Source organism: Durio zibethinus, chromosome 6 (assembly GCF_047325235.1).
Source record: "Durio zibethinus cultivar Kanyao isolate XHJ-2024 chromosome 6, ASM4732523v1, whole genome shotgun sequence".
NCBI classification, from domain to species: Eukaryota; Viridiplantae; Streptophyta; class Magnoliopsida; order Malvales; family Malvaceae; genus Durio; species Durio zibethinus.
In genome coordinates, this window is record NC_143167.1 from 21,902,565 (window position 1) to 21,974,653 (window position 72,089).

At 28.7% G+C, this 72,089-nt stretch overlaps 2 protein-coding genes and 1 long non-coding RNA gene across 4 annotated transcripts; 1 reads left to right on the plus strand and 2 right to left on the minus strand.

The window, feature by feature from the left end:
* Positions 1-6,238: 6,238 nt before the first annotated feature.
* On the minus strand, positions 6,239-12,711 carry PRHA (pathogenesis related homeodomain protein A). 2 transcript variants are annotated; one of them, XM_089762275.1, is made up of 12 exons: positions 12,463-12,711; positions 12,340-12,370; positions 11,415-11,960; positions 10,948-11,125; positions 10,731-10,854; positions 10,533-10,645; positions 10,087-10,422; positions 9,311-9,544; positions 9,067-9,156; positions 8,616-8,666; positions 7,858-8,106; positions 6,239-6,599 (listed from the first exon to the last, which is right to left on the minus strand). In XM_089762275.1, exons 3-12 carry the CDS (start codon positions 11,936-11,938, stop codon positions 6,324-6,326), a joined length of 2,175 nt encoding a protein of 724 aa, XP_089618401.1. In that variant the 5' UTR covers positions 11,939-11,960; positions 12,340-12,370; positions 12,463-12,711; the 3' UTR covers positions 6,239-6,323. The 2 variants fall into 2 exon arrangements, with proteins under 2 accessions (XP_089618401.1, XP_022731936.2); XM_022876201.2 differs by having other exon boundaries at positions 10,960-11,125; positions 12,463-12,681.
* A 20,407-nt stretch (positions 12,712-33,118) lies between these two features.
* On the minus strand, positions 33,119-34,008 carry LOC149518492 (uncharacterized). Its single transcript, XR_016343338.1, has 2 exons — positions 33,650-34,008; positions 33,119-33,324 (listed from the first exon to the last, which is right to left on the minus strand). It is a non-coding gene; the product is annotated as an uncharacterized LOC149518492 (long non-coding RNA).
* An 813-nt stretch (positions 34,009-34,821) lies between these two features.
* Positions 34,822-41,604, plus strand: LOC111285700 (putative clathrin assembly protein At5g57200). Its single transcript, XM_022875267.2, has 15 exons — positions 34,822-35,059; positions 35,146-35,215; positions 35,341-35,438; positions 35,903-36,041; positions 36,290-36,417; positions 36,502-36,594; positions 37,296-37,346; positions 38,058-38,123; positions 38,223-38,288; positions 38,412-38,492; positions 38,587-38,664; positions 39,294-39,482; positions 39,561-39,636; positions 40,751-40,860; positions 41,203-41,604. Exons 1-15 carry the CDS (start codon positions 34,970-34,972, stop codon positions 41,602-41,604), a joined length of 1,737 nt encoding a protein of 578 aa, XP_022731002.2. The 5' UTR covers positions 34,822-34,969.
* The last annotated feature ends 30,485 nt before the right edge of the window (positions 41,605-72,089 follow it).

The following is a 72,089-nucleotide window of genomic DNA, read 5'->3' on the forward strand; positions in this document are numbered from 1 at the left end:
AGTCAAACTTGAGTAGCTTGCAAGTACTAATGTATCAATTACACCCCCAGTTTGGACTCACCAATAGTCACATTCCATGTAAATTTGAACTCTCATGTAATTTTCATGTAGATCTAAGACTCTATGAGAGCCACTAGATTAGTTCAATCTTAGCCATTGATGTAAGAAGGCTTCAATCATAAATAGAAGATCCCCCTATCCTCATTTGTACACACAACAACCATTGAGTGAATATAATTACTCTTGTCTTGTATATCTTTTCTTTCTAGCATTTTCTCAAATACCTTGTGTGTAGTGTTATTGTGCATTAGCTTGGCTGGCTTAGCTTAGAGTATTTGAGTGTCTAAGCACTTGTCCAAATGGTAGGCTAATTTTAGATACTGAAAGAGTTATTCCTAGGTTCAAGAGCCACATAAGCCTAGATTTGAAGTCTCTACTCATTACAATTAATATTAAAGCTTGGTTCAAAGTGGGCATCTGAGCTAGAGTTGGTGTAAGAGCTAGAGTTAGTATCATAGTTTGGTTTAAAATGGGCATCCAAGCTAGAGTTGGCATTAGAGCTAGTTTGGTTTGTGTTGTACGGGCACTCTACTATGTTGTGCAAGCATCTTAAAGTATTGTTGTGCCGTGTACTACTGTGACACCCCCTGGTATGGTGTGTGTAAATGTGTTGGAATGCAAAATAGGTTGACCAAGTGCTACTTTTATGCTCATAAAGTGATGTGCTAAACAAGAATCACTTGAGTGTTGATCAAAAGTTTGAGGTAATTTCCTTAGATTGTGCATTCATGGTTTAACAATGTGTGTGCTGCAACATGACTTAAGAAAATCAAGTAGAAGTCCAAAGTGAGGTACTTGAGGAGCGCCCACTAATAGGCAAGGAAAAGAAAACTAGTTCAAGAGATATGCTAATGCCCATGGACACTCAACTGCAGAAATACAAGTGGTTATTACAGATATGCTAGACAGGTTCGATGACATTGATGGTCACATCACAAAACTTGACTTTATGATAGACGAGGTCAAGTAGGAGATATAAGGATCTTTGATCGAGGTAATGCACGTGCTTACACAACAAAATAAGACCTTAGAGGTGATGGTGATTAAAGGTGTAATCAATCGAATTTAAACTGATACAGTACCAAGCTCGAGTCAATTCCAAATTTGAGGCTCGAAACCTAACTCAAACTTGATAGAATTTTATTTTTTTTTAGCTCAAGTTCAACTAAAGATAGAAATCGAACTACTTGAGCTTGTCAATAGGCTTATTTAACATGTAAAAATAAGCTAGATTCTTATATTCAACAAAAGCTCTATTATTTATGCTTGAGCTTCAGGTCGAGTTTGAATTTTTTACAATTATTTTTTTATCAAACCTAATAAATATTATATTTTCAAGTAATAATAGCAACAATAATTTTAACTGAGACACAAAATTATCTCTCTCTATTTGAAAAGCAATAAAATTAAAGAATTATAACTGTACAAAAAAAGGCCCCAATTCTTCATATGCAGATAATCAAAACTAAAACCCACTTCAAAAGTAGGCCTAATCAAACAAATGTAGAGCACCCAAAAGAAACCAAAGCAATGAAAGTGAGGACAAGAAATCAGAGTCAAAGATTGAGATATCCATTACCATTGAAGCATTGGATTTCTGAGTCTTGCAATAACTGTAAAATTGATTTTTTTCTCAAAAATACGATACATTCTCAAGTGATAGGAAACTAAAGCCATAGAAAAGAATAATGTTAAATTTCTTACAAGTAACATAAAGCCAAAATGGAAAAGTAACAACCTTTGTGCAAAAGAGATACACCAGTGAATAAAAAAAGAACACAAAACACAAAGGCACACATGCAACAAAGAGCTTTAAGTTTAATGATGATTATCACTATGAACAATTACCTTGAATAAGAGATCTGTATCTCCATCAATATCAAACCAACAAAACTAATTGTTGGCTTTGCAAGCAGTGTACAAAGTAATATCTTTCTATAAATGAAGAAATGCAAATTGAAAAACACTATTGCATTCAAGTCAAGGCAAGTACCAAAATCAAATAAAAAGATTGACTGAAAAAAGTGCTAGAATTGGGATATTGATAGGGTTTTGTTAGTTGAGGAAAAGCAACGCTGTTGGCTTAGGGAAATGAGTAGAAGTGAAGAAAGAAAAAGTGAAAAATGTATTACGATTTCTAATATTAAAGATAAATTAATAAATTAATAATTAAAATATATTAAAAATATAAAAGATCAATTAGGCTCGCGAGCTACTCAACTCGGGTCATACGATAAGTCAAGTTACTCGAGCTTAACTTGACAATGATCAAACAAAATTTGAGTTTTCTACAAGTCAAATTTGAGTAGCTTGTGAGTATTGGTGTATCATTTATACTCCTAATGGTGATAGCCTTGAAAAGGGAATTGGGATAGCTCAAAGTGGATCATGCTATGTTGTAAGCTGCCATGGTTGCTAGTTTGAGTTTAGGACCTAGGGTAAAGGTGTCTAAGTTAAAACCATTCATGGGAAGTTCCTTTACAAAATATGTGGAGTATAGGGCATGGAAAAATATTTTTGAATGGTAGAGATAGCAAATGATTCTAAGGTAAGCACAACTGATATGTATTTGAGTGATAAATGCTCTATTATGGTGTTGTCACAAGTATGACGGTGTTAGACATAGTAAAAGAGCAATCACTACATGGGATTAGTTCGTGAAGGAACTAAAACAATAGTTTAGGCCAGAGTATGTGGAAGATGAAGCTCAATAGAAGCTCTACAAGCTTACTTAAAAGGGAAAAGTTCAAGAATTTTGTTGGAAGTTCTAGAAACTATTGTTGGTAGCCTAAAGTATAAACCAGTATGAGGCTTTATTTTACTTCATGGATGGATTGAAGCCATAGGTAAAGATTGAACTACAATGAAGAGGTGTGCATGAATTAAGGCTATTATAGTTGTAAAATCATTGATAAAGTTTGAGTGCACTAAGTCTTCAAAGCCTAGAAAGAAAGGCAATAGTGGGGAAGACACAAGTAGCAGTTCCAATTTCGATGAAAGGCTTGATGGGAAGCTTAGATTTCACAAGACCAAGATCAATAGAGACAATGACAAAGAGTGAAAGTCTTGGAGTTACTTTTTATGTGTCGGTTTGCATTAGTTTTGAGAGTGCTCAATGCATAAAAAGCTTACAATCATCATGCAGGCAAAAAAGTTATTTAAAAATAAGATTAGTAGGGATGAATAACATCAAGAAGAGTCCAAGAGAGGGTATTGTATGGCTAAATGCAACTTGACTTTGCAAAAAGGTGGAAACCTCTCAAGCTGATGAGGGAAAACATGTGGCAACTAAGTGCCATAGTAGAAGTCCTACAGTGCAACCTAATCCTTCCAAAAAGAGTGTACAGCAAGCAACTTAGAGGAAATGAAAGAAACATCGACAATACTAGAGGAAAAGACCATTGTATGATAGTGTTGAGGACACTCTAGTCAAGAGCAATAGAGATCAACAGAGTATTTGTTCAAGTATGGGACTGAAACAATAGAAAACTAATCTGCTAGGTAGGAAATGAAACTAGCATACACCGAAGCATACAGAGAAGGTGCAACATTCCCTTAGCAACGAGAATGTTACTAGAATGAGTAGGAAAAAATGTCATGGTCCATGTGATTGTCCAAGCCCTACAATTCTCTCTAAGTTAAGTAGAAGTTCTAGTTTAAGTTACAGTGAATTGGACAGCTAGGAAAATCAGGCCTAGAGGTGCACCAGAGATCCAAGGCATTGGGCCAAACCCTATAGTATGTGTGCAGGTACTGAAAAGCACTCCAATGACCTAGGCCAAGTGCTCAAGTTTAGGAGCTTCTAGATAGACCTAGCTGTGGGCACCACAATAAAAACAAGCTAGAATGTTCTAAAACAAGATAGAGTTCTATTTTGTTTGAACTCTCCAATAGTGGCAATCGATGTAAATTTGAACTCTCATGTAATCTTCATGTAAATCTAGGACTCTATGAAAGTCATTAGATTGACTCAATCTCAATCATTGATATAAGGGGACTTTAACTATAAGTAGAGGGTTTTCCACCCTTATTTGTACACACAGCAAACCATTGAATAAATACAATTATTCTTGCCTTATCTCTCTTGTTCTTTACAATATTTCCTTACACATAGCAAACCATTGAGTGAATACAATTATTCTTGTCTTATCTCTTTTGTTCATTCTAGCATTTCTTCAAAAATTTTATGTACAATGTTATTGTGCAATAGCTTGACCAATTTAACTTGGAGTATTGAGATCATGTTTGATACACAAGTTTATGATAGGATAAGATAAGATGATATTATGAATATGATTAGATTAAATAATGTAATATTATCTTATGTTTGATGTGTACAAGGATTAAAATAGGATAATTTATTTATTAATCAAAATTATCCTTCCTCAAAGTTTATACAATTTAAATTATTGATGTAATTGTTAAAGGTATAATAGGACATGTAAATTTAATCTCATTGATTAAAAATAATCTCCACTTGGGAGGATTGAATTATCTTATACTAAGAGAATAATAATCTTTTTTGTAATTTTATCATTTTTATTTAAGTACAAATCAAACATAATATATAATGATTATCATATTATCCTATCTATTATCCTATATACCAAATATAACCTAAGTGTCTAAGCACTTGTTTGTGGAGTAGGCTGATCATTTTTTAAAATCTCAACCTATGACAAAAGCATCTTCCCTGGTCATTTTTTTTTTTTTTAAATTCTTATCTTGGTAACTCATTGGTAACACAAAACAGCGTTGTTTTATAAAATTTTATTTGTATTTTATACAGGAAAAAGAAACATCCATTTACTGTGAAGTTTCTCTTCATATCTTTTTTAAATTTTTATATAAAAAATCTCTCATCAAAATTTTAAACTATCATTATTTTTCGTTGTTATTGTTTTTAAAATAATATTTATTGCTTAATTACAATTAATCGAAATCACTACTATAATTAATTATATATCATCTATGATTATTATAGTACATTTAATTAATTATAATTTATGTAACATTCATAAAAAATTTATGTAAAATCCACTCTTACGGGATAAACTTCTATATAAATTTTTTTATTCGTAATTATAAAATTATAATAAAAAAATTGTAAATGAAAGGCTTGCTCATCTTCCGTTTAAGCACATGCTATTTCAGTGTTATATGCAAGTATCCTGTGTACCTACTGAAACTACATAAAACATATTTCCGTGATTTTGCTCTCAAAGAGTGTAATGTAAGACTTCACCTTTTTCTGTATGCTCGTATTCCGCGTTTGATCTCAGCAGACACAATATTCCTTATCCATTTCATCCTCAGTCTTACGAAATATTTAGCCTGAAATTCTTTCAAGTAAAATAAAGAGATCAAGTTATCTACTTTCACATCAATGCTTTTATTTTTTTTCTTCAAATGATTTCAAATGGATGATTTTTCAAATGACATAATCTGTGTCAGCTGAGACCTATCCTGTCAGCCGGGGACGGATTCCAATGGTGTGTTAGAGTATTTATGGACAAATAAAAAATTTAATGAAAAATAAGAAAATATAAATAAAAATTTCTCCGGGACTTACAAAATTTTTTTTGAACACTTCCATTAAAAAAATTAGGAAATTTATTGATAATATTTTATATATATTATAAATAAACGTCTCATAAAAAAAAAAAAGGAATTTGAATCTGTTACTGATTAATCAAGGATCAATTGCACTTTGCACGTCTCTTTGAGAGTGATAATTTTTCAGAGTACATGCAGATACTTATCTTTTGACAACATCTTTTGTACATTCAAAGTAACATACACAGCCAAAGAAGTCAATTTTGCAATTAGATACCTTTCTTTTCCGTTTGTGTTTTCATGCTGCTGCTGCTGCCGCCGCCGCTGATGCTCTGCTCTTGTGCTTTAGCCTGCTATCAGATTCCCTTATACATACCTAATATGATAGATAATCCTGGGAAAGTTTTCGCTCTAGTACGTTCAGTAAGCTGCTTTCCCTTGGCTAAATCCAATGCAGTGAAAACTGCAGACTACTAATGCTGTCAAAGAAACTCAACAACAAAGCCAAACATTTTCATCAACTGTTAAAACTTTTCTTTCTTTTTTTTTTTTGGGGGGGGGGGTCAGTATCAACTGTTCATCTACTTAATACAACGGAGAGCAAATTGAAAAAAGCAAGAGAGAAAAAGGAATATAGAATATCATTCTCATTGCAACTTGAGGTCCGATCAAATTGGCATTTGACCGAAACAAAAGGTTGCACAAATTCAAACCTTCTCCTTTAGCTCTGCAATGGGAATATAAATAAAGGATTCTTCGTGTAACTGCTTTTTATTCAACTTCCTAGCTTTGCTAGTTTCTAACCTTAATAATGTTTGCTTCATATTCTCAAGCCTAACCTTAGCCCTACAAAGCCTTTCCATCTCTAACTCAAATTCTTGTAATCCACCCCCAACAATAATGCTCACCCTCTTCTTCTCCCTCTTCTTTTTCACATTTAAAAGCTTCTTCAAGATCAGATCGTCACTCAGCTCCTTACCGACCTGAAAGACAGAATGTTAACAAATGTCAAAGCATGAAACATGTAACTTTAAGTTGGTGCTCAGATATTTTTGTGTGTGTCTATTTAAAAATTTTATATCATTAGCACTCCATTAAGTCACTACATGCTTTGGTTTCTAATGAGCGCCAAAGCTGTAAAATGAAATACATAAAATAGGTCTTGCTATGTAATTGTTAAATCCAAAGTTGGAACTCCATTATGCCAGTCAATGATTGATCATTTTCATTCTAGATTACATATTCTGCAGTAAGTGAACTTAATTCAATGAAATGCAAGGAAACCTGCATATTCTCAAATAACATCCAATCCTAATGTTACGAGCCATTATGAAGCAACTTATAGACCTCTTAGACAAAGGTAACAAAAGTTGACCTTGATCAACCATTCCTAATTGAAGTGAAATGTCAACAGCCTGAAATTTAAGCAGCCAAAACTACCCCAACTCTGAAGCCCACACAAACAAATAGCGACCTAAAACCAAAAATGACATTTAAGTTGAAACTTGATCTGCTCTTTATCTAAAAAGGTTGGCTTACTCAGTATAAAAACTACTTTACACTATATTTGGGATTAAAACGGGTAGAAGGGGAGAAGATGAAGGAGATGACCTTGAGAGGGAAAGAAAGAAAGAAAGGGTTGTGTTACAAATTTTGTTTGGTTAGATACTGAAAAGACATTAGAAATAATAACTCACTATTTATTTTACAAGCATGCCATTTTTAAGTCAAAAAGAAATGTTAAAATCAGGGCAATTCTGTCAGCATAATATAAATTGTTCAGTGAGGAATCCCCTCCAAATCCTCTCAATTTGAAGGACCTAAAAGAAATTGGGGTTCAGAAATTTTTTTCAAAAATACATTACCTCCTTCCATAAATTTTTTTCTTTTCTTTCCAAACAAGGGAAAAGATATCACCCCTCCCCCCCCCCCCCCCCCCAAATTCACAATTCTACTGGATAGAGATAGCTATTCGTATCACTTTTTTGGCAATCTTGAAATCAAGCAAGCTCGGTCATTAATGATATTACACAACACTTGTCTTGCTTAAGGCAGATTGCAACATATTTTTGTTAAAACCATCTAGAAAATAGTCTTGAATAAGAATTCTTATTCTATTGGCCATTAAAATTAATCCTTTCTTTAGGTTACTTGTTTTAATCACTATGATAAATCAAGTGAAGAGAACAAAAGAGAAGGGGAAAGGGAGTCCAAATTACAACCAAAACTTAGCCAAATTACCTTGTTGCTGTTTGTAGGTGAAACAACTGAGAGTCCATTATGTGGGCTTCTCTCTAAAGAGGTGTCTAACAACTTTGAGTTTGGACTCTTTCTCACTTTCTTTTTCAATATCTTTGGTGTATGTAATAAAGTTGGTTCCAGCATATCTTCCAATGCCATGATATCAGGATCTTTCCTCTCTGGAGCTTCCATTCCAGGTTCCTTGGAGACTCTAGGAGATGAACTCTGAAGGTGATCTGCTCCCTCTACCTGATACACACAAGAACCTGTGAGAAAAACTTAGAATTTTTGAAAATATAGATGAAGCTTTTTAAAATTAAAATTAAAATCTCAAAGACTTTCTATGAATCTCAATAACTCCTGTCACCAGCCACAAGAAAAAGACTTGGCCAAAAATTAGCAGTTAAAAATTCTTCTAGCTTTCACCAGTTCCAAAAGAAATGCTATTGTATAGCAAAGTAAGTAATTAACAACTTCTAGAAGAAACAGCAATTGATAACATCTAAGAAACCAGCCAAGGTTTGAACAGCACCAAAGACTTACAAATGCATTTTTTTTTTCTTTTGAGAAATCTAAACTTTCACCATCAATCAGAGAGGAGAGTTGGTGGAAGTCTTAATATATTATAAGATTTAAGTCCAAAAGTCCAAATTCCAAACATAAAGATGTAAAGAAGAAATATACAGAAGATATGGACAAAATGTATAGAAGAAATGAACATGTGCAATTACAGCAGCGTGCATGGAATGCAAACAAACCTTCCTGCTCTTTAGTGCCAAGTAGCGGGCGTTCTTGAACCATTTATTTACCTGGAACATGAAAGTCAAGGATAAGAACCAGCACGTGTGAGGAACAAAAAGCCAACAACTTACAAAATGTAAATTCTCTATTGCTATTTTGAACTTGCTACCAAATCCACATGCCATAATGATTATTGTATTCTCTTAGTGATAACTGTGATATTAGCCCACACAGATTAAATGCTAGTAGATACCATAGATGTATAATATTACCCTCTATTATTCTGACATGAAGCTACACACCAGCAAATATCTGGGAAAGAATACTTTCATCATAAAGCAATTGTAACAGTCGGTTGGTCACTCAGATTTCCAGAGAAATATTTGCAAATATGATCAGCAAAATGCATTATCAATTTCTAGACACCTGTCTTTGAAATTTCAATATTTTGTAAAGCTTTGTTGCTACCTTTTCAGGCTCAAGGCCCAATTCCTTTGAAAGATTCTCCTTGATGACTCTAGAAGGAAGTTCATTCTCAGCAAACACCTGACGGAGTTTCTGGAAGGGCATAGAAAAAAAAAGGAGAGCACAAAATAAGCATGATGAAAAATCCATTTCTTCTTAATAGTAGCAGAGGGTGCAGAAAACAGCTTGGTAAAGGAAAGGAGCCTCCAATCATAAACTTTTATTGGGGAATTCAAGCATTTCCTACCTCTACTGCAGCAGGAGGAATTCTGAAAAAAGGCCGCCTGCTCTTCAGGTCTGAAGGTAGTTGTCTTATCATTTCTGTTGCATCAGCATTTATAAATTTTGTCTCACTTTCATACAAAGTCATAAGCGTGCTGGCAGCATCTGACTCTTTTTCTCTACGCTTTCTTTTACCAGGACCCCAATCTTCATCTTCACTGACTTGCTCAAATGGAGGAGCATCCTTTCCAAACATTTCCTGCCAGAAAGGAGAAACATATGGTAAGACAAAACAGTTAAGTAGCCTGCCACAAACAACATGCAAAACTCTGCATTATTGAATATCCCAATATAAAATTTTAGGAGTTAAACGTTTTGTTGCTTAAGCAACACTATGGTGGCAAATCATAAGCGTGTTCAACAATTATCTAACATTTTCCAATGTCATGTACTACCATACATTATAAATTCCAAGGACAAAGCAATGACACATAACAAAAGCTTTCTTCTTTGCAGACATTAGTACCAAGTTCAACTCCTATCCTTCAGCCTACCCAATTCTACAACTCCCAAATGTGCCTCTTTTCTTTTCTTTTATTTCCCTGTTATGTGTGCCCCTACCCTTCCTTGTTGAGAATTCACTTCAGAGATTCAATAAATCACTTAAACTTCCACCATCAACATGTATTAACGTCAACTTATTTTTCCTTGCTTGAAAGCTGATAACAAAATTGTTCAAATGATCCGCAAATTGCTTCGACACCTATTCACACAGTGATTAGTTAAATGGTTGACACTCACATCATATAGCTTCTTGTAATCAACAGCTCTTCGCCTCCTACGGCCACAAATAATTTCCCCATCACTGGTTTCAGAAGAATCTGCACCACTGTCATGGTTTTCACACCTTCCAGATCCCGAAAAATCTTCACCATCCACAGACCAACTCAAACTGATTGAACTGTCTGTATCCTCTGATTCATCACCATCAGTGGCTGTGCCACCGATCCTGCAGCTGTTTTCCCTCCTGTCTGGGTCATAATCATCATCTTCAGAATCATCTGAAGGCCAATCCTCGTCCGGATTTAATGATGCAATTGCATCATCAGGGAAAGCAGCTTCATCTTTGAAAATATCCTAACACATGAAGAATGACATTTTTAATTTGATTAATAGAGCAGTTAAAAACAATTCAAGTACAAAGGGCAGGAAAGGGGATGATGCTCAATAAAGATTGTTATAGTAACCTGCCAATGGCTGTCAACAGAGAAATTGGTTCCAATATGAGCATTCATTGCTTCTATAATTTCCATCTTACACTCACAAAACTTGCAAAACCAGCCCTGATCTCCCGGAGGTACTGTGCGTTAATAATTGAATGTGTCTTATTGTGAAGCCATTTAATTTATAATTCAGAACAACTTATTTACACAATTTGAACTTACTATTTTCGGTGTCCAATGGAGGATCCAGGCACTTTTGGTGGAATGCACAGTTGCATGTTCCATCACAAAGTACTATATCATTATCTGGAAAAGCATCACGCAACTTGCACTTTGCACAAAATATCTAAAGAAATTGATAACAGAATATGAGAATATGATTATAACCGAGGCTTCAATAATATCAAGAAAACATGATTTATAGTTTGCAATAACAAACATGGAAGTTTACGTGTTCATGATAAACAGATCCATCTGGAGCAATAACAGATCCTTCAATGCTTCCTACTGAACTAAGTGAATCCAACTGGCGAATTGCCTCACGTATCCCAAGTTTGCACTTCAATATTTGCTTCTTTGCTCTTTGCAGTTCCTTTTCTGGCCTAATCTTTTCTCGACTGAGATAAAACAAGATAATCAAAGTAAATGGATAATAGCCAAAAAAAAAAAATAGGTCCAATCCAACTATAAGTAATTGATTTCTGTTGAATGCTTTAACATGATAGAGTTCAAATTTTTTATCATGTCATTTTCACTGGTAAATGTGATCGCCTGTCTTCCCTAATTGTTCTATAAGCTTACTATAGGTGGAGAGTTAAGTTGTGTTATATCTTACATTAGTTTGATTAGGCTTTAGTTGTGTACTTATACTTAAAGGTCGAGCCTGTAAGAAAGAATGTTCCAAACCTTTGACCCTTCCAACCTTCCCCAGAGTAAGCATCAATAAGACTCTGTTCCAGCTTCATTTTAATCAGAAGGTACCTTGTTCTCCCCTGCAACCGCGATGCTTCATCCAGCTCCACCTTATCTTTTTGCCCCTTCTTTTTCTTCTTGCTTAGTTTTTTAATTCCAACATCTCCATTATCCTTTTTACCATTCTCCTCCAAACTACCAAATGAGGCATTTTTACCTCCAAGCTTCGAAGGATCCAACTTCTTAGAAGACACTTTCTTGTTTGTTTCACCACCAACTTTTCTGCTGGAAGAGACATCACTCGCTGTCCTCTTGCTAATAGAGGCAGTAACTTTCCTCTTCAACAAGGTTGAACCAACTTTCTTCACATGATGTTTGGGTTTACGTACTCTGCCATGCGATATTTTGCTTCGTTTTTTTAATTTTAATGCAGCAATTGGCTTAGACCCAGCTTCTCTCTTAGAAGAAGAGGGTTTGGCAGATTCATAATCAATAAGTTTCTTTCCAGAACCACGCATTCCGATCTTTGCTGTACCAAAACTGAAAACATTTGGATAATGCTAATAAGTGACTATTTCTCTATATAACACCTAGAAATTAGAATGCATACAACACAACTTAACTGCATCATCTCGATTTCCTTAACTAAAGAGAGAAGCTCAAAAGGAATCAAGATCATACCACTTTTTTACAATCATATGATTTTTACAGTTCGCAATTCAACAGACACTATCAATGAGGCATTATCAATCTACTCGAAGAAATGTTTCACCTAATAATTGATATTTCTTTTCATGATTTGATTGTGAAAGCAAGGAAAAGATAAAGAAGAGGAAATTGAAGGTGGGAAGTAAATAAAGAAAACAAGAGGAAAGCAGGCACGATCACCCTCAAAAACAACAACCCATTGGCAACTGACCTGCTGAAAGATGCTGAAACTGTTTCGTGCTCTGCATATAAAAGCAAATAAGGGTTTTAAATGAAATTGATTGATTTCACTATAATAAAAGAAAATTAAAAAAATTGGGATTTCGGTGCCGACAATGATGAAAGAATGGATGAAATTGGGTTCTTCCCAAACCGCCGCACCAACGGTCGCCTCTCTATCTCTCTTTATAGTTGTATAGGAGGAGGAGTCTACTCTTCTTTTCTCCTTTTCTACGTTTTCCAACTTTTCTATTGCACTTCCACCTTCCCTTGCATCTTTCTGTTTTTCTTTTTTTTTTTTTTCTGTTAAAATTCGCTTGTGCTAATTTGCACTGAACAAGATTTTTCTTTTTTTTTTTCAATTACGTCATGCAATTTCATTTTAAAATAAATACCATCTTCAACAGTATGAACAAAAAGAGTTGTTCCACTTCTAATTTTTCATTAAGGAAGATTGATTTTTTTATTCAAAACTTAACGGATATGATTTAATGAGATACATACATAGGTTTTTTTTTAATTTTTTTTTGCCAACAGATATTTAGATAGGCTGAAACCTAAATATTTGATTTATACAATTCTATTTAGTTCAATTTTATTAATTGAGTTTTAAACTTCCTACCTCCAAAACAATTATTTCGTCCCATATATAATGGGGTGATTCAATTGTTCTTAGTCTAATTTTTTCAACTTTGATCCAAATTATTTTAAATATTTTGTCAAATTTAATTTTAAAAAATATATTTGTAGATTAATATTTTCAAAATTTTAAGGGAAACTTTTTAAAATTTTAATAATGATCATTTGAAAATAAAATAGAGTCAAAGTTAAAAAATTTTATAAAAAAAGGTCAAGACCTTATGTATGCAACAAATAGAATATTGAAATTTTAAAAAGAGCTAAATCAGTTGTGATTTTGCTTTATTATCTTTTTGGATTATTTTAAAATGGCAAATTGCACCTACATTCTCGTAGATTCAACTTTTTAGGTTAAAATTTGTGGTATAAAGATGGTAAATTTGACTTGAATTTGAAAATTTTATCTTAACTTATATTTAAATTGATATAATAAGATTTGATTAAGAAAAATAAATTAATTAATTCATCCAATCTAGATTTAAAAATTTTCAAACCTAAATCAATCCAAATATGATATTAGATACGTAAGTGATTGACTTTGGTGCAAATTAGAGATTGTTGGTATATGCCTTACAAGCTAAATCGATTTTAGTGAAAACATTGTCATATTGTGATATTTTATATCTCATAAAGGTCTTGATTATTTTATCATTAATCTTATATATATGTATATATATGTGTATGTGTATGTATATATATGTGTGCATAATTGTTATTAATGCTTACATGATAAAGTCTTTAGAATATAAACAAAGCTTTGTAAGATAATTACAATGAGATTATAATTATGGGATCTTCATTGCATAAAAGCTATATTCATAAATATTCTTAGTTGATGTTTTATTAATAAAAGAACATTGATGAAAGTTGTTGAGATTAGCATATGGTTATACTCTTATTAATAAAGTAAGCAATCGATCTTATAAGTTGAAGTTTGGTTAAACTTAAGCTAACATGTAGGTATTTGTTAAAAGAACAAGTTCACTAAACATGACCTGAGATGATAATGCTATATGGCAGTTCATATAGTGTCTATAGCATATTCTCATATTATGGTTGTACAAGCGATCCTCGAACTTGGGGTTACTTATGACCTTATATGATGAGTGTTATAATTTTACTTTACTCATGACTATAATCATGAATAATCTAATCAGGTATAGTTGGGTATAACATGGAACATATGAAAATGCATGAAGTAATTAAGATAGAATTCATCATCTTGTGTGATCATCAAGAGAATATCTCAATTAGTCTTAATTAAATTAACTCAAGAAATTTTTCGTCAAAGTAAAATAAAAATTTAGAATCATTCTAAAACTTAGTTATGAGTTAATATCAATAACAAAACCTATTATGGTTAAACATAATTGAGTAGATACTATTCATACTCAATGTTAAATCGATATGCTTAGTGATGAAAAGATATTAATTATACAACAAGATCATGTAAGGATAGGTTGTCAAGTCATACTGATTTTTTTTACAACTGAGGGTTATAGTAATATAACTAGTATTTATCATGATTTATAAACAAGAGATTGGCTAATTAGAGAATTAGTGATGAAATCAAAAGGTTGATTCATCTAAGTTCGAACCTAAAGATTACAACATTTGCGTTTATTACCAACATATTAAAGAACTTAATAGGGCAAACACAATAAGACAATTATGAAATATTAAAATTAGGACAAAATAAGTTGGAGTTAATTTAGATTGGGTTAAGCCCAAAGATAGAGGAATTAATAAAAAACCCAATATCTCCTTATTATAGTAATCGACATACATGAAAACTAATTATGAATTGAGTTACTCTATGCTAATCCTAAAGTAGCTAACCTTTCTCTTATATAAAGAACATAAGTTGTCTTTCTCAAGAAAAAAAGAATATATATACTTTCATCTCATGTATTGAGAACAAACTTGAAATAAAAGAAAAGTAAGATTTCACAATAGCTAAAGTATCGATTTAGTTCCTCCTATCCCTGGAGAATGTTTTTCATACTTATTCATGTAAATCACCATTAGAGGTTGGACGTTTGGACAACTCTTGGCTTGCTACAAATAAATTTGAAGATTTCTTGCTTGGTGATTAAAAAAATCAACATAAAAGGTAACAAGCTCCTAGCCGAAATTTACTTCTCATGTTTACATGATCTTATTGATTGATTTTCACCTTAGAGAGTTAAAAAAATTTAAAATTACACTGCTATTACTCTGATATTGATGCACAATTCCTTTCATTTTAGATAGTAAATTCTATTATTTGTTGATTATCAATAAATTCTATCTCTACTTCTTTCTCTTCGTTACATTTGGATAAAAAGATATAAACATTGAATATTAATAACCATAGTCTCTTAACATCTTGTACTTGAGAATTTCAAAAAAGTTTTTATTATAATGATATTGTTACTTAATGTTAATGACTTTGCATTGGGCAATTCGTGCATTTAGATTATATAACCTTTAATTTTTTACTTTTGTTAACAATTATTGACAATTACCTAACATTTGTCAAGTTTGAGGAATTTTATTTGGAAGGTAACAACATACCTCATTAACATTACATTTAAAGATTTTGGGGTTAAGGTTAAGACAAAGTAATGAGGGATTTTTCATTTTTTTAGTTTGGAAGAGAGAAAGAAAGAGTGAGTTATTAAAAAATAATGAAAAATAAAAGACAAAAAATTAGGAAAAAAAGAAAAAAAAATTTATGGTTTTGGGTAAAGTAACAATAAAACTAAGTAGTCAAGTGTCATCTTTCAAATCGTAAGAGAAAAACATTTTCAATCTGCCTCAAACTACATTGTATTTTTATGTAATTTACCTTAAAATTAAATTTAATTTCATTAACTAAAATTATAAAACATCTAAATACATCAATTGTTTAAGTAAGTTAACAAGCAATATACAATGACATTTCATATGTGTTCTAACTGCTCAAAGTAAGAAAATAAAAAGTATAAAAGTGATGATAGTTAGGAGTTTAAACACTACATTAAAAGAAAATTATCTACACTAAGTTCATTAGCATGTTTAGGAACCTACTAAAAAACTTAAAACATTTATTTGAGATAATAGTAAGCTTTAAATATAAAAAATAAAAAAGTACTTATTAAATTTTATACTTGAATGGCTAAGTTAATGGACTACTTAAATTGTTTTCTAAAGCTGTTTTCCATAAAATTCATAAAAATGTTGAATCATTCATGCAGTTATTAGTATCTATTATGCTCCCCCTCTATTTGTGTACATTTAATTTTTCTTTTTGCTTATATTTGCTCAATATATGCTTGCATATATTATAATCTCTTTCTCAATTGAGAACCTATCTCAATTTGTGAACTAATTAGGAAAAGCAACGTTAAGAGCAGGTAAATTTTTGAAAGCTATGTCCATAATAATTGAATGGAGTGGACTTATTCTAAGGCCTCGAATATGTTCATGTCCTTTTTCAACAATTTTAATGAGAATTCAATCTTTCACCTTATTAATGTTTACAAATGCATCAGATGATACTTCATACTTAGTCAATTTATTAGTACAAACTATGTTAATTTTTCAAAAAGAGTTTCATTTCTTAATACAAACGTTGTTATGTATATTGAAAATGTGTGTTTCTCTTATAAACAAATACAAAAAAATATATAATGGTGCTTTTACTAATAAACACTACTAAGATATAATAAAAAGTGCTATACAAACATCATTGACGCCTTTGTAAATAATGGTGTTATTGAATACAAATGTTGCTAAATATATTGATAATGTTGTGTTTTGCTTATAAAAAAAATTTAAGGAAATACTCTTGGTGATGCTTTTACTAGTAAACATCTTTAACATTTTAAAAATCACAGCCATTATTAGTACAAACGCTATTAACATCTTACAAATTTCGATTTTTTTTATAAAAATGCTACTAAATATAGCTAAAACTTTACATTTTGCTTACAAATAAATTTAAGAAAAAACATATTAGTGTTTTAATTAACAAAAACCATTAAGATCTAAAAAATCATGGCATTTTAAAATATAAATATTATTATATTATGCATTTTACCCTAAGTCGAATACTCAATCTTTTTTTCACACTTCACTTTTAAAATTTACCAAAATGTGTATATGTTAATGGCATTTTAGGATAACAAATGCCTTTATTTTTCAATTTAATGATATTTACTCTTTACATTATTTTCATTTTTATATGATAATAACTCACAATATTTTTAACTAAAATACCAAAAAAAAATTTGTGAAAACCTCATTTCTATGCAATGTCTCTACCTTTTGTCCTTTTCTATATTCCTCATCAAAAACTATAAACTAACAACTTATTCTCTTATTTTTCTCTCCTTTTTCTCAAGTTCATATCACTTGTAGTTAGCTCTTCTATAATCTTATAATTCTTTAAGTTGGGGCAAAAAAATATTGACATGTAGACCTTAAATCCATGTTGCTCTTGATGCATAATGTTTACAGCAAAAATAAATAATTTCTTCACTAATTTATCTAAAATGAAAATCTATTTTTATCCATCTAAAGCTTTTTTTTTTAAAATTTCTCTCTTCTTCTCGCAAGATCATAATTCTCTAAAACAAACCACAATAATAACAAGTAAAAAGCTTCAAAAATCAAGTTTTTATTCTATTAATTTTAGGATTAAAGCTTTTTTTAATCAAATTTGCCTTTAAAAAATTAGCATCCCATTCGATACCTCACTAACATTTTTTGTTCTTCGGTTTAGTCGATTATTTGTCAAGGTAAGGTTTATTCATAAATTAGTCATTATTTTACCTCCATTGTCTTTAATTTGTTTAATAAATTGTTACAATTGTATCCAATCAATTTTCTTGTTTAATTTTTAAATTCTTAGCAAATGACTTTATATGGATTAGTTTAAAAGATAAAGAATTTGAAATTTTAATTAAAACTAATACCTATTATATTTTATATGGTATTAAGTATTATTAATCGAAGAACAACATCTTTCGCCCATGTTTTAAGGAGTGTAATGTTTGCATTGTTTAATTATTACTTTTGCTTTAGGATTTTTTATAGACATATATAGTAAGCTTTTTGATAATAGTTTTTTTTTTCTTGTTTAGTTATTAATTTTATAATGTTAGTTACATACATATAATAACTAAATAACTTTATCTGAGTATTTCTATTTACCTTGTATGATGCTAAAACTACCATCATTATCTTTTATAATTGAGTTTAGATCTATGAAAATTTAAGGGTGACCATATTTAATATTTGAAATTTCATATTTTTAGAATTGATCTTATGCCACAATGCATGAGTTGTTTTGAGCCTAGTTTTATTGAATGAATTATAGTTTCTTGGTTCTATTATATGTTAAATTTATCTATTACAAAGAATAAAATATTTTTATTTGCCTATTAAGTTAATCTTTCACTTTATGATTACATGAGCAATATCTAGGGGATGAAAATGCTTAAGGTTAAATCTGTATTTGGGTTTTTTTTTCTTTCAATATTCTTTTTCATGTATCCCGATTGTTTTTATGAAAATTGTTCTATGCTAAATTTGGTGGCGTGAAAATAAGAAAAAAACTAGTGGAATTGCTTTGAATTGCTATCAATTTTTCTTTCACTCCTTGATCACATGGTGTGGCTTAAAAGTCTAAAAAGTATAAATGTAAAGTGGCAAAGTCATTTAAATTTTTAAAATGTGATATCTCATAATTGGAAAGAGATTTTTGAGTTTGATGTATCTATTAACATAAAAACTCAAAGTAAGAATAATATATTAGGAATAATGGATCTAGATTTTTATACCAATTTGTTACTTTTTTCATTTTCACTTAATTTTAGAAGTATATATCTGAATAAAGAATATTATACCTTAACACCAAATAAATAAGAGTTAATTATGATTTATCTTTTTTAACATTAATAAGCAATTCATTTTTATTGGTGTAGATAAAATGAAAAAAAATAATGATCCAAACAATAAAATACAAGAGATGGTGCCAAAGTTGAACATGTAATTTGAATAAGAAAATCAAGCTTATTGGTTTTATAACAAGTATGTTGGAATGGTTGGTTTTAGTGTTCAAAAAGATTTTTTAAATAAAAGTAAAATAGATAGGCATGTGGTATCTTAAAGGTTTGTTTGCTACAAAAATAATTTTTGAATATCATACAAGCGTTATATGAAAGTTAAAAGACCTCAAAAGTAAGTGAAAATAGGTTTCTTAACACATATGAGTATTTCTTACCTGTCCAATGAAAAATACAAGATCACTCATTTTGAAGAAAATTATAATCATGAGCTTATATCTTTAGAATAAGCTTACATGTTGCCCTTACAAAGGAAGGTGACTATTACTTAAGCTATTAAAGTAAATATGATAAATGATTTTGGTATTATACAAAAATCAGCTTTTGATTTTATGAATAAATAAGTAAGAGGTCAAGAAAACATTGGTTATCTTTTTCTTGACTATAATAATTATTTACGTTCAAAACAAATAAAAGATATGAAAGAAAGAGATAATGGAAGGTTGTTGAGTTATTTTTAAAAACAATAATTAAAGAATTCTTCATTTTTTTATATTATACAACTTGATGTGGATGGTTTGATAACTAATGTATTTTGGGTAGATGCAAGAATGGTGCTTAACTATGGCCATTTTGGTGATGTTGTTTGCTTTGATATTACCTATAAAACCAACAATCTTTCTCAACCATTTATATCATTTGTTAGATTGAATCATTATAAAAAAATAATACTTTTTGAAATTACACTTCTTTTGTGGTAAGTATAGTGAATGGTTTGAGTGACTTTTTAATACATTTGTTTAAGCAATATCTAGTAAAAAACCAATAACAATGATTATAGATCAAGATCAAGTAATGATGAAAGTAATAAAAAAAGTATTACCTAAAACTACTCATTGATTATGCATTTGGCACATGTGGGAAAATCTAAAAAAAAAAAAAAATAAATTTGGTGCAGTACTTTCAAACACAACACCTTGGCTAAAGAGTTCTTGTATTGCATTAATGATATTGTATACAAGGACAAGTTTGTTCAGGTATAGGAGGATATTATTGGCAAGTATAATCTTTAAGGAAATACATGGTTGGCTTGAACTTTTAAGAACAAAATACGGTTGGTAATGGCTTTTCAAAAGAAAACTTTTATGTAGGAAGAAAGTATTTAACTAGATGAAAGTTATAATAACTAATTAAAAAGTACTTGACCTTAGAGTTAACTACGGTGTTATTCTTCAATCATTATTAAAGGTTAGTGCTTGATTTACACTACAATGAGGTAAAATCTAATTATGATATAAGTCAACGCATTCTAATAATAAAGATGAATGCAACCACGTTAAAGTATGCTAGAAATGTTTACATTCTAAATGTTTTTTAAAGAGTTTGAAAATGAGTTTAAAAATTTTACAATATAATTATCTAAGATTGTAGTGAAAATAAATCATTCTTTGAGTACCAAATCAATGTTTATGGAGAATATCAAAAGTACTTTTTTAAATTGAACTCTTCAGATGATTCAATATGTTATAATTGTATGAAGTTTAAATTTTGAGGAATTCTTTATTGCCATGTCTTAAAAGGTGTTGGACTTGAGAAATATCCAAGTTTGTACCAAAAAAATACATTGTAAAAAGATGGACAAAAAATACAAAACTTGAAAGTGTAAAAGACATCAATGGAAGTACTATATAAGAAAATCTTAACTCTAAAAAATTTATACAAAAAATTGAACAAAGAATGCAATTAAGTGGACAACTTAGGCTACTAAAATAGAAAGAGGGTGTACTATTCTTAGTAAAATTTTTAAGGAAGTAATATTTGAATTGAAAAATATTTCATCAGGCAACACTTGTTGAATAGTTACTAAAAGTTTGCTAGTGAGCAACTTCGACAATTTGTGTACAAAATGTGATAAAAATGATATTAAGAATTTTGATGTGGTGGATGAATAAAAAATCATGAATGTGAAAGGATTAAAGAAGAAATGTGATAAAACTTACAGTAAACATAGATTTAAAAGTTATTTTGAAACAAAGTTTAAAAAAAAAAAAATTCAAACATTCAACCTTTTAACCAGAACGTTGTTTTCATTAACAAGGTTAGAAATTAATCCTTTTCTTCTAATAAGTTCAACAAGTTACATTCTTATATTACATTTAATAGTTTTTTTTTTATATTTTTTTCCTATCTTTATTTTAATGAATACTGAATAAGAATCAAATACAAGGTAAACTTTATCCTTTGCTGCTTTATGCATGGGTTATAAATTTTTTTTGGTATGCCATTTTACTACATAAGGCACAACTTCATTAACCCACAAATCTAAGTAATTAGGAGGTTTAATCAAATATTATTTTCTTAAAAAGTTTTATAATAATCTTGACTACTAAAAGAAAAGTTCTTTTTATATACATGCATAGGTTTAGTAAATTTACATGTTATCTTTAGAAAATGTTAAATACTCATTTATTTTACATTATATATCTAAATCTCATAAATTGTATTTCATTATACAACTTGCAAGCTCTACATTTTTAGCATAAACAACTTCTTTCAAACTATATGTTTTTTTTTTTTATATTTCATATAATAATTAACATTCAATATGTGGTGGGCATGCGATTTTGAAGATAATGAATTATAAAATGCTATCATTAAGAATTGAGTAGTCAAGTGTTTACAAAAACAATAGGGCGTCTATGAACTAAATTATAAATCATTTTAAAGTTTACTTTAGAAAAAGTTTCATACATTCAATGTTATTGGTTTGTTCCTTTTAGATAGAATGTTATTATCAATATATCTATTTGAAACTCAATTATCTTGAATTTCATTGTTATCATTTTTGTTTTCTACTAGAATCTATTTAATCATTACGTTAGTATCAATTTAACTTAAAGAACTCATTTTATTGATAAAACTAAGATGATAATGACAAAATTTGAAATGTAACATTTAACAAATAATGTTCAATTATAAAAACCAAACAAAGTGTAATGAACAATAGTTTAATTTTGTATGGCTGGATTATCCTTAAAGGAATCACCAATATTTGACAAATTAAAGTTAGAAAATTGTCTAATTTATGTCTAACTAGCTAAACAAATTAAGAATTAAAATATGAGAAAAATAAGATAATAAAAAAAGAGCAAATGTAATTAAGTTTTTATAACCATTTTCAACCAAATGCTTTCTTGCTTTTTGAATTGTTTCTACAAACTTTCCTAAAAAAATTGTTACATTTCATTGTCACTTTTCACAAATATAGATATTAAAATGAAAAATAATATATAACAAATTTCAATAGGCTTAAACAACAAATCAAATAAAATTCCTTTGATTAGGGTGAGACTGAAGGTCATTTTCTCTTTTAGGAGAAAATTCAACTTTCTTAATTGCAAAATAGCTGCTAAGATGTAAAATATAGCTTCCTGATAACAAATGACAAGAGAAAATGTTAATCCAAGAAAAAAATAAACTAAAGGAAAAAGTTATGTCATATTCTCAAACCTAATCCTCATGACTAATATTAACATTATTCATTGCCTTTCTTGTTTCATATATTCCTTTACATTACTCATTCCTTCAAGTTCATATGTTATGTTTTGATTTAAATGGTGAAAGTGACTTAGATGGCTTGATTCTTACTTTTTTTGTATGTTGAATAAATAAAGTGATAAAGATGAAAATATGCTAGATAAGAGATTAAGTTATCCATGACTTTATTTTATACCCCTACATATATGAAATAACCTTCTAATAATGCAATGCAACTCACCTAAAATATAGAAAAGTTAGGGGAGTGTACAAGTCATTAGTTTCTAACAAGCTTACATTTTTCAATCCATTCTATGGTCTTATCTATAACAAAATTTACTCATTTGACACAAAAATTATAGAAAGTTCTTTTTTTTTTTTACAATAACAAGTAATTTTATAATACTCTCTAATACCAATAACTCACAATATCTCATATCACTTATATCATGGATGCTAATGCAACTAACATAAAAAAAGTGTGTGACACATTAATTCCTTAACAAGCTTATTCTTGCCGACATTTTTTTATTTTAATATACCCCATTATTTAAAGAAAATTTTAATATCTTAACTCCATATATCATCTCATTTGAAGAAACAACAAAATCAACTAATATAAAGCCTAAAATCTTTAAATAATGAAAAGTTATTATTCTAGACAGGGAATTATGATGAAGAATGCTTTGGAAACAAACAAATCATTATAATATGCATGATCCTTTCTTCCATTTATTGATTAGTAGAATAATGTGACCAAGAATGTATACTTTCATAATTTGACCCGTACATGTTCTTATATAATATCCAACAGCATTATCAAGAAAAACAGTATTTGTTGAAGGCCTTTATCTTTGTATATGACATTACTAGAAGACAAGAAGCTCAAGTAGATACCATATTTGTCTGGAGTTTTAATTAGAGTTAAATTTTTATTTTATTTTTTATTTTGACTGTTTAATAAAAAAATCCAAAATTACAAAAGAAAAGAGTAGGGATTGAAAAAGGATTGAGGTCTATTTTATTTAGATTTTTAAGGCTGAAACCAAGTAAATAAGAAGTTAGGGTAACTATTTTCAAATTTGGACTCTATTAAAGTTAAGATTAAATGCCTATTTAAAAAACATAAAGCACAAAATGGGAAACAATGAGAACAAAGGGCAAAAGAAGCAGAAAATTTTTTGTAGTGATCTTTTTTATCTTTGAGAATTTTTGAAATTAAGTTCTTGTTAGATTTTAAGTTTCAATTTAGAGAAATGTTAGATTTGGATTAGATTTGAGAAAATAGAAATCAGAGTTGGGGTTAAGGAATTATTCTAAGAATTTTTAAAGACTTTTTCTTAGGTATGTTGAATTTTTTTTGGTTAAATTTTACGAAGACTTTGAATTTCCTATAAATATTTTCAATGGTAGTTTGAAGTTTCTAACGAACCTTTGAAGCTTTTGGTTACCGACAATTGAATTTCTAAAGAAATGTGAGAGAACTTTTTCTAAATGAAATTGATCATAATATTTATTACTAATTTGAGAAAATTTAAAATTAGAACAGATTGTGATTTTCTTTTATGATTAATTATTTGTGATTACATGTGTTAAATTTTGTATTTGATTATTTTGAATTTGACTATGTATTTATCATGTATTTATAAATTATCTCTTTTTTCATAAAATATTTAACAAATCAATGAGAAAACCTCTTCAAGGAAATAGTTGTGTTACTTGAATACTCTTAAAGTGAGGAATATTTTTAAGGGATCAATCAAGGTATGAAAGAAAACCTAAAAATATTTTCAATATTTAATTATTTAATTAATAATAAATAATAAGAATAAGTTAAGACTAATTTATGGGTATTTAGAGGGTGATATAACTATCTCTACATGTAACTAAACTCCCTTAATTTTGTTTAGAATACTAAAACCTATGCTTTTTAGAAACCCTTAATCAAGTTTAAGATTTTCTTAGGAATGATAGAATCACTTAGGTATCAAATCATACCTAAATAAAAAAATATCGGTGCCTACTCTATATGTTGTGACTAATGGATTTATTCTTATACTTACATGTTATAACAATTTGATAATTTCACTAAGGAGCTTAGAGAGTCTAGTTCTTAATCTTAAATTGTTTCAAGCCTTATTTAAATGGTCTTAATTTAATTATTTTTGTTATTTCTTCATGTTTACTAATTTATTTATTTATTTATTTTTGTTTTATCTATTTGTCTGAATAGGACAATTTGTTAAAATTGTTTTATGTTGTTTCACACACATTACACATGCATTTCAACATAAGCTCTCTACCCAAGCTGTGTCCTTTTTTAGGAGGGAATAAGTACTTACACTCTCGCGATGTAATAACCTTCACATAAACTAGCGAAATACTCCTACTTAAATTGAACTCTTTTTCACTTGAAGCCTATTATAGGTGAGGATTATGGTGCCTTACTAGTCTATAATAAACGATGTTATGAGGAACAATTTGAGACTTTTTAGATTATTAAGAAATCCAAACCCTTGCATATAATGAACTTTAAAAAACTATCCCTAGATTAGAGCCATATTCGGTCATCGTTAGAATGTAATCTAAAGTAAGACACATGAAAGAACTTTTATAGTATGAATTTTGTGATAAAGTTGAAAGAGTTTAGGTTTATTTAGCCTTTCATGCATTATTATGTGGCAAACATTAACACATTTATACATTTATTCTTCCACACATCATTGAATTTTTATGTATCTAGCATCTTATGCATACATTCATCCATTCATGTATCATTATGGGGCAAAAATTAACTCATGCATCCATTTATGCAATCATTTATTCATCCATGCATTGTTACATATCACATCCAATAAATGCATTAATCTATACATTCAAGCATATAAAAGAATTTATCTAACAAATTAGGATGATTCTTGGCATTAAGTAACACGTCATCCTACTTGTGGTAAAAAGATTCAAAGATAGCTCAATCGTCAGAGAATTCCAAACAACCTACCTATCACCATTATAACACTCATTTTCAAGTACTGTTTATTGATTGTTGCTTTTCGTATAAAGCCTACAAGTACATAAAGCCTACAAGTACATAAATTAAGTAATAAAGCGGAGTATTCTAGTATTGTCTCTTCAAGATTTACATAATAAAATGTTGAGTTGCTCATAAGTACCAAAGACAAAACCCTAATAGCTTATATCTATACAAATAAAAATTTAGGGTTTGAGGTTACAAAGCTCAACTAAAGATTTAAAGGCGATATGTAGGTAGGGTTCTTAACTTCACCAACTGTCACTTAGGAAATAAAAAACTAATATAAAAAATTAGATCTAGTAAAACAAAGATTAAAAAGTTACAAAGTAAAGAAAAGTAATTGTTGAACATTTGAAATAACTTGAAGAAAAGATTGCATGCATGAATTTAAAGAACAAGAAAGTGAAGATTGGTCGAATCTTGTAAAAAAAAAAAAAGAAAAATTTGATTGATATTGAAAAAGAATGCTATCGAATTTAAAGAAAAGAAAAACAAGATTTGTAAACTTGTAAACAAGAAAAGAAAGATCTTGGAAATAATGCTTCTTGAATTAAAGAATTTAAAGAAAATAAAAAATTTATGGTTATTGGTAAATCTATCACTTAAACTAATATCTTATCTAAAGAACTAAAGAAAAGAGAGAAGAAAATCGAAGTGAAAGATGATGAAAATGAGTGAATAGCCTCCGTATTTATAGTAGAGGATTGGGCCAAGGTGGATAAGCTTTACAAGTGTTTAATTTCAATTCAAATACAATTGGATGAGCTTAATCTTGATCTTCAAAGCTTAATGGTTGAATAAGACTCTCCATGATTGAGTGTTCTTGACCGAATAGATTCTTGGTGGATCAATCTTGGCCTTTGCTTGTATTTTGATCAAATCTTGGATAATCTCCTCCATGGGATTCAATTAAGGCTTGGAGTTTCAAGATCAAGTTAGTTTTTATCCAAGTCTTGAATTTCAAATGGATTTATACTCTAAGTGAATTTCTTTAAGGCTAAGCAACAAACTTCATGGTAAGATTCAAACTTATTTTGGCTGAATACATCTAGCCTTTATTGTGGAAAAATACATGGTAGCTCATTTGAAATTGCTTTAGCCGAATGGATTGAGCTTATAGAATCAATGGTCTTGCAACATTTTCTTCTCTATTGCATGGCCAAATATGATAAAGTCCTTGTGTAACTTATTTTCTTCATGACTAAGCAAAGAAAACTCAAAATTTTATCTTGGCTGAATGTGGTAGAGTCCAAGTGAGATTTGAATTGCATGTGTATGGATCAAGATGGTTGGCATTAAGTTTCTATAATTAGGTTGAACATTTTCTTTACATACTTTCATGTATGGCTTGCAAGGAAATGAAATCTTGAGTTTGAAAAACCTAAAATCATGAAAATAACATGAAAAACACTTAAAAATCATCCAAAATTTTAAATTTTAGCACCATTTTAACATGTACAAACTATATATATTTTGGTGATATCACTTCTGAAGCAAAAATGAGCTAATCGAATTGAAAAGGTTGAGAAAGCTCAAATAGAAATCAAGGGGGAATTGAAAAAAATTATGGAAATGCTCAATAAAATGAAAAAAAAAAAAGCTATAGAATGTGTTAAGATTCGTGCCAACAAGTTTCTCTAGCTTGAATCCCCGTAGCTGCAAGTAATAATTAAAGCTACCAAAGGCTACCACTACTGCACATAGAATCTAACCAACTTTTTATCTGTTCTATCAAACTTGAAAAAAGTCATCTTCTCACTTTTAAAATTCTATTTAGTAATAGGAGCACTACCCATTCATAATGGTTCCCAATATAAGGTTGAAACACCAGTTATATTTAATGAGATCATTTTTTTTTAGCCTCATGCTATCCTTTTAACAGCACTCTTTTAGCTTGTTAAAGGAATCAGAATCTTTAAAAAGAGAAGGGATGGTCCTCTTCTTTCATAGTGGAGATCCTCTACAGCAGGAATCAATCTTTCATACTTAATGCCCTTTCGCTTTAGGGTTGTAAACCCTTTATATCCTTTTAGATATAACCCAAACTAGGCCCAAACATCTCAAGGGGTACAAAAACAACAACTTCCTTTTTTTAAGGCATATTCATATGCATATCTAGGAATGTCATTTACAGTTCCCCAATGAATGGTCCAAGCTTATAAAAATCCTACATTTGGTGAAAGGATATATGATCCTATTCAATTTCCTTATTTGAATGATCTCAAGGAATAGGAAAAGTTAAAAATAAATACCTTTAAAGCAATAGAAGACTTGTCTTCTCAAAAGATGAATCTAATAGAAGAGAGACTCTGAATTATTGAAAAGATAGATTTTTATGGGTTTATAGATGAGTCTAAAATATGTCTTGTGCCTAATAAGACTAAATGCCTTATGACTCATGTCACCATATATTACCACACAATGGTTACATATACTCATGATGAGAAACTCATGATCCATGTGTTTCAAGACAGTTTAATACGTTCTGTTACTAAATGGTATGTCCAACTTGATAGAACTTGTAACCAATCATGGAAAGAATTAACAAGGGCATTCATTCATCAATATCTACTTATCATAGACTTAGCTCTAGATCAATTATCTTTACAGAACATGAAAAAAAAAGTTATTAAGAGTTCTAAAGAATATGCCTAAAGGTGAAGAAATGCTACTGCTTAAGTTCAACCACTTCTTATTGAGAAAGAGACCACCATCATATTTCTTAGTACTTTGAAGGCCCTATACTATAAAAGAATTATTGTGAATACTACCAAAAATTTCATTGATATGGTGATCTTTGGAGAAATAATAAAAACACCATCGAGAATGGCATACTTGAAAGAGATGATTCTTTTAATGCAAAAAAAAAAAAAAAAACTGATGGGGCACTAAAAAAAAAAGGAATGTGATACCCAAGTTGTGATTTATGAGGGGCAATAGTTAGAGGCTTTACCTCATACTATCCTTATCTTTGCCCAATCTACCAATCTTATTACCCTTTTGTGAATAACATTTTTTAAAATCCTTATACTTATCAACCAATTACACAATTAAATGTGCAAACAAACTTTCGAGCATTTACACTCAATCTTACACCTACAATTAAACCATTTTTTCAACCCAAGAACTTGGTGAGTAACAAAAGAGAAAAACTCTTATAGACCCAATTTTCATGGCATACACCGAGTTACCCCATCAACTCATTAATAGCCACTTGGTTGCACTAATCTATTTGAAACCTTTAAAGCCTACTTACCCTAAATGAATTGATGTCAATGTTACTCATGATTATCATCTTGATATTATAGGCCATTCCACAAAAAATTGCATAGCATTGAAGCATAAAGTGCAAAGTTTAATCAAGGCTAGTTTGGTAAATTTTAAAGATAAAAAAGGCTAAGTGTCATTAAGAATCATTTGCCTAAGCAAACAGGGGCATAATTTTCAAAAGGCTTTTTATCAAAAATTGATGTTTCTAGTCACTTTAGAAGTTTTTAGGAAGTAATGCAAGTCCTTACAAATCATGAACATTAAGAAGGTTTTTTATTTGCCTTTCATTTTCAATAAAACGGCAAGTGCATTTCATTACATGTTTCTTTTTTTCATCCTTACTTTTACACACCATTTCATACTTCACCTATTCCTGCATTCTAGATAATGAATGCTAAAACAATCATGACAATAATTTAGGATTCAATTTTACAAATCTTATTCATATTGATGACATTGATGATTAAGACCTCTATTCTGTTGAATTTTTTTAGAAGTCAAAGGAAGATGAATTTATATAAAGAGAGTAAACTGATATGATGTGGAGTTGTAAGCATATGATTATTTTGGTGAATTATGCCCAAGTTTGTTCTTATTCAATAAATGCTTTTTAATAAGAGTATTCATGTTTAAGATTAAAAATGACCATCTTTCATTTATCTTTCATAAAAATGAAATTGTCTATTTGTTACTCTTTTGAGCTTATTATGATTTTTTTGTAAAAAAACCCAACCAAGAATCACCCTTTATATTGTGGGCTAATATTTTAGGAAATGACCTATTTTCAAAAAGAAAAAGTAATGGTCACAAAAAGATCTCAATGATAAATTTTAAAAATATTTGTTTGCAAAAATTGAAAAAAAAAAAAACGAAAGCCAGAAACAATATTCAAGGGAAAAGAAGAAAGATAACTTTTTAAATTAAAACTTTTCTTCAAAAAATGAAAAAGAAAAGAAGAAAAAAAATGAGAAGATGATGAGGTTGAAAAATGGGGTAAAACGTTCATGTATTTTACATGATGATAAATGATCCTTAGTTTGATTACCCTTAAACACATTTTTGGGCCTATTTTATCAATTTTTTTTTCATAACGCCTCACCATAGCCTATTATATGTGCCTTAAAAATATATTTTGATCAAATATGAATGCTTTAATTAAAAGAATCATATTTAAGGCATGCTTGTGATTTAGTTAAAGGACAAAGATATTATGATCTCTTATATTTAGGGATTGATTAAGAGTCTGATGGGAATGACTGTGTGAATGAAGCAAAAATGAGGAGTGAAAGAAAAATGATGAAAAATAAGAAAAAAAATGAATATTTAAATTAAAAACCTGAAAAGGGTAATTTAAGTTAAAAAAAAGATAACTAGGTTGGAAACATGTAAAGATAGCTTTAACAATATCATTTGAGAATCTTATGGGATAGAGGCAAGATTTGGTTAGATGAGCTCAAAATACAAAAAGGCATCAATAAGGTGAGTTTTTAAGAAAGAATTTTGGATTTATGTCTAAAATTGTTTGAATATTTATTATTTGGATGTTGCTAAACCATCCAAACATTTATCCTAATAATGTACTTTGAAATTGTTCATTTACTTAGACTTAAACTTATATTGATTACCTATTTCCTTCAATTTACCTTGCACTTCATTATTATCGCTTTTCCAAATGAGTTTAGGAAATATGTCATGAATTGCATTTACCATAAAATTGAAAATGACATAAATGAATGATAAAGTTCATAAAAGATTCTTGCATCACTTTGAAATGAAAGTCAAGTGATAGTGGTAGCATGAAAAAGAAATTGAGAGTGACAAAGGAAATTTAAATCCTTAAGGCCTTCAAATAAAAGAAGGAACATTTTGAAAAAGTTCAAATACCATGATCGAATTGGCAAATGAAGATTTTGGTTCATAAACTTGTTGATAGAACTTATTAACCAATCCTAAAATTATGATTCTTCAAAATTGAAAATGAATAAAGGCATTAAAAAGATATTGAAAACCTTTTTACCATAATTAGAGTTATATTCATGACATTACATTCATAGCATTGCATTCATGGGATTTGTTTGATAAGACATTATGATCTTGGATCTTAAAATTGAGACCAACAAAAATGTGAAATGTTTTTGCTTGAGGATACTTTTTCCAAAAAAAAAAAAAATGACACTTTATCATTGGTGGAGAATAATTTTTGTAGATAAGGATTTGATCCCCAATGAGGGAAACTTTTATAGAACAAGGTATTGATCCTCAATTAAAGAAAAAATTTTGCAAAAATAAGACTTTTTTATGAGATTTTGATCCTTAGTTAAAGAAATTTTGTAAAGATGGATTTCAATTCTCAGTTGAGGAAAAGAGTCAAATATAAGAATTTTAACCTCCAGATAAAGGAAATGATTTCAAGAAAAGTTGGTAAACCTTAGTTAATGAGCCTTTTAAATTTTATAAAGTTATTGAGCCTATGGCAAAAGAAGTTTTTTTAATTTTTAAAATTTCATAACCTCTGATGAGAAGAGTCTTTTATAATTTTTCAAATTGTTGAATCTCTGATAAAATGAGCCTTTTATAATTTTTCAAAGTTGTTGAGTCTCTGATAAAAGGAGACTTTTATAATTTCTCAAAATTGTGGAGCATCTAATGAGAGGAATTTTTTATAATGTTTTGAAGTTGTTGAGTCTCTGATGAGATAAGTCTTTTGTATTTTTCAAAAGCTGATGAGCTTCTGATAAGAGGAGCTTTTTAAATTTCCAAAGTTGTTGAGCATCTTATGAGAGGTGCCTTTTATAACTTTTTAAAGTTGTTGAGCCTCTGATGAGATGAGTTTTTTATATTTTTCAAAAATTATTAAGCCTCTAATAAAATGAACCTTATAATTTTTCAAAAGTTTGTGAACCTTTGATAAGAAAAGCCTTTTAAATTTTTCAAAGTTATTAAGCCTTTGATGAGAGGAGCCATTTATAATTTTTAAAGTTGTTAAGCATCTGATGAAAGTAGCCTTTTAAATTTTCTTAAAAGTTGACCTTTCAAAAAAATTAATAGATTAGGATCCAGACATCATTGATGTCTATGTCTTTGTATAACAACACATTTGTCTGGAGTTTTAGTTAGAGTTAAATTTTTATTTTATTTTTATTTATGTACTTATTTATTTATTTTGGTTTAAAAAAGGAGAGTGCGAAATTACAAAAGAAAAGAGTTGGGATTAAAAAAGGATTGAAATCCTTTATGAGGTTGAAACCGAATAAAAAAGAAATTAAGGTAGTTGTTTTTAAATTTGGACTCAAATGCCTATTTAAAAAATCGAAATCAAGCATAAGAGAGAGAAACAATGGAAACAAAGGGCAATAGAAGCAAAAAAAATTTTTTAGTGATCTTTTAATCTTTGAGAATTTTTGGAATTTAGGTTTCAATTTGAAGAAAGGTTAGATTTGGAAAAACATAAATCAAAACCAAGTTTAGGAAATTGTTCTAGGAATTTTTCTAGATATTTTTCTTAGGTACTTTGAATTTTTTTTTGGTTAAATTTTCAACTGACTTCGAATTTTCTATTGATATTTTCAATAGTAGTTTGAAGTTTCTAAAAAGCTTCCGGTATCGGCAATTAGATTTCTGAAGAAAGGTGAGAGAATTTTTTTTTAAATTCAATTCAAATATTGGAAGATTTAAAAATTGACCCCAATATTTATTTCTAATTTGAAAAAAATTAAAATTGAAATAAATTGTGATTTTCTTTCATGATTAATTATTTGTGATTATATATATTAAATTTTGTATTTGATTATTATAAATTTGACTGTGTATATTATCATGTATTTATAAACTATTTTTTTTTTAGAAAATATTTAATAAATCTTATTACAAAGCTTTTTCAAGGAAATAAGTAAATATTCTTGAAGTGATAAATATTTTTAGGTGATCAACAAAGTGTTAGAGAAAATCTAAAAGTATTTACAATATTTAAATAAATAATATATAATAAGAATAAATTAAGATAATGTTAATTAAGATAAAAAAATAGTTTAAGATTATTTAATATCAATTTGTAGGTATTATAGGGTGCTATAATGAACTTTCAATTTTAATTTTATTTTGAAAATCAAAACTTATTTGTTTTTTTAAGAACCTTTAATTAAGCTTAAAACTTTTTTAAAAAGAATAAATTCACTTAGTTAATCAATAAATTAATTCTCAAACTTACATATTATAATAACTCATACACAACTATATTTAACGATGTATTGAGCACGAGATTAGACAAGAAAACACCAAGACTCATTTCACCAAAATGATAAATATCTCCAAAATAAGGTGACACCGATTAGCAGAATAATACAAAAAGCTTAAACAATAAAATTCTAACCAATATCTTACGCCATCTAGCACAATAACCCCTACATGATAATTACAGCAAACCATCTTTGTGAACAATTCCCCATGCCTTGGCATTCCTTCCATCCTGCAAACATTATCAAGCCACATAAACCCATAAATCCTAAGGATAGAACCAACAACAATAAAAATTGCATAACCTACTAAATCCCTAAAATTTTCAATCAATATATTTATTAAAAAAGGATGCGAAAACAAATCAAAGATTAAAAACCAATACACACAACCATTAAAGTCCATCAACTCTTCACATTTTTTAGTAAACACAAAAAACCCATTATTTGAAAATCACTTTTTCAATATAAAAGAATTCAAAAGACCAAACTTGAGAAACCCAACCCATAAGAAATCTGTATTATGTTTTTGGACCGAGAAATGGAGAAAGAGAGGACCTTGTAAAGATTGATCTTGTGATCTGATAAGAAACAATTGAGTTTTGGCCATGTCGCAACCAAGCCCCCTGCCGGATAAGAACAGAGCTACCTCGAGCAGGTATTTCTTCTTTTTTTTTTTTCTTGGGCTTTTTTGGAAGCTGAAGAGGAAGGCGCCAGGTTTTACAGTCAAAATGGCAGTGGAGACTGGAGAGGCTTCTCAAAAAGTTGAATGGTAGTCTTCATAGCCCAATACTTTAATTTTGGGCAGCTCTGATTGCGAGTGTTGCCATTTTCTATTTTGGTTTTGTTTATCTTCTTTTTTTTGTCAAGGACCGGTAAGGAAATGAGAACGAGGAAAGGATTGTCCAAGGGGTCTTTTTTTCAAGTGTGAAAAGAGTATTTGATTGCTATTGTGGTCAGTCGTTTCAAAAGATTATGATCTTTTTGGAAAAAAGAAGGAAATTTGAAAAAAATCAAGTTTTAGGCAAATAAAAAAATCGTTTTAGATAAACTAATAAAAAGGTTATTCATTTTTATCGTTATACTTTAATCAAGAGTAATATAAATTTAAGGTGCACATGCCAATATTCTTTTTAATCCAAGTCAGTGAATTATAGAGTTGTAGAATAATTAATTGCAGGTGATATGTACCTCCTCTCCCTGTCTCTCTCACTGCTTCATCTTTCTCTCTCCTTAACAAAAACATAAAAATAATAATTAAAAAATCTAATTAAACTTTAAAAAGAAAAGGATAATAAAAGCCCAAAAGGTCAAAACTCGAAAATACTTAAATTCACGAACCCATACAAAAATAACTCGCGTCATCTGCTCTTAACAACCGGCACACTCCAATATTTTTTTCACCAGCGTCACGTGTCAACCAAAGAAAATGCTAAATGCAAACATCCATTTAATAAATGTCATTTAAACATGATAGATGTTAGGACATGTTCACAAAACAATCGTTTTTGTTATTTAAATATGAGTAGTCGTATCAAATCTAAAAACGTATAAGAAAAAATCACAACCAAACCGTTAAATGACTAAAACATCCAATTTAGTTATTTCTTCTCATTACACCCATTTTAGAGAGAGTCAGTTTGTTGGGTTCTTTTCCTTTGATTTTTTTTTAAAAGATACAATTTGTTATACAGAAAAAAAAAAAAAACCCTATACAAACAAACAATCAAATACATAGAAAAACATTTCTTGATCTTTCTTCTTTTTTTTTTGGACAAAATATTGTAGAAATCCATACTAATTGTTATCAATTTTGGTTAGAAATGTTTTTTTCTTTTCTTATTTCTTGAAAAAGGAAAGGAGAAGAAGAAGAAGAAGATGGGAACATTTAAGAGTTTTAGACAGGCTTATGGGGCTCTCAAAGACTCAACCAAGGTTGGCCTTGCAAAGGTCAATAGCGATTTCAAGGTATATTATTATTGTCTCCAAATTTGTTAGATTTACATTGCTTCAAAATTTATTTTTGTTTCCTAAATAGTATCGTTTGATTTCAGGATTTAGACATTGCCATTGTAAAAGCCACCAACCATGTTGAATGTCCTCCAAAAGAACGTCATGTTCGAAGTAAGTTCCCGTTTATGTATGTGTAATCCATTCATAATACCTGAGTTTTTTGATGAAAATTTTTATTGAATGCTTTATTTTCTCATTTTGATTTTTTTTTTAATTTTTCATTTTAATGTTGTTAGAAATATTTTCAGCTACATCAGTTGTACGACCACGAGCAGATGTAGCATATTGCATTCATGCTTTAGCAAAGAGATTATCCAAGACGCGAAATTGGATTGTAATGTTTTATTCCTTCATTTTCTTTTTTTTAAAAATGTTTTTGGTGGTTTTTTTCTTCATTTTTTATTTAATTCTTAAATTATTGGAAGTGTTATAACCTGTTTAAAACATTGTGAAACTAAATTTATTAAAAATGGATGTCACTTCTAAAATTGAGCAAGCATGTATATAATTATTCCCTTGAATTTATTCATTTCGTTTCTCTGTATTTTTTTTTTCTTTTTGTGTCATCGAGACCTTTTTTACCAGTTTAAGTTCTATTTTCATTTAGAATTTTGGAAATTCATTATGCAAATAATAATTATTAAAGATAATTAATATATAGAATGATATGATTTTATTTCTGTTTGGGTATATTGATTTTTTATTTGTTTTTAATTGTGTTGTTTGGATTTTACTGAATATTGGGATATTCATTTGAATAATATATATATATATATTTTAACAAATGAATATCAACAGGTTGCTATTAAGATACTAATAGTTATTCATAGAACATTAAGAGAAGGTGATCCTACTTTCAGAGAGGAGCTTCTAAACTACTCCCATAGAGGACATGTTCTCCAAATATCAAATTTTAAAGATGATTCAAGCCCTCTTGGTATGTTTACATTTTACACAATTTTGGAAATTTTGCATGCTCATCAACTTTCAAATTCTAATTACATTAATTGGTCCTCGATCGGCCCAATAATTATGTAACATTTTTTAAAGTTTAGGGACCTTGGATGTATTTTACTTGATTTTACCTCATATTTTATTTCTTAGTACAGCAAATTTGTACAAACTCCCAGAGATTTAAAAAAAAAAACTTGTGATCTTTTTTTTTTTTTTTTTATTGTTTTGCAGCATGGGATTGCTCTGCATGGGTTAGGACGTACGCACTTTTTTTAGAGGAAAGGCTTGAATGCTTTAGAGTCTTAAAATATGATATTGAAGCAGAACGCTTGACAAAATCATCACCTGGTGGAAGCAAGGTTTTTATTTTACATATGTTGAAAGTCACTATATATTAATTAGTATAATTTGAAATCATAATCTTTTTTTCTTAATCCTTACAGGCATATAGTAGAACAAGACTTTTGGGTAGTGATGAATTAATAGACCAATTGCCTGCATTACAACAACTTCTTTATCGCCTTATCGGCTGTCAGGTATTTGTTTATATATTATGCACAATTTAATTTGATATTCCTTTTGCTTAGGAGAAGGGATTAGAATCCCATTTTTTCAATTGAAGAGATGTGCACTTATTATTGAATTATAGTGTTCGGATACAATTTAATTTAATTTCACATTTTAAATAATTGTAGGATATCATTGTTTTAAATTTAAATACATATAAAGGATTAGTTTAGTATTGAGGTTGAAAGTGGATTTTGTGTTCAAAAATTGCTTTTGATTCAATCTCAAAGTTAAATAATAAAATATGTGATTTTTCGGTTTAAAAATCTAGCTCATAACAAATCAAAGAGCTCCTAAATAGAAACGAAATTTTTGTGGGTAAAATGATTTTATTATTTTTGTATCAATAATTTTATTTATTTTATACATATATTTTTCACATTTCATTTCACCATAACACTTTTTTATAGTAACGATAAACATTTAAAAATTTTAAATCATAATTTTTTAATCACACTCTTAAATACAAATTTTCCAACTCAACTTCATGTATCCTCCCAAAAATTTCGAATATAAAGCCTCTATTTTGGAAATTTCAAATTCTTGTAAAGTTGTCTGTTGAGTTACACCTTTAGCCGATATTTTCCTATTTTCTTTCAAATACCGTTTGCCACCTTTGTTTTTAAAGTTGGTTTTTAAAGTTGGTTTTTGATTACTTTTGATTTTGCAGCCCGAAGGAGCGGCTTACAGCAATTACCTTGTCCAGTATGCCATAACTCTGGTATGCATTACATATTTACCTTTATGCCAATTTTTTTTTTCTTACTTTTGAAGAATTATTAATATTTTTGTAAAAAAATAGATTTATTTATCTTATTTAAATTACTAGGTAAATTGCTAATGGTAGTTTTAAACAAATTGCTAATGATAAAAAATTGATTTTAACATCTTCTAATGTAAGATATAAGGTTGTGTTATTGTTATTAATTGATAAAATTTTATCTTTCAAACTTACCATTAAAAATTAATAGGTCTATAGTTTCTTGATTATTAGAAAATTCAAATGAAAGGAAAAAAATAAATTGATAACATAATTTTTCTGACAAGCTTTAATAAGAAAGTTGCATTTACATTTATTTGTTTTAAATTAAACTTTCTACCTTCATAATTGTATAAATTTTTCTTTAAAAAGTCATTAAAAGCTAAATTGTTGTAAATAGTAATTACCAACTTCTAGTTATGTTTCTATATATGTCTATATATTAATTATATATAGAAAGAAGCAATGTTTTATTTTATATTATTATTAAATAGAAATAACTAAAGAAAAACTCTTTTTCTTTATGCCTTTTATTTTTGGGAAAATATATAAATAATGACAGTTTGTATTTTTGTATTTAGTTTTTTAATCGCAGTTTTGGATAAATCTTTATTTTTTTTTTATATTACTTTTTTGCAATTTTTTAAACTGCATGTTATGTTATTCATGCAGGTATTAAAAGAGAGTTTCAAAATATATTGTGCTATCAATGATGGAATTATCAATCTTGTGGATATGGTAGGTTATCTTGATATTGATTCTAACAGAAATCATATATAGGATTATAAGTTTGTATTTCATTATATATTTATGTGAAATTTACTTTTTGTTTTACAGTTCTTTGATATGTCAAAACATGATGCAGTCAAAGCACTCAACATCTACAAAAGAGCTGGTCAACAGGTTGATAATTATTTCCTTCTTACTTTAAATTAATTTTAATATATTATTATTTTTAGCAGAATTGTCTATAAAATAAATTTTTGTATTGTATTTATTTTGTAAAACTTTTTTTTAACTATATAGGCAGAAAATCTTGCTGAATTTTATGAATACTGCAAAGGATTGGATCTTGCAAGGAACTTTCAGTTTCCAACATTAAGACAGGTTCTTTCTTTACATGAAATTTTATAAGAATTGTTAAATTCAAATGAATATATAGTGTCTTAATTTTTTTTTTTTATTTTAATGTAATGAGCAGCCACCACCATCATTTCTTGCAACAATGGAAGAATATATAAAAGAAGCTCCACAAACAGGTTCTGTCCAAAATAGACTGGTGAGAGGCCTTAATTACTTGTATTTTTGTATATCTTCTGTTTGGAGTTTTCTCTAGGAGTTCGTTTTATATAAACTCTCGTTGGAGCTTTTAAACTCTATAAGTGATATTAAAAATTATCATGTGTTTTTTAATTTTTTAATATACACTATTACAAGGATATATTGTAACCTTTCTTTAAAAATTCCGCTGAGATAATTTTTATTTATAAAAACTAGATTGACATTAATATCTTAATTAATAAGATATTTATTTTGGTCGTCAAGTTATTCTTCATTACTCATTACTTTTAACTATTTTATAATAAAAGCTCATTGATAGTGTAAAAATATTATCTTGCAGACTTCAATTCATTAAATTTTGCTTGTTGTCATTATTTAGTTTACTAGAATTTGTATGGGAGATCATGATTTTAGTATTTTTGTTGTCTTGGTCATTAATTAGAATTTATAAATTAAAATTCAGCAATTTTGTGACTTTTTAAAGTTTTATATGATTTAGTTCATATTGAAAAAACTTTTAAAGAGGTTTTAGCAATACTTCTAGTTGAATTTGTATTTTATGAGTTATTATAATTATTAATTCTAATAAGTTTGTTGTATTTGTTTTTTTGTTTTATTTTATTACAGGAATATCAAGAAAGAGAGCAATCACCCCCACCGCCAGATGAACCGGTAGAAACAGCAAAAAACAAAGAAGAAAAAATTGATGAGGAGCATAAATCATTGATTGATCAAGAAGAAGAGGCTCAACCTGAGGAGGAATTGCAGGAACCTCAACCACTTATATCAACTGAAAATAATGTAGGAGATTTGTTGGTAAGTTTTTTTAATATATATCAATTTTCTTAACAATGGGTTGATCAAATTTTATTAAAGCAATTATTGTTTCTTCAGGGTCTAAATGAAATCAATCCAAAAGCTGTAGAGCTAGAGGAAAGCAATGCATTGGCTCTTGCAATAGTTCCACCAGGTAGTGTGAAATACTTTACCAAATATCATTGTGTTTGGGAAGTCAAATTTACATTTGGATTATAAAGCTTTAGATTTCAATTTTTTTATTTAAAATTCATAAATCGATTTCAAATATGTATTTGCACAAAAAATTATATTGCTGCAAAAACTAAACTTATATCAGCATAAAATTTATTACAAAAAGAATGAAAATATAGCAAATTAGTAATTCAATATCAGTGGAATGGAAGTTACAATCATTTAAAATGAAACTAAAGATTATTAGTAAATAAAATTAAGAATGGAAAAACTTATTTACGCACCTGATTTTGTGAGTAAAATATGGTAATTGAAGAAGGTAGAATTGTGTTTTCATTTTCTTGGAAATGAAGAAATCGTTTGCCAAAAAAAAAAAAAAATGCTAACAAAGTAATTATGCCAAATTCTTTAGTTTATTGATAAAAAATAGAAATTAACAAATTCTTTAATGAGTTAAAAATTGAGTACAATAATGTTGATTTAGAAAATTTTTAAAAACTAAACAAATAAGAAAGTATTGAGATCAAATAAAAAAAAAATGTAATTATTAATAGAGTGCTCAACTCTTGGTTTCAGTTGTTAAGGTTCAAATTTTAGTAGTCTCAAGTGTTCAAAAAAATTAAAATTTTGAATTAAGTATTGCTGAGTTATAAATCTTTAAAAGCATCAGGTTAAAAATACTAAAATAGCCCTTAAATTATTTAATTTTATTTAATTAAGTTTTTATGTTTTTATTGTACCCAAATGACTCTTTATCATTTCATTTGTGTCCATATAAGCCCTTACTTTAAATAAAAAGTTGATTTATATTAAGAATTTATTTGTATACAAATTCAACGACAAAGACTTATTTGAATATAATAATAAGTATAAAAGTTTATTTAAATAAAATGATAAAATTAAGTGGCTTTCTTATTATTTTAGCCAAAAACATTATCATACATTTTTAAATGTTTGAATTATTAAAATCCATGATCCTTTTGAAGTATGAAAATTTTCTTAGTGATCGTGTCAATTCTTTTTGGTAGTATGCTTGTTTGTATTTGTAATACATATATGAATTAAGACCTTTTGTTTTTCTTGCATTCAAGAAGGCAATGATTCAGCAAATCGTGGTTTAAGTGAAATTGGTGGTACGGGATGGGAGCTAGCACTTGTTACAACACCGAGCAACAATTCAACTCATGTGGTAGAAAGCAAATTGGTTAGTTTTCTCTACTAAATATATATATATATATATATATATATGTAAACTTTGACTTGCAACATAACGAATCTATTCATTTTGAATCCAAGTTATGATTTGAATCTTCAATCTATTATGAGATTATATATGAGACAAATACCAAATTTGTCATTAGATTATGACTCAATTTTGAATTTTAAAAATAATTTAATTTTGATGAATTTTATCAACATACTTTTATTTTGATTGATTTCCGGTCAAAAATATGTAAAGGAATAATTCCAAACTTTGATATTTACCCATAAGATGATGTTATTATATCCATTTAATAGTGGTGGTAATAAATTGAATTTTGGATAGGCGGGTGGATTTGACAAATTATTACTAGATAGCTTGTATGAAGATGAAGCTGCTAGGAGACAAATACAGTTGACAAATGCAGGATATGGATATGGACAAGAAGGTTTGGCTATTGTGCAAAACCCATTCCAGCAACAACAGCATGATCCATTTATAATGTCAAACAACATTGCACCCCTAACTAATGTACAAATGGCCTTGTTGGCTCAACAACAGCAATATCAACAAGAGCAAATGATGTTACAACAACATCACCAACAACATGTGACGATGGTTCCTTACCAATACCCTCAACAGCAACAGCAAATGCAATACATGGGTTCTTCTAACCCATTTGGAGATCCATTTTTTAATTTCCCAACAACTTCAAAATCCCAACCAGGAAGTCATACGCTACTTTGAATGTTATATTCAATTTTTATTTAATTTACTCATGTACATGTTTTTGTTAATTCTTTGAAGTAGAGAATATATAAATCATTTGTTTGTTCACATATAACTATACTTATTTTTTTTACTAAATGAAATATATATAAAAATTTGTTTTTTCATACATTATACTATTGTTATTAAGGATTATTATGTTTTAAACTTTAACTGATAAATTTTATACATTTTTAGGTATTTATTTTTTTCTTTAAAAAAAAAAGAAAACCATAACTTAGAGATAAAAAGATAATTATAATTATTGAGATTTGAACCTTAAACCTAATAATATCTCCTCTTAAAATAATTGCATACAGTAGTTAAGCACTAGATTCTTGTAAGGATTTACTTTTAATACATAAAAGCATAACTCATCCAGCTTAGCCAATTACCATGATGGTGTAAGGTATTTTGGAGGCTCCATATTACAATATCTAATTTTTTTTTTTTATACAAAAGAAGTCAAGGCATAACCAATAACAATTATGGGGTAAGGTGTTTTGGAGTTTCCATATTACAATATCTTATATATTTTTGGTACAAAAGAGGTTAAGACTTTAGGGAAATTAAGAAAGGAAAATTTGCAAATGCTGAAATCGAACCTTAGCTAGATCGATAATTTTAAACAAAACACGAAAATGGTATAGAAAAAACATGTATAGGTTTAGTGTAATTATGTTTCGTATCTTAATCATATTGACACAGTTAAGACATAATATTACTTATATCATATTGATGTCAAACAGTAATGACACGTTTAACATATGGTACTGTTCATAACATACAAAAAATAAAATTTATTTTAATTTATTTTTAAAATAAATTAATAATCATATTTATCATATCATTTTGGTGTTTAAATAGATTATAAATATTCAATTTTTAAATAATTTTTTTAAATATAAATTTAAATTATATTTTTTGTTTAAATAAATTGATTAATTGTGTCTAATCGTGTTATTCGTATTTAATCATATTAATCGTGTCGTATCGTATTGTATTATATGGGTAATTAATCATATCTAATCGTATTATTTGTATATGATCATATTAATCATGTTGTATCATGTTGTATTATATGGATTAATTATATCTAATCATGTTATATAGGTAATTAATCAGATCTAATCATATCATGTCATGTCATGTTATTTGGATATAAATTAATTTTAAATATATTAATCGTGTCGTGTTACGTATAACACATATAATAAAAATGTCATATTCATTTAAATTATTTGTATTATTTAAATATTCATATCAAAATTATTCGTGTCATATTTGAAATCGTATATAATATGAAATACGACACGATTACACAAATTATTAGATTTAACCTTAACATTGTATGAATCTATCCCCTAAATGAGGCAAGTGAAACATCTAAGCTAAACTACAAGTTCGACATCTAATATTTAATATTTTTAAAATAAATATATTTACCCAAAAAAAATACTAAACCTTTAAATTTTCATAATTATAATTAATACCCAAAAAATAATATTGTAAAATAATTTCACACTTAATATGTAGTACATAAGAAATTTAGTCATACTAATCTATAACAATATTTTATGTGAGATTTCTTAATTTCAAAAGCACTTAAGATGAGACATAAAAAATGATTAAAGGGTTAATTAAGACATGAAATAAATTGGTGGGGGTGCTTTGGAGAAAAAACTTTTGTGGTTTTTTTTTTTTTAGGCAAATGGTTATAACCAATTTTTTTTTTTTGTTTTTTAATTTTGGTTTTTATTTTATTTTGTTTTTCTCTTTAGTCTTTTTATTTATTGATTTGCTTATTTGTTTATTTAATTTTTTACATACAAATTTAAAATTTTATATTAGCAATATTTTAATCATCAGACAACATTAAAAAACTAAAAATTTGTGTTAGACAAATAAATTTGTAATTTTTATAATTACATTTATTTATATCATGCAAATTTTAAAAAATTAGAAATAAATGAAAACTTTCCAATTATGAAATTAAAAAAATTGCAAGTGGTGCTGGAAATTAAAAAAATCACATTTAGATATAAAAGATTGATGATGACTACTTATTTGTGTCTAATAATCAAGTTCTTTAATATGTACGTTATGGCATAAATAATAAAAATCATTTGAATAATAATGGCTAAAATAATAATAATAATAATAAAAAGCTCTTAAACTTTATAACTCTACTTAAATACACCTTTATACTTTTATTACATTTAAATAAACTCTTAATTTTTAATTTATATTCAAATAAGCTCTTAAACTTTTAATTTATACTTAACTAAACCCTAAATGTAAATCAATTTTTTATTTAAAATACAGACTTATTTGAATATAAATTAAGATATAATGGTTTATTTTGATACAATAAAAGTATAACTACTTATTTTTAAAAAGGTAAAATAATTCAAAAACTTTTTAAATATTTTAACTAATAATAAAAATAGTCAAAATTCAATTAAATCATGTTAATTTGGTGTCAATTTAATAGAATTTTGACTGTTAGATTTTTTCACAAACTAAATTGACCACTGATACAACTCAACTAATTGATTGAATCTAGCTTATGTCCACATCTAAATTTCAAATGAAAAGAATTATAAAATAGGTCAAATTATATCATAGGATTTTATACTTTCTAAAAATTTGAAATTTAATCCATATATTATAATTCAAATAAATTTAGTCCTTGTACTATTTAGATTCGATAATTTTAGTGCAATTACTAACTTAGTCAATTTTTTGTCTTTAAAAATGTTGACGTGGGCTTTAACTTGATGACGTGGGCATTAACTTTGTTGACATGGTATTGACTTTGCTAATGTATGTAGATACCAAATTTTGTCTGGGTTTCTCCAAATTAGGATTCAATTTTTTATTTTGTTTAATTAAACAAAATAATATTAAAATTTTAATTAATTTAAAAAAAAAAGATAGAAGGAGAAATCAAGGGTGCCCGGGTGCTATGCATGGCACCATTGGCACCCTGCTAACCCCACACAATTTCAATGGTACCACAATTTCAACTCCTAACTCCAAATGATAAAATGCTCTTTTCCCCAATTTAATGAAAGTGATAATCTAGAAAGAAAAAAAATCCCTATAACCCATATTCAACAAGCTTCACCTAGAGAGCTACTCAAAAATCATACACTAGTCTATCCCAAAAATCGCACCACACCCTAAGATTGGCCCTCAAACCAGCCCTTCAACCATCGTCGATGCACTAACCAAAAAACACCTCTAACACAGCTGATAATCCAGCCCTAGGGTAGGCACCATCCGGTCAAGCCTTCCATTCCCCATTCAACCAAAGTCCCACCACCTATTCAAAATACCCACCAACTACTAGGCCACCATCTATTACTAAAAGCCTTCCCTAAAAAAATAAGTACCCATTGCCAAACTCAATAATCAACAAAAAAAAAACACACACACACACACAATAATCAGTAAGCCATAGTCATCACCAGATTTGGTAAGGAACATAGCAGCAAAATAAAAAAAAAATGGAAAAACTTTTAGCTTGGGTGATTTAGAGTGTTTTAGGTTTAAATTTTTGGTGAGGAAGAAAGCTTTAAGATGAGGAGGAACATAGTGAAAGTTGGTAGCATTGAAAGCTATAAAGGGGAACTTGTGGAGGTTTGAACCATTGAATTTTAAGCCATATCTTGGATTTTAGGCTAGTTTTTTGGAAAATCATTTGAAAAATATAAAAAAAGAGGTAAAAAAGAAGCTCGAGCTTGATTTTGAGAAGGAAAGGCCACTAGCCAATGGCAGCGTCGGTGACGAAGCGACGATGATCGTGGTGAGCTTTATCAGAAATCAGGGGTTGGGAAAGCCTCTGTTTTTTTTTAAGAAGAAAGTGTTTTTTTTTTTTTTTGTAAAAAAAAGGTCTGAAATGAAATAAAAAAATTTGAGAATTTATAGTGTAGTAAAAAAAAAAACGAAAATGACATCGTTTTAAGGGCAAAAGATTTGTATGTGACCTATGACCTGACTCGGGATCTGCACGTCTGACCTGGGACCCGTTCCTTGTATTGATCGATCCAACTGAATTGATTTTGGATTGTTGCTGAATTGATTGGCGCTGACTACCATTGATTAATGTTGACTTGTCGTTGATCGGTACAAAATTGGCTTTTTTTAATTTTTTTTCCTATATTTTTATTAGTATTATTTTTTTTTTGTGTTATTATTGGTATTTTAATTTATAATTTAGAACATGTTAAAATAAATATAATAATGACAAAAAAATAATAAATATAAAATTTCTAATAATGAATAAATAAAAATAAACAATGAAAACTATGGTTAAAATTTTTTATAATTTTAAAATTTATGATAAACCTTATAAAATAATGTAATATAAAAATAACTAAAGATAATTATGATAACAATAAAACATAAAAATGATTTCAAAACTTTTGAAATAATTAAATTTGAAAAAATAAAGAAGAATAATAACCAATAAATAAATAAATAAATGCTAAAAAGAGTATTTATAAAAAAAATTATAATGAAAATAGAATAATAATAAAAGTTTTAAAATCTCTGCCTTGAAGTTGGAGGGAATAAAAAAAATTGCATTTTAAATAATAATAATTTTGCCTAAATATTGGAAAATTAATAAATAATAAAAATAAAATAATAAGAGATAAGCAAACAATAATAATAAATTTTATATAGAATCTAAAAATTAATTTTTAGAAAATTTGAAAAATGAGTTTGTTCCAAATAAAAATTAATTTTCGAAAATCATAAAAACTGAACTTGCTTTGAAAGTCCACCTAGATGTGAGAAAATTTTAGAGATGTTCACACTTCTTTTAAACCCTTTAAACCCTCAAACCTTAAAACCTTTCAATCCCTAACGCTATGTTTTGATAAATATTAATAAAGGAAAGGAAAGGAAAGGAAAGGAAAGAAAAAGAAAAACTTTTAAAAGAAAGAAAAGGAATTTTAACAACCATTGTTTGGATAAATAGTGAAAAAGAAAGAAAATGATTCATTATAATAATTTTTTTTAATTATAACTTTTCATTGCCTGTGACTTTAGAGCATTTTTGGACCATGATATATTTACTATCTTGTTTGACTTCACAATCGTTGCTTTATCAATGGTCTCATTTCTTTGTTTATCCATCTATACAACAAAATATTAACAATAATTATTATTATCATAAAAATAAATACACTAAAACTTGTATGAAAGAAAATAATATTAAAACAAAATTGAATTAGAGAATTTTGAGACATGAGGCATTTAACAATAAATCATACATACTACTAGTAATAATACTAATATTTATTAATTACTCACATATTAATTATTATAATAAAAAAATTTTGAGCTAGTTTGACATCTCATAAAGCCAAAAAATATATCTATTCATATTCAACCATTCATCAAAATCATATTACCAAAAAATTATAAAAACTTTTTTATATTGGAAGAGATATGTAAAACTTACTTGTAAAAAGAGATGATTTTGAAAAAATTACAAGATGACTGTGATCTACTTAGTTTTTTTTTATTAGATTTTAGTATTAATAAAAAGATATAATAATCTTTTTATAAAAAAAAAATTCAACTTTCCTTTCCCTAACTTTTCCTCTGAATAGAGGTATTAAAAAAATTAGGTTTACAAGGAAGACCAAAGGTTATTTGATTTTCACCTCTTTCCCTTTCTTTAAATTAAAACTTTATCCAAATAAGGAGAAGGGGTTTTGTTTCCTTTACTTTCCTTTCCTTCCCCTTCTCTCAATCCAAGCACACTGTAAAATCAAAACCCTAAACCTTCTAACTCTAAACCTTCTAAACCTTAAAACATGCAAACTTTAAAACCTAGAAATCCTAAAACTTAAAACCCTAAAATCCAAATCCTAAAACCTCCAAACTTTAAATCACTTAAAACTCAAAACCAAAACCCTAAAATATTGAAACCCTAAAACAAGATCCTAAATCTTATAAATCCATCAAGACCTTAAATCTAACCCAAACCTTAAAATCAACATACAACCATAAATCACCACCCGAAAATCATTCAAACCTTAAAGCCTCGACTTAAACCCGTGCCCAAAACCTTTCTAAAATTCTAAAGATACAAGTAAAAATCTCACATGAAGTAATTTTTTCTCGAATGCCGCCTAGAAGATGTGGTATTCAAGAAATTTTATTTCATTAAGTTTTTCATACGAGTGCTTTACTTGCAATAATAATGAGTTTGAAATAAAGGAAAATAAAATGGGATCTTAAACATAAATAGTCACACTTAAACTCTGTCTAGATGTTGGTGAGTCAGAGTGGTCTCATTATACTTAAGAACTTGATTTCCAAAATTGCATTTCATTATCATGCATAGCATTTATTGGCATGCATACATTCATCTATTATTGTTTGCATTCATTTCGTATAGTTATGCTTATTTATTGTTTGCTACCTGATAGTACCATCATTTACTTTCTCACATAAAATATTTTACAAAAAAAAAGAAATATGTACTTTAAAAATGTGAAATTATAAAATAAAACAAAAATAATATTTCGAAGAAAATAATTCTTGGTATTTTATCTAGATGTTGGAGAGTCACCAACAATCATCTTCTAAAAAGAGTGTTAGTTTCATTTTAAGGAATATTGTGATAAATCTTAAGCGAAAAGAGTTATTTTAAATTCTACCTAAATGTTAGAGAATTTTAAAATAATTCTTTAACTTAAAGATTTTTTTTATATCCTAAATAAAAAACTTTAATAATATTACTTTCTTTCCTAAAAAAAAGGAAATTATTATTAAATTTTAAATTAAAACTATTTTATCCAACACTGAAAATAACACATGATTAATTGATACCAATTTATAGGCATTATGAGGTGCTAATCTTTTCCTATAGGTAAAAAATTTATCTTTTTGATAAACTTTAAACTCGTTTTTATAGTTTTATTAAGAAGATAAACTTTTGGGTGGCTAATCACACCCTAAAAAAGATTGGTGGTGACTCTCTCTATTTTCCTCAGTTTTAAATTTTTTTTTGTCTATCAATCCCAAAGCTATTACTATAGCTTGACGACTTCACTTGGAACTTTTTTTAGAGTCAAGCCGAAAGTTAATCATGCATTATTCGAATTGTTGGATTTTACGATTTTAGTTAATATTTAATTTTAATTCCCTCTATTTTAATTCCTTAAAAAAGTTGTATGTTAGCATCATTTTTCTCTTATGTTGTTTAATTGTTATATCTCTTTGCACATACTTTGTATATTCAGTTGCATGCATGAGTTCTAGATCCGAGCTCTATTCCTTTTAGGAAGAAATAAAATAGCTATGCTCTTATGAAGTGATAACCTCCACATTTGCTAGCAAAGTACTTCTACTCAGATCAAACCTTTTCCATTTGTAGCTTGTAATGAGTGAGGATTGGTGTATCTAATTAGTATATAATGGATGATAATTTAAGGTTTAATTTGAGAAACTTTAGATGAATAAATATTGACTTGACATATTGAAAATCATAGGAAGCCTACCTAGGGTAGAGCCAATCACCTTTTTAGAAAATTACCAAAAGTTAAGACATTACATAATATTATATTATTTTATTGTATTATATGGTTACTATATTGTTCTTATTATTTGTTTGTTTTGAATTATTCATTTTATTTTTTATATTCTTTGACGTCGACCTCTTGTAGAAATTATTTAGAAGTTCAAAGCTACACCATTTTCTTTCATAAAAATTACCCAAATTAGGATAAGTGGGGCATTTTGATGCAGTTTGTGTGTAAGAGTAATAATGGTGCAAATAAAGTTAGGATAAAAAAATGGAAAAAAAAGAAAAAGGTAAAAAGAGCAAAAAAAAAAAAGATTTAGGATAGGTAAGAAGTTTGGTTTCTTTTTGGAATTTATTCATTTCATTCTACATTCACATTAAGTTTATTTGTATATCTTAGGTTATTCCATTTTTGTATATAACTTTGCATCATTATTATATGCAAACATTCATAAACATATTTTGTGTAGCATGCAAATTAGGAATTATGTCATTCATTAAGCAAGGAAAATAGCATAAATGCTTTGGTTTACACCTTTGAAATAAAATATTTGTTTTAATGGGTACAAGAAGTCAAAAATATGGAGGAACAATTAGAGGCCCAAATTAGTGCATTAGAACGCAATCAAGAGGAGTTTGGTCATGACATTCAAATGACAACAAAACACCTCACTGAGTTGATGCAGGCCACAGATAGATTTAAAGAATTTATTTTGGTTTCCTTCTCAAGGGTGCTTACAATTTTAGCCTAAGTAAGTCCTCTGAATTCATGGAGTCATGATCAACTGATTCTCATTGGGCCTAGTACATTTCCTACGCAAGCTAAAGCATTCAATAGTTTGAGCAATAATGAAGGTCTGAACAAGATCATGAAAAGGATGAGTGATTTGACCGTCCAAGTGTCTGGGCTTCAAACTTTGATATTTAGGATGAAGTTACCAGGTTTTATATAATCTTCACCAATTGTTTCAAACTTGAACTTGCATTCAAATCCTTCTCAAGTCTATTTTTGACCTATTTTTTAGGCATCTAAGATCAAGCCCTAAAACTTCATTCAATCTTTGATAAGTTCACATCTAAACCAAAATCTTTAGCCTACAATTTTCCAATCACTTGTTCAATTTCGAACCTTTGCACCACTACCAAATCCTAGGACTCCTAGTTAACTTGTTACCTAAAAATCACCTAAGAAAAAGAAATAGTTAAATTTTATCTTATTTCCTATGGAAAGCTCTATCCCTATCTGTTTGAAAGACACCTTGTTGCCCCTATGTTTTGAGATTATTCAAAGCTCTATATCTAAAATATTTTGACCCAAATGCGAGATGTGAATACCATGGTAGGATTACGGGGCATTCCATTGGGCATTGGGCATTGTGCGATTTCAAACATAAAGTGCAGTCACTCATAGATGCGAAATAGTTCGATCCAACTACTATAGGGGATTAAAGATTTAGGAGCAATGAAAAGAAGATGGCATGATGATGAACATGGATGAGATTTTTTTATTAAAGAGGGTCTTCAAGTGATAGGTTATTTGGGAAAATAAAAAGTTTTATGAATTTCTTATGTTTGAAAAATGTTTCTCTTTATGCTAATATGATGTTATTTTTTAAACTTGGATATGTAAATTATGGTTTGTCTTTAATTATTGCTCTTTTTCCAATTTTCACACTTTTCATTAATGAGCTTTGTCATTTATGCATTCATTCATTCATCCATTTATAGAATGCAATTCATGTGTGTTCGAAGAAAAAGAATTTCTTCAAAAATAATCCTTAAGATTTGTTATGAGGAAAACAAGAATATTGATGTGATAAGAAAAATGGAAAAGATTATCGGGGGACTTTGTGCTCAAGGAAATGATCAACTTGAAGGACCTAGCTTAGAACCCATCAAGGAAGAGCCAAGGAATATAAATGAATAGAGAATGTATAATCTATTGGAAGAAAAAGTTTGAGCTATTAAAGGTAAGGATGATCTTGTGATGCAAAAGAATATCAATCGATTCTAGATGTGGTTATTCTGCCCAAGTTCAAGGTTCCAACATTTGAGAAGTAAATGGAGCAGGATATCCCAACATACATCTAGCTTGATACTATCACAAAATGGTTGGGTATACCCACAATGAAAAATTACTCATTCCTATTTTTCAAGAAAATTTGAGTAAGGCAGTAGCCAATTGGTATTATAGGTTGGAAAGTCGTCAGTTTCGTAATTGGAAAGATTTATTGCGGGGATTCTTAAAGTAATATCAACATATATTGGAGTTAGCTCCAAACTGATTAACCCTTCAAATTATGAGAAAGAGCCCAATGAAAGCTACAAAAAATATGCTGTTAGATGGAATGAGATGGCATCTTAAGTATAATCACCTCTTACAATAAAGAGTTAAATTTTTTGTTTATGGATACCTTTCCTTCTCTTTATTATGATAAGTTAATCAAGAATACTTCATCAGAGTTCGTAAATTTATTGTTTGCTATGGGTAAGATTGAGGATGGGATAAAAAAAAAAGAATTATGGATGCTAATAATGAAAGGTGGGGAGATATTTTTGCTAAACAAGCCTAAGAAATAATTATTGAAGAGCTAAATGAGAGAAACCTCACCATGATATAGGAAAATTTAATGAACAACTATTCCTAATGGTCGTTATATTATTCTTAACTGACATTTTAGGTTGGTAATTTTTCTTAACCACATCATCTGTATGCTCTAGTTTCATTACCACAAACAATCACAGAATAAAAGATCAACCTAAGCCATTCATGAAGCCATAAGAGAAAGAGAGTCAAGATTTATCATTCACTCCTAATGCCTTACGCTAAGCTTTTTACCTTACTTGTCAAAACTTATATGATCTCTGTTGTTCCTGCAAGACCCAAAAAACCTTCTTACCCAAAGTAGTATGATCCCAATACTAAATGTGAATTCTATGATGGGGTCAAAGAACATTCTATAAAAGATTGTACTTTTTTCAAGGATATAGTTCAAGTTTTGATCGATGTAAATTTCGTACAATTTAAAGAATTGGTTGGTGGTTTTGATGATTGATAGTAGTAAAGTTATGGGTCAATGATGCTAAAGTTGAAGCCTCAAATGGCAAACTTTTATTTATGTAATTTTAAATGTCATCTCAATAGTACAATTGGGAATGTAAATTTTTAGGTCAAGTTAGAATGTTTGCATTGGATGAGTGAACATTGTGCATCATAGCATTTTATGGTTATATTATCATTTAAGGGATTTTATTTCGTTTAAGTTTTAGATATTATAGGTTTTCTTTAAAAAAAAATGGTAAAAAGGGAAAGATGTTATATTTGAATAAAGTCTCGCACAGTTAAGTACTGAGGCTATGGAAAGAGAAATTTCTTAAAGAAAAAAAAGGGAAAAGTGGGAAAAAAAACAAAAAGACAAAAAAAGAGAAAGTCCAGGATGAGTTGGTGATCACTATTAGGAATTTCTCAAATACTTAAACTCCAATTTTCTTAAATCTTCAAGTTGACTCCATTTCATCAGTCATGACCCTTCAACATCCTTGAATTTGAATTTGTGAACCTTGCTTTCACCTAATAATGTTATAATATCAAAGGGTGATATTCTTTTCTAAGGCAATTGTAGACACCAAATTTTGTCTGAAACATTTTAGTATGGTTAGACAAAGCCCATTTAAAGCTAGTAAAAAAAGCCCCTTAAAGAGTTGATAAATGCATCAATATTTAGGCCTAATAAACAAAGAAAAAAGAGACCTATATGATTAATGTCAATTTCTTTCATATGGGATTTATATGGATGATTGTTTTTCACATGGATTTTTTAGAAATGAAGAATAACTAAAATGAGTTAACCCCAAAGTCAATTCTGGTTAAAATCGCATAAGATTTTGATAAAGTCAACCAGGATCAATGTTCAATGTTCATGGCCTAAGTGGAATCAATGTAGTTTTAAATTAAATTTGGTGATTTTTAAAACACTAAAATTTTTATAGTATTATGAGAAGCGTGAAATTATCAAAATACCCTTATAAAGGTATTTTCATAATTTGGCTTTTTCGAACTTGAAATTTCATGAAATATTATAGATCTTAGTTTCATAATATTTCATGATTTTTTGTGCACTTGAAATCACAGCAATACCCCAGGAGGTGCAAAATTACCAAAATACCCTTAAAAGGGTATTTTTGTAATTTGGTCTTTCCTAGCTTGAAAGTTTTTGAAACTTTTCAGATCTTAGTTTCATAATATTTTATGATTTTTGATTCACTTGAAATCACAGCAGTACCCTTGAAAGTGCAAAATTACCAAAATACCCTTATAAGGGTATTTTGGTAATTTGGCCTTTCTAAGATCAGAATTTCATGAAACCTTTTAGATCTTAGTTTTATAATATTTCATGATTTTTTGTGTTTTAAAATCCAAAAAATGAGTACAGGAACATTGATTTTTTAAAAAATGGCCTAAATATCAAAAATTTTACACTAGGGGTAAAATGGTCTTTTCATGGGTTTGGAGGGCATAAAAATTCAACCTTTACAGTGAATAATATGGACCATTAGATATTTTATTGATTTTGATCCAATTTCCAAAGGTGGTTTCTTGAAAAAAGAAAAAAGAGAAACTTTGGCCCTTGGATGAGATTTCATCCAAGGGTACATTTTGATCAAGATTGAGATCTTTTTGAAAAGGGTCTGCTGAGTGAAATAAAGGGGCTGGAAGGTGCTGCAAAGAGGAGGAGGCTGGGAGAAAGAGAAGCAAAGGAGAAAAAACAAGAAAATGAAAGGGAGAAGTTTGCCGAAAAGTTAGAGCTGGAACTTGTGGTATTATTTTCATCTTTCCATTTGCTGTTCTCTTGTAAAGAACACCATAGCAAGCAGCATACTTGCTGATTTTTCTTGGATTTCTTGGCTCCATTTGAGCTGGTTTTCTTCTTCATTTTGTTGCTCTTAAATTCCAGCTTCATGATATTTTCCAGCACTTGCATATTGATCACCATTTAAGCTTTATTCATTGTACTTAATCCATAGAATTTCCTGTTTTGGTTTAGCTTAGGTTCCTTTATTTTTCCAAGCTTAAATTACTTTGCTTTGAGCTTGTTTCTTGTTGAGAAGGATGGCTTTTGATGGATGGATGGACTCTTGTTCATCATTGGGCATCAAAATAGCTTGACTCTTGAATGCTTGACCCTTTTCTTTGCTATTTAACGATGGTTTTACTTGATTTTATTTTCTGCCCAGCCCTTGTTTATGTTGCTTATTGAGCTTGTTTTAATTATTATTTGCTTGTATTTTAATTTAGTTTCATGTTATTTTACTATGGTTTCATGATAGTTTAGGACCTTCCCTTTGCATCATTTGTATTTTTTCTACTTTCTTTCCATCCTTCATATGAATGTGCAGTTTTGGGGGGGCTGTTTCCATGTCATTTTATTCAATTTTTTTGTAGCAAGTTACCTTGCATTTTATGTTTATTCTTGAGGGTCCATAGTTGTTCATTAAAATGTACTTATGGGTGAAGAAATATGCAAAGTTTTTATGCTTATTACTTAATGGTTGTTCATGGTATACAAAAATATTGAAGATAAAGGAATTTTTTTTTTTTGATGATGATATTTTAGAGAAATCCAACTAGTTATTCTCTAAAATGTCTAGGTGAAGATATTTTTCTAAAAATACTATCAAAGTAATGGAGTATTTAGGAAAATATTCAATATAAAAAGTATCATTTGTCTATTTTCCTAAAATTTTGATAAGTGTTAATAATAATGTGTAATGACTCTTTTAGTAATAAAATTGGTATGTTTTATATCAACATTCATATTTCTCTAATGTTGTTCCAAAAATGAGCATAATTTAAATCCCATGCATTTTTTCTTTCATTGCTACTGGTTAAATTTCCACGTTCATTTTGATTTTTATGCAATCTAGTTTTTGCATATTAATTTTTTTAATGCAAATTTGTTCTTCATTTATTAATAATAAATTGAGTGAAATTTTCGATGATGATATTTTAGAGAAATTTGAGTAGTGATTCTCTAAAATGTTCAGGTGAGAATATTTTTCTAAAAATACTACCAAAGTAATAGAGTATTTAGGAAAATATTCAATAAAAAAGTTTCATTTGTCTATTTTTCTAAAATTTTAATAGATGTTAGTAATAATGTATAATAACTTCTTGTAGTAATGCAATTGATATGATCAAAGTTTAAAAATTAGATCAAAAAAATAAAATTAATTAATTAAGTAAGAATGGGCAAAGTGAATGAAATTTTCGAGGAAGGATTATAAGGAAGTCTAAATAGAATTTCCTAAAAAATCCCTAAGTGAGAAAATTTTTTTAAAATACCACCAAAGAATCGGGTATATAGGAAAATTTTCAATAAAAATTTTATTTACTTTGTTCCTTTCAAAGGTGTTAATCATAATTGGAAATTGATTAAAGAAGATTAAATCATAATGATAACCATGTTTTTGTATGCATTTTTTTCTTTATTGTCTCACATCACATGATCTCATATGTAATTAAAAATCTCCAATGACGGAATTTCGAGAAGTCCGAGTAGTGATTTTCAAAAATTTTCTAGGTTAGGAAAGTTTTCTAAAATTTGCCAAAGTATTGAAATATTTAGAAGTTACTTTTCAATACAAAATTTTCTATTTCATAATTATTTTCTACAAATTAAATGGTTTTCTTAATAAATAAGTATGTGTGTTTTTTTTTAAATAAAGGTGTTTGTAAATAAATATATTATTAAATGACCTTCAATAATTTTTCAAAAAAAAAAAGAAAAAGAAATATCCAAGGATGAGATTCTAAAGAAATCCGAGTAGTGATTCTTTAAAAGTTTTTAGGTGAGAAAATTCATCTAAAATGCCACCAACGTATTGGAGCATTAAGATTAATTTTTGATAAAGAATTTTCTCATTTTTTAGAAACGAGTTTTAGAAAATACTATATGTTCTTAAAAAATATTACATGTTATGTTTTCAAATAAATGCTAGAAATAAAAACAAACCACCAAGGATAGGATTTTTTAGAATTTCGAGTAATGATTCTTAAAAATTTCTTAGGTGAAATGGTTTATTTTAATATTGCCAGAGTATTGAAATATTTTTAGGAATTTTTCAATATAAGGTTTTTATTTATTTTTTTATGCTTACTAAAAAACAAAGATTTTTTTAAAGAAAATTAAGGAAAATTAATTTTTAAATACTAAAATTAAGACCATTTTTGTTAATATTAAAAGATAACACATAATTAATTGGTACCATTTAAAACAGGCATTGTGGGGTGCTAATCCTTCTTCATACGTAACCAACTTCTAAACCCAAACTGTTTTCGCAAACCTTAAAATTATTTTTTTAATAAATTTTAATTAATTTTAAAATTTTATTAAAAAGATAAGTTTTAATAAGTGGTCAATCACACCTAGCCAAAAAAGATTGGTGGTGATTCCATTCATTTGTTTTCAAATTCGTCTAGCAGTCTCCAAAATTATTATGACAACAATGAATAATGAAATAACCAACGAAAAGGAAATGTGGTTCCTAAAAAATCATGTATATATAACATTTTTAAGAATTCAAATGCGGTAATTTGAGTGTCAATGTCATGCTATAGTACCAAAAATTTTCAAAATCAAAGCTATCCCAAGTCTTGTAAAATGACATTAAACACATTGACCTTTCAACTCTTTACTTAAAAAAATTGCCTAAGTCCATTGTCTTAGGGGCATGTTGGTCAGAGAAGAAAGACCTCATTGCCTTTAAGACAACTTGAGTTATGATTAACCTTTTTATGGAGTAACAGATACTTTAAACAGGTTTATTACATATGATCATTTTCTCATTCATTCCACATGACCATTTTCATATAATAACCTTCATTAAGGGTGGTTTGTTAAAATGGGGCATCTTTCATTAAATGCATTACTAGCAAAATGAATTTAGGTATAAGTTATGGAAGACATGTTAAAAAAAACAAAAAAAAAGAAAAAAAATTGTTATGATATTATACACTTAGGAAATTTGAATAAATCTAAATAAAGTCCTGACAAATTGAAAGTTTTGGAAAATGGACCAAGAAAAAGCCAAAATAAAAAAAGCCAATATTTAAAAAAAAATAAAAAAAACTTTTAAAACGAAATCTTTTCTTCAAATTTATTTTTTCAAAGGGAGTTACTCTTCAATTTAAATGTTTATGCTTGAAATGACAAATAGCCATCTCTCATTATCTTTTACAAATGTAGAAATTTATCTCTTGTTACCCTTTTAAGCCTGATGAAATTCTTTCAAACTAAACCTTAACTAAAGATCACCCTCCACACTAGGGGGCATAAGGGAACATGTCTTAGGGATTAAGAATGGGGATGTCCAAATGGAAACTCGTGTATTGGGGCAAAGGCAAAAGAAAATGTGAAAAAAAAAAAGGAAATGAGGAATGAAAAAAGGAAAAAGAAATGAAATGAATAGGTGGAAAGCATGAGAAAATAGAGAGGAATATACCTCAGATTGTATCCTTTAAATGAAAAAATGAACATTGGTTTTAAATACCCTTAAATACTTGTTTTAGGCTTTTTTATCCTTTTCTTTGACAATTTCAAACCTTAACCTATGTTACATCCTGTGAAAAGTTTATATTAGATCAAGCATAGAGGCTTAAAATTGAAGAATTTCTCTTGAAAAAATGATCATAAATCTTTTGGGTCCCTATTTATTAGCTAATTTCTTGTTTGGATCATTAACCTCTTTTGAAAAAATTCTTTTCCTCTTTCAGATAAGGTCGAATTCTTAAGTGTATGGTGTAATATAAAAAATGTGAAAAAATGGAAAAAAGAAAGAAAGAAAGAAAAATAAATAGAAAAATAAATGTGGCTCTAGGGAGAAAACCCTAAAAAGGGTAGTGTAGAATAAACCTTGAGAACCATTCCTAATGCTAAATGTGGTGGATGCTAAACAAAGGTAAGTCAAACCTTTTTGAAAGATTCGAAATACCAAAGTCCCAGAAGTTTGAGATGGGTTAATTCCAAAAATCTCAACTTTTGTCCATTCCTAAATAACCTTTCAAAATCTCGAGCCTTTGCAACTAACATTGACATGTATCAAAATGTCACATTTGTAGACTAATAAAAATGTTGAATATGTTTGGTTTTCAAGGAATTCATATTTTTAGAAAATTATGTTTCATCTATAAGCTTGCATGAAAAATTATACATTTCTTTTATTCCCTTTAAGAGTTGAAACCCTTTTGAATAAAAAAATATCTCTATATACAAAACCACTAAATCCATTTGGAAAAATTTTTTTTACCTCTTTCATTTTTGATAGGGATCATCAATTCTCGAGAATTTTAGCATAGTTTAGTTGGCACCTAGGTTTTAAGCTCAGATTATCTGGCATCAATGAAGTCTTAAGCCTAGTTTAGCTGGCATCAACGAGATTTAAGCTCAGTATAGCTGGCTTGCAAGCCCAAATTATCAGGTACACAAGCTCAGCTTAGTTGGCACCCAATTTAAGCCCAGATTATCTGGCACCCTAAATTTAAGCCTAGTTTAATTGGTACTGTAGACACCCATCTGTGTCCAATTCCAATTTGGAACGATTTTCATTAACATTATTACTATTATTAATTTTATTACAATAGTATAGTATGTTATTATTATTATTATTATTATTATTATTATTATTATTATTATTATAGTATCATATTTATATTATTATTATTATTAGTGTTATTATTATTATTATTATTATTATTATTATTTTCTTTCTTTCCTTCTTAACCGATGATCAAATATGGAATTGAAATAGGGATCAGTTGAATTCAATCATCTGGTTAAAAGAGTTTTAATGTAAAATCAAATTACAGGACTTTTAATTCAATCCAGAAAATTAGCAAGAATCATGTTCGAGCAGAATCAAATATTAGGATTTAAGCCTAGATTGATTCTATTCGATCCCTAAAATCTTTCCTAAGGATGCCTATAAATTAAATCAAGAATCAAAGGAATAGGGCACGGTGGATTTGGTGAAAAAAGTAACCCAGTTTTTGAAATTTTGGGTTGCTGGGATTTTGAGTTAGGTTTCGGGGATTCTGGGGATTTTGGGTTTAGAATTGGGTTCCTAGAGTTAAGGTTAAGGTTCTATATGGTTTTTTAAAGGATTTGGGAAATTTTGGAAAATTAGGGATTTTTTTTTTGGAAATTTCTAGGTTTTTCTAGAAAGATCTAGGCTGGGATGAAATTTTCGATGAATATTTGAATTTTTTGACAAAAGATTTTGATGAAGTTTAGGTTTTTTGGCCAGATTTCGACCATTTTTCCAAAAAATGATGGGTTTTCTCTGTTTCAGTTGAATTTCTTGGGCTTGTTCTTAGAATTTTAGAGTGAAGGTAGAGCTTTTTAGGGTTAGAAAGAGAAAGAGTAGTGGGCATTTGAAGCAAAACGCAAGATTTGACTTATATAGGGTTCCAAAATGGTGTCGTTTTGAAAGCCCCAAATCAACACATAACTCAATTGGGATCCGCACACTACTCGTGGTTCAACCCAACTCGATCACAGGTTTTTTTTCTTTTTTGATTTTCTTTTTATTTGTTTTATATTTGAATTTTTTTTACTTTTATTTCCAATTTTTTTATTTTACTGACTTTTATTTTTATTAGGCAATTTATTATTTGTTAAATATTTTACAAAAATATGTTTTTACTAAAAAAAAGAGACAAAAACAAAAGAAAAGAAAAAGAAACAAAACAAAAAATAAATCTTTTCTAATGAATTCATGAATTTTACCAAATTATTGGAGAATTTTTATGGATTTAAATGTTATGAAATCCATCAAACTATTGAAAATTTTCATAAATCAGTTTTTTAAAAAATAAAAAATAATTTTATCCTATTAAATTATTGGAAGATTACTCCCTAAATTAAGTCTTACCGGATTATTGGGAGACTTAATTAACTTTTTCAAAAGAATAAAATTTTAAAAAACATTTTCAAATAAAATCTCACCAAACTATTGGAAGACTTGCCTCAAAGTAAATCATACCAAATTATTAGAGAACTTTAACAATTTTTTTGAATAAAATATATTAATAAATTCAATGACGGAGCCTTTTCAAGGTAGAGCATTAGTCTCCATGAATACTCCTGAGGTGAAAAAATTATCTTAAACTGCTACCAAACTATTGGGGTAATTTTGAAACTAATTTTCAATATTTAATATTTTGGTAAAAGAATAAACATTTTTTAAGGCTTGGATAATTTGGAATCAAACTGGTACTATTTTTGGATGGGCATTCTGAGGGTGTTATAACCTTCCTCATGCGTAACCGTACTCCTGAACCTAAATTTGGTTTCATGGATCAAATCCAATCAAGTGGCCAATCACACCTTAACAAAAAAGATTGGTGGGTACTCTTCTAATCCATATCTAATAGTAGGTCTATGGATCTATATATAATAATAGTTTGATGAATCCATTAGGAACATCGAGATTCAGGCCAGTAAACGATTTCTTATTATCCAAGTCTTGCTTAATAAATTTAAAATTTATTTTTTTTTTATTTTTTTTTTCATTGCTTATATTTGCTTTAGTTATTCATTTATTTATCGTACATATTAGTCATTCATTTGCATAAGATAAAGCTCTCCACCTGAGCTCTACCCTTAGTAATGAGTGAAATACCTATGCTATTGTGTGATTTTATATCTCTGTATGGGCTAATGAAACACTTTCACTCAAATTGAATCATTTTCATTTGTAGCCTAAGATGGGTGAAGATTGGGATGCTTTACTAGTCTATGATTAACAATGATGAAAGGAACAATTTGAGAACTTTCTAAAAGTAATCCAAGCCATATATAGTTAACCCTAAGGGTTCGAACCTAGGTAGAGCCATGCCTTCCCCTGTGTTAGAAAATCCTAAATAAGATACATGATTGGGTGTTTGTTTTACTATTGTACTTTTTTGCATACATTTGTATACTAACCCTGTATGTTGGTCTTTGTATATTTTTTTTTACTAATTTTTTTCTTTTATCATGCATTCACATTATTAGATTTATCATAAGGAATATTTGCCATAAAATAATTTTAATAAGGAAAATCTTAGTTATATCCATGAAAAGCCTAGCAAAGTCTTCTACTACTCTAAAAAGAAAGCTTGAAGAGTTGAAGTTTGCAAACAAAAAGCTAAAAAAAAAAGTTCAAACACTCGAACGAGAAAATAATGGATGAAGGAGTTTGTGCATTGACCTTAATACAACACAATCATCCATTAACTAAAAAATGGCTCAACTTTTATAAGAAAACAAACAATTGCAAGCAAAATTACAAGAAAGTGATGCAATGCTCCTTGAAGCACAAAGGCACATCTAGATGTTAAATGGAATGGTGGTGGGAATCAGAGCACAAATAAAGGTTGTGAGTGAAGAATATGAACAAATAAAAGAAGTATATATGAAGAAACATAACTAGTTGAAGTCTTTGCTTGATCAAATCATTATGGTTGTTTACAAAGCCAAGGACATCATAGAAATGATTGAAAAATGGAAGGCAAGGGTGCCACTAGTAGGAGCACATGGTCAAAATTTGATAGATTTCTTTACTAAAGTGCAAAGCTAGTATCGATGAGTTATTGGTTTCTTTTCGTAGTAGTCTAGATTTTTCATGGATGTAATGTCGATTTTGGTTAAAAATGATTTTTAATTCAATAAAGATTTTTTTTATAACAATTGATATGTGGTAAATTCTCCTAATTGCATTTATGCATTTTGTTTTTACATTCATTCTCATGCATAATTTGAGAATTCCATAAACATCATTTTAAATTTTCATATTATGAGAAATGAAGGTTCGAGGATAGCTCGTTACCAATATTACACTCAGGCTAGAGCTAAAAAGATGAAGCAAGATAATGCGAACCGTTTTGAAAGCTTAGAAAATGCTCAAGGAGTAATTGAAAGAAAGCTAAGTAAGATCTTTGAAGTCTAGAAAAGATGAATAAAGGTAAAAAAATAGAAGAAGATACCTCACATAAAGATACTGAGTTACTGTATGCTTTAGGTTTTGGTTTGTATCAGACCCAGACTACTCTAAATTTTTAGCTATAATAGATCACGTTCTCAAATTACAGTCAAAGGAATATTCAGAGTTATATTAATCCTATCTTGGAGTAAAAAAGCAATTGAGCCCATTCAAATTCTCAAATAGGATGAGACAAAAGCAAAAGTGAAATTGCAAATGGCTATACTTTCGAAAGACTCTAAAAATAATCAGGCCATGAGCATGATTGAGGAAAGATTATGGGCTATGAAAGGCTTTGATTTCTATGGCTCTATAGATGTTATCAACCTTTGTTTGGTCCCAGACATTATGATTCTTCCAAAATTCAAAGTGCTAGAATTTGATAAGTACGACGGTACTAAGTGTCTTATTATATACATCACAATATATTATTATAAGATGGCAGCACACGCTAGCAATAAGAAGCTGCTCAAGCATGTGTTTCAATATAGCTTAATCGAATTTGCTACAATGTGATATATTCAGTTAGACAAGACTCACATAAAATCACAGAAAGATTTGACTCGATCCTTTGTCAACCAATACCACCATATCATATATATGGCTCCTGATTGCCTTTCGTTATAAGGTATGAAAAAGAAAGCATTGAGTCTTTCAAGAAGTATGCCCAAAGATGACGAGATGTTGTTGCTTAAGTATAGCCACCACTAACAGATAAAAAAATAGTAGTGCTATTTGTAAGCATTTTAAAGTTATCATACTATGAGAAGATGATAAAGAATGAGACTAAGAATTTTTACTGATATGGTGATTTCAGGGGAGAACATTAAAAATGCAATAAAAAATAGTAAACTAAACATAGGAGAATCCTTTGCTACTAAAAAGATGCCTAAAAAAAAGGAAAATGAGACTCAAACAATGAGTTGTGATAAGTAGCAATTCAAAAACTACCTTCAGCCGATCTATCCCACATACCATCCTACTGTAAGTCATGCTTTTACTACACAACCTTCTCATTCATCTATAATTAGGCCTTCTGTTTGTCTAACTACCTCAACAAGTGGTGTGTAGGAATCCCAAAATAGGGAAAAGCCTACATTTGATCCTATTCTTATGAGCTATATAAAAATGTACCAATAGCTTTACAAAACCAATTGATTGCTCCCATTCCTATAAAACAACTTGAACTTTCCTATCCCAAATGGTATGATTTCACTGCTCACTGTGACTATCATTATGGGATGGTTGACCACTCTATAAAAAATTGTATCCTTTTGAAACATAAGGTGTAAAATTTGATTAAGGAATGGTTGATAAATTTTAACACCAATGAAAATAAGGCATCTAATGTTAGTGGCAGCCCATTGCCTAATCATCTAAGGGTATGATTTTAGAAAGGCTGATTGAAGCTGATTATCATCTTAAGATTTTTTAATAAAATGGATCTCTTTTATATATTTGCATTTCATCTTATTTTTCATCATTTTAATAAAATTGATAAATTTAAGGCATTTTCATGATTTTTTTTCGTGTGAATCATCATTGTTTACTTTTACCTCTTCATACCATTTTTTGTATCATTTTTTAATTTCAAATAATGAATGTTCAGACAGTTATGACGATAATTCAGGATTTAATTTTGAAAATATCATTTATGATGATTTGATTGATAGATAGAGATTATTGATTCATTAGGACTGTTAAATAAAAAGAAAGATAAATCTGGTGAAAATTTTAAAAAAGGATGTGACACATCATCTTTGCAATTGTTCATTCACAAGTCTACTCATAGTTAATAAATGTCCTTCATTGAGAGTATTCATGTTCGAATGAAAAATGGCCATCTTTCTTCTATCTTTCAAAAGAAAGAAAAAAAAAGGTAAAACTATCATTTACTACTCCATTTAAGCCTATTGAAATTCTTTTGATGAATTATAACCAAGGATTACCCCCACATTAGGGGGTAAAGTCGAGAAGCATGTTTACCCTTAATAATTTTAGGGACAAAGCCCTTTTGTACTCATGTTTTTCTTGAAAAACTATTAAAAAAGAAAAAAATGAAAAAAAAATGAAAAAAAAGAAAAAAAATGAGAAATTGATGGGGCACAATGCTAGTGTACCCCACATGGAAAAAATGATCATTGATTTGATAATCCTTCAAACACAATTTAAGCTTGCTTTATCGATTTCCTTGATAACCCCTCACCTAGCATGCATTGTGTCCCTTAAAAGTCTATTTTGATTGAATGTGAATACTTGAATTGAAGAATTATGAATTGAATAAAGGCAGATTTGCTAGTGAATTGTTTGGGACTTTGATTAAAGTGTCACTAATAGATCAAAGGAAAAAGAAATGAGAAGAAAAAAAATGAGAAAAAGTGTGCAAAAAAAAAGGGGAGAGCACAAAAAAAAAAAGGAAAAAAACAAAACACAAAGAAAAAAAAGAGAGGAAAAAAAGGGAGAAAAAAAAAAGACTTGAGCTGAAAACTCGAAAGGGTGGTTTAAGTGAGGATGAAAACTTAGAAAGACAACTTCATGTGAAGTTCCCAAGAATGAGGATGATTGATTTAAAGATTGAGGATATTGATGGATTGTATTTTGAAAGAGAATTCTGAGCTGGAGCTTGAAACTCTCTGAATAAGCATTGTTTTTGCATATTGATATTCCATTTGAATAGTCAAAATATTTTGCTTTTATTCACCTTTGATTTGCTATTAAGCACTTTTTTTTTTATAAAGACCCATCTTTCTTACCATTTCCTAAATGTACATCCCCTGAATGAATCAAAAAGATGTACCATTTCTATCACTAATTTGAATGATGGCAAATAAATGATTGACAATGTTCATAAAGAGTTTTCTATTTTTTTTGAAAGAAATCCAAGATAAGATAAATGAAAAAGCTTGAGAAAATGATTTAAAAAAAAGAGAAATAGGGTAACCCAGTGATGAATTCAGTGATAGATTGATTGACATGACCTGCGAGTTATGGTCAGATGAAAAGAATAATAAGGATTAGCTGACAGAAATTGCTTTGAAATGCTGAGAAACTGAGAAAGAATACATGAGATAGTAGAGTCTTGAGAGTCTTGAGAACCTTGTTACCACAATTGAAACTGTATGGTATTCATTTAGTAATGTTTACATTACATACATTATGTTTAAATCCTTGAATTTGTATCCTAGATAGGACATGCATTTGCATTACTACATTATCACTCGTTTTCGATCTCAGCTTAGTCCAAATCATCTTTTTGACTTGTAATTCAACCTCGATCATTTATCTCTAACCTCAACTCAATCTTGGTCACTTTATCTTTTTTACTCTTTTAATTTTATTATGAAACCTTTGCGAATCTTGCGAATATTCCATTTTTATGAATTTGGAAACCTTTGCAAATCTAAGACCTTTGCAAAACTTGAAATTTGGTGAATTTTCCATTCTTACGAATTTGAAAACCTTTGTAAATCTTGAATCTTTTACGAAACTTGAAATATTAAGATCTTTCAACTTTTGCTATGAAACATTACAAATTTTTGAATTTTCAAATTGTGAATCTTTGAATTTCAAGCTAAAATTTTAAATTTTATTTTTTTTGAACTTGTCGCTCAATCTCAGTCATCCAATCTCTATTCAGTTCAGATAATTTTCTAGACTTGTGGTTTTGTCCCAGTTATCTGATATTGGCTTAGTCTAGATCATTTTTCAGACTTGTAATTTCATCTCGGTCATCTGATCTTAGCTCAGTCTAGATGATTTTTCAAACTTATGGTTTCGTCTCAGTCATTTAATCTTGGCTCAGTTCAAATCATTTTCTTGACTTGTGATTCAATCTCGATCATTCGATCTTGGCTTAGTCCAGATCATTTTTTTGACTTATGGCTCAATCCTGTTCATCCGATCTTGGTTTAATCCATATCATTGTCTTGATTTGTGGCTCAATCCTGATCATGGTTCGGTCTAGATCATTTTTTTACTTGCGATTCAATCTCAGTTACCTATTTTGATCTCGACTCAATCTAAATCAATTTATTTTTTTGATTTGTAGTTTAATCCTAATCATCTGTTTTGTTCTTAGCTTAGTTCGGATCATTTTTCTGACTTATGGCTCGATCTCAGTCATTTTTGCTTACTAATTTGACTCTTAGATTGAAATGAAGTGGGTGTCTAAGTCTTTGCATCATTTTTGTCTAACAAAAATATGCAAAGAAGGGCAGCTGTAGACCTATCTATGTCCAGGTCTAATCAGGGATGATTTTTGTTAACATTATTACTATTATTATTTTTATTACTATAGTATAGTATGTTGTTGTTGTTATTATTATTATTATTATTATTATTATTATTATAGTATGGTGTAGTATTATATTATAATATATTGTATATTATTATTATTATAGTATCATATTTATATTATTATTTTTATTATTACTGTTATTATTATTATTATTTATTATTATTTTCTTTGTTTCCTTTTTAATCAACAATTGAATATGGAATTGAAATAGGGATCAGTTGAATTCAATCATATGGTTAAAAGAGTTTTAATGCAGAACCAAATTATAGGACTTTTAATTCAATCCAAAAAATTAGCAAGAACCTAAGCCTAGAATCATGTTTGGGCAAAATCAAATCCCAAGATTCAAGCTTGGATTGATTCTGTCTGTTTCTTAAAATCTTTCCTAATGATGCCTATAAATTGAACCAAGCATCAAAGGAATAAGGCACGGTGGATTTGGTGAAAAAAGAAACCTAGTTTTTAGAATTTTGGGTTGTTGGGATTTTGAGTTAGGTTTCAGGGATTCTGGGGATTTTGGGTTTAGATTGGGTTCTTGGAGTTAAGATTAAGTTTCTAGAGAGTTTATGAAAGGATTTGGGAAAATCTAGAAAATTAGGGATTCTTTTTTGGAAAATTTTGGGTTTTTCTAGAAAGATCTAGGTTGGGATGAATTTTTTTATGAATATTTAAATTTTTTGGTTAAATTTTTTGACGAAGTTTAGGTTTTTCGACCGGATTTCGATCATTTTTTTAGAAATCGGTAGGTTTTCCTAGTTTTCAGTTAAATTTCTTGTGCATGTTCTTGGAATTTTAAAGAAAAGGTAGAGCTTTTTGGGGTTAGAAAAAGAAAGAGTAGTGGGCATCTAAAGTAAAAACGTGGGGTTTGACTTATATAAGGTTCCAAAATGGTGTCATTTTGATAGCCCCAAATCTGTGCATAACCCAACTAGGATCCGTGCGTTACTCATGGTTCGACCTAACTTGATCGTAGGTTTTTTTTTTCAATTTTAGTTTTATTTTTTGATTTTATTTTTATTTATTTTATATTTTGAATTTCTTTTTTACTTTATTTTTAGTTTTTTTATTTTATTGATTTTTATTTTTATTGGGCAATTTATTATTTGTTAAATTTTTTATAAAATTATGTTTTTACTAAAAAAAAAGGACAAAAACAAAAGAAAAAAAAAAGAAAAATAAAGAAACAAAACAAAAATTAAATCTTTTCTAATGAATTCATGAATTCTACCAAATTATAATTTTCATGGATTTAAATTTTATGTAATCCACTAAAGTATTGAGAAATCTCATAAATCAATTTTCAAAAAAAATAAAAATAATTTTTATCGTAGCAAACTATTGGGGGATTGCTTAATAAATTAAGTCTTATCAAATTATTAGAAGACTTAATGAACTTTTTCAAAAGAATAAAATTATCAAAAATATTTTCAAATAAAATTTTACCAAACTATTGGGAGATCTGCCTCAAAGTAAATCTTATCAAATTATTGGAGAACTTTACCAATTTTTTGAATTAAATACATTAATAAATTCGATGACGGAGCCTCTTCAAGGTGGAACATTAGTCTTCATAAATACTCATGAGGTGAGAGAATTATCTTAAATTGCTACCAAACTATTGGGATAATTTTAAGACTAATTTTCAATATTTAATATTTTGGTAAAAGCAAAAACATTTTTTAACGCTTAGATAATTTGGAATCAAATTGGTACTATCTTTGGATGGGCGCTGTAAGGGTATTATAACCTTCTTTATGTGTAACTATACTCTTGAACCTAACTTGGTTTTGTGGATTAGATCCAATCAGGTGTCCAATTATACCTTAACAAAAAAGATTAATGACGACTCATCTAATCTATGTCTAACAATAGGTCCATGAATCTATACGAATTAGTAGGTACATAAGCCCAGTTTAGCTGGCATTAATGAGATTTAAGTCTAGTATAGTTGGCACACAAGTCCAGATTATCTAGCACCAATGAAATCTTAAACCCATTTTAGTTAGCATCAATGAAGATTTAAGCTCATAATAACTGGCATGTAAAACCTAGATTAGTTGGCATCGTGAAGCCATAAGCCCAGATTAGCTGACATATAAGCCTAGTTTAATTGGTACATAAGCCTATATTAGTTAGTAGATAAGTCCAAATTAACTAAAAAAATATAAATCCCTTTTATCTCTTTTAAGTGCTGAAGTCTTTTGAATCATCCAATCCATTGAGAGAGATTTTTCATTTTTTTCATTTCTAATAGGACTTGTCAGTTCTTAAAAAAAATTTAAGTCTACACAAAGTCTTAAGCCAACTTAACTTACACCCAAATTTAAGTCCAATTTATGTGGCCCCAAAGAGAGATTTAAGCCCAGTTTATTTAGCACCAAAGAGAGATTTAAGCTTAACTTAACTGGCATCAAGAAAGATTTAAGCCTATATTATTTGACACACCATAAAAAGATTTTAAGCCTAGCTTAGCTGGCATCTCAAACTTAAGCCCAATTTATTTGGGACTAAAAAAAGATTTAAGCCTAAATTATTTGGCGCACCATGAAAAGATTTTAAGCCCAATTTAGTTGGCACCTAATTTTAAGCCTAGATTAGCTGGCACCAAATTTAAATCCAGTTTATTTGGCATCAAAGAAAGATTAAAGCCTAGATTATCAGGCACACCATGAGAAGTCCAATTTTTCTGGCACCAAAGAAAGATTTAAACCCAGATTATTTATTACACCAGCAAAAGATTTATGCCAAGCTTAGTTGACACCTAATTTTAAGCCTAGTTTAGCTAGCACCCAATGAAGTTTTAAGCCCAGATTAGTTGGCATCCAATGAAAATTTAAGCCTAGTTTAACTGATATATAAGCATAAGATTAGCCTACACGTAAGCTCAGATTAATAGTTGTATTTACTTTTTCGAACTTATGATATTGTGCTAGTCGTTCTTTATTTTTTGACTTGCTATGTTGTCTCTGTCGTTCGTTATCACTTGACTCATGGTTCAATCCCAAACCATAAAACCTAAAAAATAATACAAAATAATAATACAAAACAAAAAAACAAAAAAAAAATTTTGAAGAATCCTCAAGTTGGCCCTAGACAAAATTGTTATCACATCTTTGCCCTATTCCTGATTCTAAAAAATGTGCAAAAAGAGGTAGCTATATATACTGAATTTTATCCGAGTTTTTCCAAATTACCCCATAATTTTTTATTTGTTTAATTAAAAAAATAATATTAAAATTTTAATTAATTAAAAAAAATATAGAAACAGAAATCAAGAGTGCCAAGGTGCTGTGTATGGCACCGCTGGCACCCTGCCAACCCACTCCCATGCTATGTCCCAACTGCTCCACACAATAACCCCCTAATTCATCATCCACCATTTCAACTCCTAACTCCAAATGATAAAAGGCCTTTTTCCCCAAATTCAACGTGGGTAACGATCTAAAAAGAAATAAAATCCCTATAACCACCAATCAACAACCCTTACCAAGAGAGCCACTCAAAACCCAAGCACCAGTCCATGCTAGAAACTGTGCCACACCCCAAGATAGGCCTTCACCCCAGCACTTTAACTACCTACAGTGCACCAACCAAAAAAACCACCTTCTCAACACAGTGGACAATCCAACCCCAAGGTGGGTACCATCTGGTCAAGCCCTCTATTCCCCATTCAACCAAAGCCCTACCACTTATTCAAAATATCCACCAGCTACTAGGCCACCCTTTGTTACCAGAAGCCTTCCCCAAAAAAATAAGTACCCATAACCAAACTCAATAATCAATAAAAAAACACACACACGCACACACACAATAATCAGTAAACCACAGTCCTTACTAGATTTGGTGATGAACATAGTAGCAAAAAAAAAAGAGGAAAAAACTTTCAGGTTGGGTGATTTAGAGTGTTTTAGGTTTAAATTTATGGTGAAAAGGAAGGCTTTAAGATGAAGAGGAACATAGTGGAAGTTGGTAGCATTGGAAGCGATAAAAAGGGAACTTTTGAAGGTTTGTGCCATCGAATTTAAAGCCAGATATAGGATTTTAGGCTCGTATTTAGGAAAAATCATATAGAAAACATGTAAGAGAAGGTCGAAAGAAAGCTTGAGCTTGATTTTGGAGAGGAAAGGCCACTAACAGATGATGGCATCGATGATAAAGTGACAATAGCCGGGTGGGGCTTTATCGAAAATCAGGGGTTGAGAGAGCCTTTGGTTTTTTTTTTTTTGAAAGAAAGGTTTTTCTTGTAAAAAAGGTTTGAAATAAAATTTTAAAAAAAACTTTGAGAATTTATAGTGTAGTAAAAAAAAAAAAGATGAAAACAATGTTGTTTTTAGGGTAAAAGATTTGGACGTAACCTGTGATCCAACCCGAGGTCCACACATCTGACCTAAGACCTTTTCCCCCTATTAATTGGTCCAACAGAATTCATTTTGGACTGTTGTTGAACTGCCCCATGTTGACCATCGTTGATCGGGGTTGACTACCATTGACTAACATTAACTCGTCATTGATCAGCACAAAATTTTTTTTTTTGTCTCATATTTTTCTTAGTATTATTATTTTTTTGCTATTATTGGTATTCTAATTTATAATTTAGAACATGTTAAAATAAATATAATAATGACAAAAAATAATAAATATAAAATTTATAACAACAAATAAATAAAAATAAACAATAAAAAATATGGTTAAATTTTTTTATAATTTTAAAATTTATGGTAAACCTTATAAAATAATGTAATATAAAAATAACTAAAGATAATTATGATAACAATAAAAAATAAAAAAGATTTCAAAACTTTTGAAATGTTTAAATTTGAAAAAATAAAGAAAAATAATAATCAAAAAATAAAAAAAGCTAAAAAAATGTATTTATAAAAAAATTATAATGAAAATAGAATAATAATAATAAAGTTTTAAAATCCCTACCTAGATCCTGGAGATAATAAAAAATTTGTGTTTTAAATAATAATAATTTTGCTTAAATGTTAGAGAATTATTAAATAATAAAAATAAAATAATAAGAGATAAGCAAACAATAATAATAACTTTTATATAGAACATAAAAATTAATTTTTAAAAATTATGAAAAACAAGTTTGTTTCAAATAAAAATTAATTTTCAAAAATCATAAAAATCGAACTTGCTTTAAAAGTTATTCTAAATGTTGAGAATTTTTAAAGATGTTAGCATTTTTTTAAACCCTCGAAACCCTAAAATTGAACCCTAAAACCCTTCAATCTCTAACATCAAAATCCTAAAATCAACCATAAACCTTCCAAACCCTAAAACCTATAAATCTTAAAACTTCGAAATGTTAAAACTCAAAATCCTAAAATCCAAACCCTAAAACTCTTCAAACCTTGAACCTTCCAAACACTGAAACTTAAAACTACAACGCTAAAATTCAAAATCCTAAAATCTTGAAACCTTAAAACAAGATCTTAAATCTTATAAATCCATCAAGACTCTAAATCTAACCCAAACCTTAAAATCAACACTTAACCCAAAATCACCACCTGAAAATCATTCAAACCTTAAAGCCTCGACTTAAACCCATGCCTAAAACCTTTTTAAAATTCTAACGATACGTGTGAA

Coding starts and splice junctions, on each gene's coding strand:
- LOC111285700 (XM_022875267.2), top strand. CDS start 34,970: ATGGGAACATTTAAGAGTTTTAGACAGGCTTATGGGGCTCTCAAAGAC. Junction 35,439..35,902: donor CCAAGACGCGAAATTGGATT/GTAATGTTTTAT, acceptor GAATATCAACAG/GTTGCTATTAAGATACTAAT. Junction 40,861..41,202: donor ATGTGGTAGAAAGCAAATTG/GTTAGTTTTCTC, acceptor AATTTTGGATAG/GCGGGTGGATTTGACAAATT.
- PRHA (XM_089762275.1), bottom strand. CDS start 11,938: ATGCGTGGTTCTGGAAAGAAACTTATTGATTATGAATCTGCCAAACCC. Junction 11,126..11,414: donor GAAGGTTGGAAGGGTCAAAG/GTTTGGAACATT, acceptor GTTTTATCTCAG/TCGAGAAAAGATTAGGCCAG. Junction 8,667..9,066: donor TGGGCCTTGAGCCTGAAAAG/GTAGCAACAAAG, acceptor TTCATGTTCCAG/GTAAATAAATGGTTCAAGAA.